Here is a 72,089-nt window from a genome sequence, read left to right on the forward strand (position 1 = left end):
GGTGCCCAGTGTCATTTTAAAGGCAGGCCTGCCTTGCTGGCTGCTTTTAAATTTGTTTTCCCCTCATTGTAGTGAATGGCCTTCATAGGCTAGAATGGGGAGACTTTATTTTAATTTTTAAAGTCCACTTAAATGACAGATACAAAGAGTTTGGTATCAAATTAATTGTTATAATAAATCCCACAACTTCCATTTGTTGGATTTAATATAACTTGTTCAGGTAAAGAGTTTTAAACTTTACCTGAAAAGTTGCCAATTTCAGCCCTGCATTGTTTTTGCTGCTGTGCCCTGAATGGCCAGTCTCTGGCAGCCTGGCCAGGCTGCCTTGATGAGGTGTGAAGTGGACTGGCTTCACACAAAGAGATGTGCCTGTGGGAGGGAATTTCCCCTCAGCAGATGGTGAGGCAGGAAGGGGGAGGGCTGCCAAACTGGTCTTCAAAGGCAGAGAAGGACATTTGGAGCAACCCAGCAACACCCCCACATCTTGCAACCCCAGCCAACTAGGTGCCCCCTTGATTAGATTAGGAGAGGGCAGGAGAGGGGTGTGTTTATGATTTTTAGCCACACCAGTGGGTGGGCTCAGCCAGATGTAACCTCCAAAAATCATTTTCGGCCATGATGGATTTTTGAAGAATGTTGCCTCCTGGGACTGATTTTTGCCACACTTCCCAGGAAGTGGTCATCACAGGGGGAAGGACCCTGCACCTGATTGGAGAATCAGTACCCCCTGACTTCAACTGGTTCAAGGAGGGACTCCCTGTTTGCTACAGGTGAAAAATTGCTAACCAGAGTCCCCTGCACCAACTCCTGAAGAAATCAACCAGCTGACTACTGCCCAGTGGCCAAAAAGGAGTTTGCTCCAGGTGCATTCTGGGAGTTGTAGTCCACACCCCCAAGGATCATCTCAGAGCTTCTGGACCCTTGGGGTGAGCTGTGGACCCCAAAAGAACCTTAAAAGAACATCTGGGAGAAGACCCAGAAGTTTGGAGAAGTTTGGAGAACTTTTGAAAAAAAGCTCCATAGAGGGACCGACCCGCCACGGCAACTCTAGCCGGCTTGCCTCAACCGCGACCCAGCCTGATTTGGGGGTACGTCCCGGTGAAGAAAATCTCCAAAAAAGAGACTAAGTCGGAAGGTAAAAAGTTGACCGAGGCCTCCTGCGGCCTGTAGCCGAGCCGGGCTCGATCGCGGTCGGCCTTAAACTTTGACTTTGCCCCAGTCGAGGTGCAACCAGATGACCCGATTGGCGCTTTTTGTTTCAAGGCGCTAAAAAACAATAATTCTTTAAAAATTCATATCTCCGGTTCCCCTTATCCGATTTTATTCGTTTCTGTGTCATTTTAAAGATAAAAATATAATCTATTTTTATAAATTGGTTTTGGATTTTTAAACTGTTTCCTGTGTTTTATTTAGTTACTGTTTTGTGATATTTGAATGCTTTACACTCTGTCTCCTTAGTTAAGCCTTGTCGCTCGTTGCCAAGTTACCAAGGGTTGAGCTGGGTTTAATTTAGTGAGACCTAACTGGACCTAAGTGGAGGTTAGTGGCCTATTGCTAAGTGTAGGTACTTACCTGCCCTTACCAATAACCCATTTTCCAACAATATTTATCGGAAGGACTGCAATCTATGGTAAGATGCATGAGCTGTAATGATTAGGATGATGAGGAATAACAAAATCAGGATTGTGAAAATTAGAGATGGAAATAGAAACAACCCCAACATATTGTCATAACACGAATATACAATTCCTACCTAAAAACATAATCACTAGCCCCTGAGTGAGAGCATGGCGATGTAAGCCAAATCTGTCCATACAGTGTCCATGAGAAGAACACCCTACCCCTTTTACCTTGGTACAAGGGCAGGCCGCCAGTCTCCAGAAAAGGATCCGTGGAGACACAAAGGCTGAGGTCGGCTGAAAACTGGCATGCAGCATGGATGGAAATTCTGGCTGGAGCCCCCTCTTATGCCCTTTGTGCTACAAGATGATTTTATATGGGACCTGTTAATGTTCATGTACAGAAGCCTGACTAGGGTATGTACCTAAGCACGGGACTGTTTACACATTCTTTGGGCCAGCAATACAAAATGTTATACCATGCATCACATTCTTTTCCTTGGAATCATAAGAACGGAATGCAAGGCACACAGAATGTCATTCATAGCACTGATAATGACGCTTTTGCAGAATAGCGGCTGATAATAAAATTAAAACAAAACCACTAAAGGCATAAGAAAACTAAAATGAATAAAAACTACCGAGCATGATAACTGGGTAAAAGGGCACAGGCAGCAAGCATAAGCTAAGCTATCACTGTGCCCAAGCGACTAACTAAAATGGACCAACGACACTCTCACTGTCCCTTTGGCCTAGAAGAAAGCTATTGTTTCACCTATTTCAAAGAAGGCCTCTTTGGACCTGTTGGTGCAGAGTAACTTCAGGCCTATATCCCTGCTGCCCTTTCCTATAAAATTGCTGGAACAATATGTGAGCAAAAACTCTTGTGCTTTCTGAAATCACACTCACTACTGTAATAAGAGCTGTTTGGCTTTAGACCTAGCTGAGGGAATGAGTTGGCTTTAATTATTGCTATGGATGAGCTTCGGATGTTGGTCGATCGCAGACATTCTGTGATTCTGATTCTTCTTACTTTATCTGCTGCATTCAATAGGTCAATCATACTACTCTTCTTGACAGACTTGTTGGGGCAGTAATTGATGGGCCTGCTCTGAAATGGATCAGCTCCTACCTATCCGAGGGTAGTCGGTGGTTGCCTTTCCACCTTTTAGATTTGACTTTAGGGAGGTGAAACACAGCATACTCCAAGGGTGGGCTCTTCGCCCCATCCTGTTTCATCTGTACATGAGACCTTTGGTGACTCTCATTAAATCTTACAATATCAGATTAGTGTATTACGTGGGTGATACTCAAGTGATCTTGTCTCTGGAGGGTGATTATCATAATAAGATTGGGAACTTTCATGATTATGTTAAGGACATTGCAAATTGGCTGAATTCTAGTTCTCTTAAATTTAACGGAGACAAAGCAGAATTTTCATGCTGTTCCATGAATAAAATCCCTCTTAACGTCCCTACTAATTTCTGGCCTTTGACAGCAAAGCCAGTGCCTATCCCTTCAGAGTCAGTTCACAGTCTATGAGTCCTTTTTGACAGCAAGCAGACCTTGGAAGCACATATTTCGAAAGTAGCAGGGACTTTTTTTGCTCTTAGGCACGGATTGTGGAAAATCCTCCCTTTGATACCAACTCAGATGAAAACAGTAATCGTGCGTAGTGTGATTATGAGTAGGCTCGATTACTGCAACTCACTTTTACTAGGTGCTCCTGACTACCTTGCAAAGAGACTCCATAGAGTGCAAGCTGCATTGGCCAAACTGGCCCTGAATTATCCTAGAAAGTCTTTGGTTTCTGCTTTTTTTAAGTAGCTACAGTGGCTCCCAGTCAAACAAAGAATTGCCTTTAAATCACTTTACATTGCTTTGAAGATGATTCATGGCCTTGGACCCCGTCCTCTACAGTTGGGTTTCTGAAAATACTCTCCTGGGAGACCTCTTTGCTCTTCATCCACTAATTTCATCTGTGTCCCTAAATATAAGAATATGAGACAAGGAGGCCGGGCCTTTGTAGTCAGAGCTGCTCAAATCTGGAATCAGCTTCCCTCTCATCTCAGACTCTCTGACAACCTCTATTATTTTACCAAGGTCTTGAAAGCTTGGCTGTTCCCTCGGTAATCTAATCCATCTCACTGTCCATGCAGTGGTCCATTCTTTCTCGTCATGACACCCATTGGGTTTTAAGTGCGCTTTATAAATATAAGTACATATACAAATACAACTAGCATTTGCAATGCAATGGGTCTCGCCTTTGTCTGAGTTAGAGCTATTAGTGTTGTAAATTCCTAACTGAACTGGACTTTTCATGCCTCATAAATTGAAAATTAAAACTAGACATAAGCGAGCCAATTCAAAGTGCCAGGGCTGCCATGATCGTGAGCACAAAGGAGAGACACAAAAGGCAAAAGAACTTCGTTCACAGTCAAACATATCAGCAAAAATGCAATTATCCATGTAACAGGGTCGGTCCCCAAGGCGATAGCAAAACCGCCCCAAGGCAGGACAAATGTAAAGCATTTACCAATGTCATCAAAGGATTTTTGAAAGGCAAGCCCATGAAAGAGTGAAAGTGATGGGCGTGAGATCGGCGTAGTTAAAAGCCCACATAGATACCAACACGTTGGAAAAGCAGCACTTGCGTGCTGAGATGCTAAAACTAAAAATGGAGAGTACCATCCAAAAGGGCAAGTATATGGTGAGAATTCTATGTTTATCATGGGCTCCCACTGATTTTTTTTCTGCAATCCAGAATGGATTTTTTCCATGCCTGGCAGGAATTTATCCCATAAGTGCATTGATAGTTACCAGGTTTGTGCCTGGTGTAGCCAACTGGTGTTGAACAGGTAGAGCAGCCGTTTGCTGGGGAAGTATTCAATTATCGCAATACAAACTGTATTAAGCATCTCCATACTACTACTAAATTATGATATAATGGACATAGGTCTACTGCCTGTAAATTGTATATTTAGATATGATGTAAATGTAGCCAACTGGTCATAAGGCATAGTCATTACTGAGGGAACCCAGTCTAATGTGTTCAACTACATGTGGTAGGGTGCCATGGAAACAATTCTGATGTTCCTGGTATGTTAATTATATTTCTAAATAATTGTATGCTCTGTATTGTGCTGGCGGGTTGGGTACTGGGTATGTGTGAAATGTATTTGTATTAACATTGTCTGCAGGATAATTGACTCATAAGTAAAAAGCTTCAGTTCTGTACACATTGTGTGCCTGAACCACAAGCAAAACATATCCACCCGCATTCTGTAGCCCATTTGCTAGTAAATGACAGCATGTCTACAATTTACTAGAATTACCTCTGGTTGTACCATTATTAAACAGACGTGTCAAAGACAGAAACACAAATGGGGTACCCTTTTAAAGTTCAAGCTTGAACAACCTACAGACTGATATAGGTACTACCTATATAGGCGAGGAGGATTTTCCCCAGCACAATGGATGTCTCCGTAAAAGAAGGCGTATTGGGCACCTTTGGCATACAAGGGAAAACTACTCAGGAGATCTGTTAAATAAGTACTTAACCTTGATATGTTAGTGGTGCCATGTTATGCAGTTCCCATTTTGGTAAAAGGACTGTGTGTTTAGGATGGCAGCACCGCAGAGCATGGGAGACTGAGTGCTCCTCATGCCACTTGGCAACTGTCAGTCAAACTATTGGCTAGCTCACAGAGCCTCACACTGACCAAACGGTGTTTATAGCAACAGAAACTTGACACTCTGACTCCTCAGGGAAGACGTTGAAACAGATTGTACAACCTTTCGCTCACTCACTCACACCAAAGTCAAACACAGAATACAAAATGGATTTCAATGCATTTTATTGCAGGAATCGCATTAGAGTATAAAAAGCATGTGCTGCAATAATTATACAGATGAAACAGAGCACAATAACCAACATGACAGCAAGAGTGAAGAAGATAAGCAACCCCACCATGTTGCATGTTTCTAGAGATTCTGGACATTTCCTATGTCTAAATCTGAGACCATAGTGGGTGTAACTCTCTGCCTGGATCGACCAAAGGATTTGCCCCAGCCCATACCTAAATAGAGTAGCAGGGGTCTGCCTGTGATGCAGATGGCAATCTCCTCAGGAGGCTGAAATGTCTGCATCAGCAAAACTGCTGGTCTAAAGGAAAACATTCCAGGATGGCTATGATCAGAATGCCCTCTATCCCTTTTGGAGCTAAGTGTAGTTTATATAATGAACAATGCCTTATTTGGGCAGCTGCTCTGATGTAATGCTGTGTCTCAGAGATAAATGCTTACTCCTGGGCTGGCAAATACAAAGTAGCATATGATGTCCTGTGCGTTCCAGCCGTGGACAAGGAGTACAGACTATGGCCCTCATTACAACATTGGTGGTGAATCCCGCTTACCGCGGTGCAGAAGACTGCCAACACACCGCTGCGGCGGTGGAAATCCGCTACAGCTATTATGACCCACAGCTCGGAATCCGCCAAAATCCAGACACCCACACAAGTCTGCCACACCAAAGGTCAGTGATAAACTGGCGATAACAAAACCTCCACCGTCACGCCAACAGGAATACGCCCACACTATCACGACGCACAAATCCACGCAGCGGTCTTTCAACCGCAGTGTTCCATTGGCGGCACACACCGCTGCGCTAAAAAAACACACACATTTACAAAACACAACCACATTGGACAAATCGAAATACACACACCTGATACACATACACACACCACACCCACACACCCAATCCAATATAAAACACACACCCACATCACCCACAAACCCTTACGACCTGAATTGCGAAAGAAGGCCAGAGAGAGACACCACCAGAAACAACACTAGCATCCACAGACACACAACATCATCACTCACACAACATCCATGTACCTCAGACACCACACACAAACACATCCCCTCACACATCACAACACACACCACCCCACACATCACCCACACCACATCATGGCACCACAACAACACCCCAGGTTCTCAGAGGAGGAGCTCAGGGTCATGGTGGAGGAAATCGTCCGGGTAGAGCCACAGCTATTCGGATCACAGGTGCAGCACACCTCCATTGTTAGGAAGATGGAGCTATGGCGCAGAATCATCGACAGGGTCAACGCAGTGGGACAGCATCCAAGAACTAGGGATGACATCAGGAAGAGGTGGAACGTCTTACGGGGGAAGGTGCGTTCCGTGGTCTCAAGACACCAGATTGCAGTACAGAGGACTGGCGGTGGACCCCCACCTCCTCCCCCCAACTAACAACATGGGAGGTGCAAGTCTTGTCAATACTGCATCCTGAGGGCCTCACAGGAGTAGCAGAAGGAATGGACTCTGGTAAGTCAGATCTTAACTATTATATCCCCCACCCTACCTGCATGCCATCACATACCCCCACCCTCACCCTCACCCCCATCACTCCAGCACCTCACATATGTCCTACTATCACAAACCACCCATCCCAACACCAAGCCCTGCATGCAACACCAAAGCATGGACACCCATCACCAAAGCATGTCCACTACAGGTACCCACACAGACCCCAAACCAAGTATCACCCAAGGATGTAGACAAGAATGCAAGCACTGGAGTACAGGGTCACTCACCAATTGCACATGATGGCACACACAGATGCAATAATCATGCCTTTACACCTCTGCAAGACCCCTACCCAATGTCACCGGACAGGAGGTTCCAGACATGTCCACTCCACCCACAGAAGAGGCCCACAGTGATGACAGCAGCTCTGTACAACTGGATCAAGATGACCAGCCCGGCCCATCTGGGACCTCGGGACAGTCGGTTCCCCTGACACTGGCACAAGCCACCACAAAGCCTCCCCCTCAGGAAACACCAGCACAGCACCCACCCAGCGGGCCCATCCCTCTGTCCCCAGGACACGACAAGCAGCAGTGTGTCCACCACTACAGGGAACCCAGGCAAACCCACCACCCCAAGAACAGCAGGGACCTGGGGGCAGTGGCAGTGGGCACACGGTTCAGGGGAAAGAGGCACAGGAAAACAGGGGAACTGGGAGGACTGCTGTGTGACAGGGGGAGGACAGGCCCAGGGAACCCACTCTCCATGAGGCCATCTCCAACATCATGGGAGCGTACCATCATTCCCAGGAGACGATGGCAACGGTACTGGCCAACTTTCAGGAGACCCAGCGGCTGCAGGAGGAACACTATCTGGGGATCAGGGAGGAACTCAAGTCCATCAACACCACCCTGGTCACCATTGTAGGGGTGCTGCAGGACCTTGTCAACACCAGGAGGGACACTGTGGCACAACAAGGGGCCCCTGACACTAGCCTGGATGATGAACAGCCCACCACCTCCGCCGGCACTAGTGGACAGGAGGCACCGCCACAGGACCACGACACCAGCACCCCACCCCCGCAGATGGAGAGGCACCCCGCAAACGGTCCCTGAGATCCAGGACCAAGACAGAGAACTTTGCCAAGACCCCCGCCAGGAAATGAGACCCCCCTGAACGTCATCCTTCTGTCCCACTTTGTCACCCTGTCCATCCTCAAACTGCTCTAGCTCCACTTCCTATGACCCTTTGGACAATACACCTGTGAAACAAATAGACTGGACTCTGCCATGGACATCCCTCCACCATCACCCCTGACCATTTTACAACCCCCTCCACTTATTAGCACAAAAATAAACACACATCAATCACAAAACAATCTGTAGTCTGTCTTTACTTTCACAAATGTGTATTTACAATAACTATGGAATATAGCAATGTCAATTTTATTGTCAACATACCGATGTAACACAGCTCTAGTCCATGAGGAAATATAGCAGAGGTCACACAGTGGGACCCACATCTGTGAAATGGAAAGCCAAAGTGACAAGTCAGGGTCCATACACTGGGTGAAAGTGACAGACTTATGATAGTTTGAACAATAGTATGAGATGTGTGAGGCAGTGATATCTTCTTACCTGTGTCTCACTGAAAGTATTGCTAGATAACGTTGTTTCTGTTCTCGATATCCTCTTCTTCTGCCTCCTCTTCTTCACTGTCCACAGGCTCCACAGCTGCCACAAGACCCCCAGCTGGACCATCATCCTGCAGAAAAGGCACCTGGCGTCGCAAAGCCAGGTTGTGCAGCATACAGCAGGCCACAATGATCTGGCACACCTTCTTTGGTGAGTAGTAGAGAGAACCACCTGTCATATGGAGGCACCGGAACCTGGCCTTCAGGAGGCCGAAGGTTCTTTCTATAATCCTCCTGGTTCACCCATGTGCCTCATTGTAGCGTTCCTCTGCCCTTGTCCTGGGATTTCTCACTGGGGTCAGTAGCCATGACAGGATGGGGTGCCCAGAGTCACCTGCAAATGTCGAGGGACAACTGTTAGACACACACTAACCCGTAGGGACAACCCCAGACCCAGACAACTATTCACAGGGTAGAGGCTCCTTCTCTTCACCTATTAGCCACACACGGTGCCTCTGGAGTTGCCCCATCACATAAGGGATGCTGCTATTCCTCAGAATGTAAGCATCATGCACAGAGCCAGGAAACTTGGCATTCACATGGGAGATGTACTGGTCGGCCGAACACACCTACTGCACATTCATTGAATGGTAGCTCTTCCTGTTTCTGTACACCTGTTCACTCCTGCGTGGGGGTACCAAGGCCACATGTGTCCCATCAATGGCACCTATGATGTTGGGGATATGTCCCAGGGCATAGAAGTCACCTTTCACTGTAGGCACATCCTCCACCTGAGGGAAAACGATGTAGCTGCGCATGTGTTTCAGCAGGGCAGACAACACTCTGGACAACACGTTGGAGAACATTGGCTGGGACATCCCTGATGCAATGGCCACTGTTGTTTGAAAAGACCCACTTGCCAGGAAATGGAGTACTGACAGGACTTGCACTAGATGGGGGATCCCTGTGGGATGGCGGATAGATGACATCAGGTCTGGCTCCAACTGGGCACACAGTTCATGGATTGTGGCACAAAAAAGTCTGTAGGTGACTATTACATGTCTCTCTTCCATTGTCGACAGGTCCACCAGCGGTCTGTACACCGGAGGATGCCACCATCTCATCACCTGCCCCAGCAGACGTGCCCAATGGACGAGAACAGCGAGCAGAGAGTCAGCCAACATTGAGGTATCACAAATTGTCATTAGCACACGTTTATTAATCCGCAATGTGCCTATTACTGTGTGTATGCAAGGCCTACATAGGTGTGACGCAGTTATTATTCTTGCCATGTGGCCCCCTGAAATGGCGGCTGCCTGACCTGTAAGGTGGGACAAGGGGATATGAGGTAACTGTGCTGGCGTTCTACACCGTTGCGGGAGGCGGTCGAAGGCCCCGGCGCAATCCTACATTGGTTAACATTGGACCCTATGGGTCCGAGGAGCCAATGACGATGTACGCCGGCGGTGACAGTACACACCCCCGCAGACGTGACCGCCATTTTCTCTCTGTTCACTCACTTGATACCTGACCTTCAACTGGATAGGACCTACACTGCAAGTGCTGCTGTGACCTCAGTCTGGAAGCGACGATGGCTCATGTGTCTGGGGAAAGGGACCCTGCCTTCACTTCGGAGGAGTTGGAGAAGTTAGTGGATGGGGTCCTCCCACAGTACATGCTACTCTACGGTCCTCCAGACAAACAGGTGAGTACACTGTGAGCATGCTGCATGGGCAATGGCTGTTTGAAGTGGTGTGGATGGAAGATACATGGGGGGGGCTGAGGCCTGCATGTGCGGATGGTGAGTGTATGTGCGTCAGGGTAAGGGTGAGAACATGGGCCAATGACTATGACGGTCTGGACGGTGAAAGATTTACCTTTTCCCCTGTACTATTCCTCTAGGTCAGCGCCCACCAGAAGAAGGATATTTGGCGTGCCATCACCAAGGAAGTCCGGACCCTGGGGGTCCACCACAGACGGAGCACCCACTGCTGGAAAAGATGGGAGGACATTAGCCGCTGGAGCAAGAAGATGGCGGAGGCCCAGCTGGGGATGGCCTCCCAACGTGGGAGGGGTGCCCATCGCTCCATGACCCCCCTGATGTTCCGGATCCTGGTGGTGGCGTATCCGGAGTTGGATGGACGCTTGAGGGCATCACAGCAGCCACAAGGGGGTGAGTACAGACACATTCATCTGACTCTGCGCACATTACGAGGTGTCTGGGTGGGGGAGGTGGGCAGTGGGTTCCCCTAGGCCAGGGCGAAGTTTGTAGGCAAGGTCCCATGTGAGATAGGCTATGTGGCACCCCAACCCCACCAGTGGTAAGAGCCATCTACACCTAGTCAGGCTACTGTGACTTCCTTGTGTGCAGCAATTGGGCATAGGCCTTGTACCCCATGGCCTTGTGAATAATCTAGGAACTGTTAGTGCATGGCGTAGTGCTGAGGTCTGCAGTGTCTTTCTTCTGTGTACCCCCCTTTTTGTGGTCTCCCTGTTCTTGTGTGCAATAGCATCATCTAGCGGAGGAGCAGTGGCACCGGAGCAGGAGGGAGCTGCATCCCACTTGGCCCTGGAGGGCGAGACAACAGAGTCTGAAGCCACTAGTGGGATGGAGGGTGAGGGGAGATCCACGGCAGGGACAGGAGGTGACAGCAGCGACAGCGACTCCTCCTCTGATGGGAGCTCCCTTGCGGTGGTGGGTCCCTCTGTGCCCACTGCATCCACAGGTACAGCCGCCACCCCCCCTACCAGCACCGCCCTCCCAGCAGCCCCTCAGCGTGTGTCCTGTGCCCGCTCACCCAGGAGGGTGGGCATCTCCTTCGCCCCAGGCACCTCATGCCCTGCCCCAGTCAGCCCTGCTGCCCTCATTGAAGAGGCTATTGACCTCCTGAGATCCCTCACTGTTGTGCAGTCTACCATTCTGAATGCCATCCAGGGTGTTGAGAGGCATTTGCAACAAACAAATGCATACCTGGAGGGCATTCATTCTGGCCAGACAGCCCAACAGAGAGCATTTCAGGCTCTGGCCTCAGCACTGATGGCAGCCATTGTCCCTGTGTCCAGCCTCCCCCCTCCAACCTCCTCCACCCAGACCCAATCCCCTGTATCTCAGCCTATCCCAAGCACACCATCAGACCAGCATGCACACACCTCAGCACACAAAAGTGGCTCAGGCAAACATAAGCACCACACATCCCACAGGCACTCACACAAGCATCATACCCATGCAGACATACCAACATCCACTGCCTCCACTATGTCCCCCTAATCCACGTCTCCCTCCTCCCTCCCAGTCTCGTCTCTACTCACACCTGCATGCACTATATCTTAAGCCACTACCTCCATCACCAGGGCGCCCATCCCCACACACCGCTCATGTGCACTCACCACCCCCACTACCATTCACACATCCCCTGTGTCCTCTCCCAGTGTGTCCCAGTGGAGCCCTCCTCCCAAAGTACACAAACGCTGGCACACACCCACCCAACAGCCATCCACCTCACAACAGCCTCCAGCCCATGCACCTTCACCCAAATTCAGCAGACGTACACCTCCTACAACCACTACCTCTTCCTCCACTCCCAAATCCCCTCCATCTACCCATCCCAGTGTGTCTAAAAAACTTTTCCTGGCTAATATTGACCTCTTCCCTACACCTTCCCCCTCCCGTCCGTTCCCTAGGACCAGGCTTTCCAGGTCCCAACCCAGCACCTCAGCCACCACATTACCAGGCACAGTGGTGCCAGCAACTGCGGGCTATTGGAGTGCGCCAACCATCAGGGCTGCCAGTGTGCCTCGGAGCGAGGGCAAGGACATTCCACCAGCTGCAAAACTTAAAAAGTTGCCCACATCCCGGAGGGAGAAGCCGAAGACACCTGCCACCAAGGGCTCAGGGAAACCGAAAGGGGATAGTGGCAAGACAGCAGCACCACCATCCAAGGTGGGGAAGGGCCAGAAAGTGAAGGGCAGGTCAGGAGAGGGCATGGTGGCACCGACTGAGGGACCAGTGTCACACCTTCTGTCCACGTCGACGCCAACCTGTACGGCAGAGAAGACCGCCACCTGCACTGCCATCTGCACCGCCACAGAACCCGCCACCAGCACCGCTGCAGTCACTGAGCCCGCCACCAGCAGCACAGTTACTGACCCCGCCACCAGCACCGCCGCAACAGAGCCCGCCGCCAGCACCGCCGCAACAGAGCCTGCCACCAGCACTGCTGTTACTGAGCCCGCCACCGGCACCGCAGTCACTGAGCCAGCCGCCAGCACCGCAGTCACTGAGCCTGCGGCCAGGACCGCTGCCACAGAGCCCGCCGCCAGCACCACTGCCACAGAGCCCGCCGCCAGCACAGCTGCCACTGAGCCCGCCGCCAGCACCGCTGCCACTGAGCCCACCGCCAGCACCGCTGCCACTGAGCCTGCCGCCAGCACTGCTGCCACTGAGCCCGCCGCAAGCACCGCAGCCACAGAGCCTGCCGCAAGCACCGCCGCAACTGACACCACCGCAAGCACCGCCAGCGCCCCTGCGACATCCTGAGCCAGTGGCACCTCCGCTGACATGGCTGCCATCCCCAGTGGTCAGCCGCCCGAGGCTGGTGGTGAGTTCCAGGAGCCTGGGCAGCTTCAATGATGCATCACTTTCAGTGGAGAGATACAGCCACTACCTCTGTCCTTGGCAGGATGAAGCACTCTGGGCACAAAGCCCCCTCCAGAACCTGTGGAGAAAGACATCCACTACCTCTGTCCTTGGCAGGATGAAGCAGGATGAAGCACTCTGGGCACAAAGCCCCCTCCAGAACCTGTGGAGAAAGACATCCACTACCTCTGTCCTTGGCAGGATGAAGCACTCTGGGCACAAAGCCCCCTCCAGAACCAGTGGAGAAAGACATCCACTACCTCTGTCCTTGGCAGGATGAAGCACTCTGGGCAGAAAGCCCCCTCCAGAACCAGTGGAGAAAGACATCCACTACCTCTGTCCTTGGCAGGATGAAGCACTCTGGGCACAAAGCCCCCTCCAGAATCAGTGGAGACTGTTATCCACTTGAAAGACTGTGGCTTTGCACTCCCCAGGAGAAAGCAGTGGGCAAACCACCCACTGGAAAGACTTGAGAGACTGTGGCTTTGCACTCCCCAGGATAAAGCAGTGGGCAAACCACCAACTGGAAAGACTTGAGAGACTGTGGCTTTGCACTCCCCAGGATACAGCAGTGGGCATGGTGCCCCCTCGTGGAGCAGTTCTGTCTGCGTTCATCAGGCTAAGGTGCCCCCCGAGGTGCCTGTTTATTTTCCATCTGATGCCCCTCCAGTGTTCTCTCCGTTTGGAGTCAGGTATCGAGTGTGGGCCTTGCCCATGCATTTTTGGCCCAGTGGTCCACGGACAATGATTGGTGCACTATCTGGACATATGTACTTGGTGTACATAATTGTATATACTGTATTTAGAGTTTTGAGTACTGGATTTTTATTGATTACATTTGTTCAAATCAATTTATTTTGTCCTTGCGTTATTGAAGGGGGGTTTGGGGGTGTATATGTAATGTTGCAGCATGTATTTGTGTGTATGGTGTTGTGGGTGAGGGTGGGGGTGGGGGTGTTGCGTGTTGCGTGTGTGTGTCACTCTCTTTTCCCTCCTCCCTCCCCTGTGTTGTAGGTGCAGTACTCACCGTGGTCGTCGCCGCCGTCTCTGGTGCTCCTGATAGAGGAGCAGGAAGACCATCGCTGGCAGGATATGAAGTTCTGGCTCCATGGCGTCCTGGTTCCTCGTGGGGTGTGGAGAGGTGAGTGATTTCCCCTTCTGTGTACTGTTTCCGCCGTGTTTTTTTCATCGCGTTGGTTCCGCCCCGGAAAAGGTGGCAGATAGGCGTGTTGTAATAGGGTGGGCGGTACATTGAGTTCCGCCTGCCTGTTGGCGGTTACTGCCGCGTTGTTTGTTTGTACCGCCGTGGCGGTCAAAGTGTTAAAGTGGCTGTCTATGCTGGCGGTTTCCGCCACGGTCGTAATCCCATTTTTTTTTCTGCCGGCCTGTTGGCGGTATTACCGCCGCTTTAACACCAACCGCATGGGTTGTAATGAGGGCCTATATGTAGTATGAGGCTGATTAAATGTGCAGCTTGAACTCTGCCTTCCTAAAAGAAGTAGCTGATAAATTATATAAAAGCTATTGCTGAAAGCAGGCTTGCTAAAATATGAATAACAATGTGTTTAAATGTAAAATAAGGCATGACCCATGAAAATTAAGCTGTCAGGGGTGCCCAGCCCAGGTTGTGAAAGGTCCTTACGACATCTTAAGTAAAAAAAGGAACTCAACGAATCAACACAATACAAAGAAAAATAATGGACAACTTAAACATAACATGGTGAAACACGGGAAACAAAACAGAACCACAACTGCAGTCAAAAAACAACACAACACATCATCCCCAAAACATAACATAACACAACAAATATACATAAACGTTCTTGCTATGCATAACTATCTCTACACATCTGCTTTCATAATAAAGGCCCTCATTATGACTTTGGCGGTATTTTTCGAAGACCGCCAAAGCCTCGAGCGCAGAAGACGACCCACCCTATTACGAGTACTGCAGGATTTCCAACACATTTTGGGCTGAAATCCTGCAGAATTTGTGCTGGTGGTTGGAGGCGCAGGGGTGGTTCCACCACCGGCCGCACCAGAAGGACTCCACCAGCTGTATACAACCTGCAATACGGCCTGACGGTGTCCTCGGGGCCGGAAGTTGCCGGCAGTGGAAGCACCTGTACCCGTTCTCTGCCGGAAGACCTCCTTGTCGGATAAGGTAAGTCGGGCGTCTGACAAGAGAGGGGGTGGGAGGTGTTATGTGTGCATGTGTGAGTGGGTGTATGTCTGCGTGTGTGAATGTAAGTGTGTATGCGCGGGTGTGCGTGTGTGTGCGTGTGTTTTTATGCATGTGTGTATGGGTGTTTGTATGCATGTGTGCATGCACGTTTGAATGCGTGTGTGAATGTTAAAATGAATGGGTGTATGGATGTTGAAGTGAATGCATGTAAGTCAGTGTTGGTGAATGAGTGTATGCAGGGTGCGTGTGGGTGTCTGTGTTCGTGTATGTGGGGCAAGGGGATGGGGGCTCGGGGGAGGGGGGACTGTACCAGAAGGGGGGTGGGTTTCTGGTATGGAGGGTGTGGTATTGTGCTTACTGGAGAGAGGGTGGGGGAGTCATCTGCCGGTGACAGGGAATACATTTCTTGGCACTGGTCCAACCACCCTGGCGGTACAGATGGGGATGTGGTGGGTTGACAGACGCCAACCCGCACCACTCACAATGTGGGGGCCTTCACCGCCAGCCCATTGGTGGTGAAACTGCCACCGTGGCCCTCATGGTGAGAAGACTGCCAGGGTTATAATGAGGGCCAGTGTTAAAAGGGGTTTGCATCAAGCACCACAGTACCACCAAGGGCAGGTAATATCGCCAGTCAGAAATGTTTTCTGATCCGGCCCCTGATGTCAGATGGTGCACTGTACACAGCAGCAGAGGTAAGCTCTGAAGATATGTTTGTTGAAACCCAGCTTATTGAAAGGTCAGAAATGTGAATGAAAACTCAATTAGGAGGAGCTGTGAGATTTACTGCAGCTATATATAATATTTAAAGAAAAATACACCTTTGACATGCAGAATATCAAAAATCGTGAACAGCTGTATCGGAGTCTCGTTTACCACTGTGTTTTTTAGTGTTATTTTAAGGAATAAATACGTATTGGAGTCCTTTACAATGAAATTTGAGCATGAATGGCACACGGGTGATTTTAAGAGCTAGCAAAATGAACCTGTATTGTAGAGAAACAGTAAACATGTTGGCGAGATATATAAACAGTTCTTACATTCGGGTTTTCCTTTTTTTAAAACATAGGTGGCCACCTTATGCACATTTTTTCATATGCTGCAATGGGGCGCTTGTGTTTTCAAATTTTTCAGGAACAGCCTTGTGTCACACATAAATGAGGCTAAATGCCAGCTGGGTGCTAACCTCATTCGTTTTTTCTTTTTTTTAATTGTAATACTATTTCTGCAGTCATGTGATCTGAAGCAAAGTCCACAAACGTTGCTTATTTGTTTTTTAAATGTTTCATTAGCATTTCGAATACTGTGTTGATAGCCACATACCAGTGCATTAGTATGCAAACCATTTGCCGAGAAAACCACAGGTCCTTTCAACAAGGGGGTTGTTTTCAATATTTTCAAGAACATCTCCTAGCTCGATTTCTTTAAGACGTTTTTCAAGCGGAAAAACAGTCATCAACAGGTAAAAATAAATAAAATGAAACTCTCATCCAGGAAGAAGTCTTACTTGAGGCACTGTGGACCCATTACTTAATAGCCATTTTCTGCTGTAAAAATATGTTTATAACTCCAATGTCTGAATCCACAAATGGGCCCCCAGCAGATGTAAAGTCATCTGCTGCTGTGCTATTAAATTTCATGACAGTTTAATTTCGAAGGGGTGGGCAAATCAAGCTGTTGCTTGCCTTGAGAATGTGTAAAAGCCCAGACATTTGTGAGCTCGTGCACATTCACAACTCTTCTCCGATCCTTTCCTACCCTGAAAATAGTCAGAGATTTGCTCCAGAAAATGACTGAAGTAAATGTCCGAGATGGGATGGAATGTGAATGTAACACTCCCAAACCTTGTGGGGGGGAGATGAAGGGCTTACTCTGTAGCAAAAAAAATGTGTCCTCATGGAGAACAAAAACACAAAAAGAAAATATACACTTGATGAGCGAGGCTGCATTTCCCCAGTGCGTAATTGAACCCCACGCACACTTCTGCTTTTGGAGAAATAGGTATGTTTAAAGAATCACACAACTTAATAGTAGTGCACACGAATAGGGTAGCATTTAAAACTACATTTACCATGGGTTTATTACGAAATCTACTTAATCAAACATTGATTAAAATGACATTGGTCGTATAATTAGCAGTGAGTATGGCACGATATAGACTTTAGGCATGGAGAAACACATTTTTTTCAATTTCATTATAACCATTTTGTGGCCATCGTACCCCTCGCTCACTGGCAGGATCACGTGTGCCCATGCATGAAAGCATCTTCTCTCTTGTGTGCTTTGTACTCTGGTCACATAGGGAATTGCTGCATACTGGTACAGCTGGTGCTTTTCTATGCTCTTGCTTTACCTTTGGGGGTGGGGAGTGATATATAAAAGAAACTGTTGGAGGATGAAGAGGGCGAAGCCTTATCTCACCTGAAAATGTAAGGATTATGGGGAGGATGATGGACTAAAATACTAATTTTAAGAGTTTAATCAACAATCGAATTCAAAGTTAACAATAACACATAAGGAACATTCTATCCTATCTTATTTGTTATCAAGGTGCACTAAACTGAAACCATTTGCCTTTAATAGATGTTCACAAACACAATGCACAATGTTCCCATCCGCTCTCTAAACACAGTTGTGGCTATTCTTCAGACTGTCGTCCAAATAGTGAACAATCTTTGCTATTTACCCAGCAGCTGGCAAAATAGTACATGATCTATGCTATTTAACAAAATCCACAAGACCTCTAGCACATCCTGCCAATTGCACTTTGGTCTGAGAGATGTGAATTTCCCAAAGGCGAGAGGATAGATTTGCTAAAAAATATTTACCAAATTACTGGTCTGTATTATGGAAGATGATGTTTGATTTACCATTAAATTACAGAACATTGTACACATTTCTCTGTTTTTCAACAGTTTTAAGGCCTAAGGCTAGTTTTCTTTTTCCCTTTGATTTCTCCGTCTATTTTCAGAGGGCGAATTGCTCACACAAAAGCTGAAGGACTCCCTGGGATTTACCTTTCAACCCGAGTAAACCTGCTGATGTCCCTTTCTGTGAAGATAATTGAATCTACTGTGTATCTTATATGGCGTCTGAAGAACACCGAGAACTGGAAGATATAAGGCTTTTTCGGATGTTTCTTAGAAACAGCGGTGGTGGTATGATCCACGTCTCACCCCCGGGCTTAAAAGGATGAGAGAAACGTGTGGTCTTCTCAATCTTCTTTTCGCTGCATCCCCCGCTAATCACAAGGAGGCAGTTTATTTTGGGAGACGCGTCGTCTATATTGTTTTTTTCCAGTAAGGGACTAGCTCTATTATATACCATTTGGAGGAAAGACCCGGAAAAAAGTAAATGGTTGCTGCATCCCAGTATTAGTGTGCACAACCAAAACAACACAGCCAGACAGCAATTAAAACATTTCAGATTTATATGAACTGAGAGAATGCGAGCTATTGGCATAGATATTAGCTAATAGAGCGGTTCTATTTACACACATCCTCACCTTATTTCACAGTAAACAATATAAAAAACAAACCTCTACTGGTTCATATGTCTGTAATTTATCAAGCACCATTAAAAAGTCTGACTATGATTTAGTAGAAGCTAGCAAGGTTACACTCGGTGTACCCTGACCAAGAAGAGCGAATACATCAAGGAGCATTTCAAGAAACATAACTTATTGCTTGCAAACTCAGACCGGTCCTCGACCTAAAGCTGCATTGTAGCCACTACATCGAGTACCATTGCTTCATCAAGGTAAGTACATAATGGTAACCAGCGCCACATAAACCCTACTGCAGAACCCTAAACCTAAATATATATTAACATAACATCGCCTCGTCCATAAACATAATAAACTAAATAAGCAACATTAACCTAATGCCAATGGTAACCTAATCCAAAATTACAACTAAATAATATATCTTAAAGGTAATAAAATTAACTTAAATACCCTTAGCATAGTTCTTATGTTTACACTATCTCTGACCCAAAACAAATGTAAAATGAACTACATTAAATATGTTAGAGTACTTTTAATTATTACTTTTATTTATAGTTCTTAACCTAACACTGAATATAAACCTACCCAGACACTTTGCAACTAAATCTAATGATTAAAATAGAATTCAAGTAGGAAACTTTAACCATAAGGTCAACCATATTGCTAAAACGAATTTAACCAAATTTCATTTATAACATTCCCTTAACCAAACAATAATGCTAACTCTAACCATAGACCCTTTTAGATGAAATTGCATTTGATTCAATTACATTTGTTGGCACTTTCTACTCAAATGGCCGATTAGATGAATCTGGGCCATGTGATTTCCAAAGGATGCGGGCCCTAGGCAAGCAAAGAAAACCTACGTAAAACGAAATTCAAGACAAAACCATGAACATTTATTTTCGATTAAGAATCATTACAGAAAGCAAAAAGATGAGTTAGTCAGGCAAATTAATAATTCACAATAAGCAAGAGGATAACCTAAAGTCAACCTCCAAATTATATAGTATGAGTCAAAGAGCAACCTCTCATAGGGATTGCTCATTTTAAAAGGTGAGAAAAATCTAGCACCCGTCCCAAATAAGTTCATAGCAGTTGAGAATCATGCTCTCCACATAATGTCAGGTGATAAGATGGGCTGTATTAATAACAATTACATGCCAAAAAGCAATCATCATTACAGAGAATATGTAAAATAAAGCTGGTTACTTCAGAAATCCTCCTAAAACTTACAGTTGGTGAATCCCTTTGCTAATTACATAACGCGTTTGAACTATGAACTCTTTACATATAAATGAACAATAACTGTTGACTACAGAAACACCTTTGATTTTGAAACATTACTAGAACGTCTGCAGCAGGCTTCCTCCAAATAACATTAGTTGATACAAAACAAATCAACAACTCAATTGAACAGATTACAATTCATCCATTTTATGGAAAGATGAGAAACACAGAATGAGAGAGATAAATTATGCATGCTGTGAAACCTTTAAAATCAACATTTCTTAGCTTTCAGTGCAACCAGGCCGAAGCCTGGTAAATTAGATTTTGAGGTGTACTATGCTAACATAAACAAACACAAATATATTTGTTCTTTATTAAAAGATATGCTCTATCAAATTACATGTGATTAAAATATTTACTCTAGTCTAAACATAATAATAACCCTATCCCTAATTTGAATTGAATGAAATTAAAATAACTGAACTAGTTAACTTTAAATAACCCTAATGTCATTCTCACACTAACGCCATTGCATTTAAATCAAATAAAACATAATTACCCTTTACAGAGACACTGTTGCCCTAATTATGTCTATTTATAAATACATTCAATAAGTTACTTTGGCCATTCTAGTGTTTACCAATGACGATCCCTGAGTCTTTGTAGTTACATCTCCATTAGTGCATTTTTCAGGGGTGATAACAAATATTATTCAGCCAAATGTACAGCTTAGCTTGCATTTGTTGTTGTCATTGCTGTGGCTGTTGAAATGATACTGGCTGAGTCACAAAGGCTTCCCACACTCAAGTCATCACAGAGTCAAAGTAGGGGAATTTTGAAATCCATTGAATATATGAATTCCTTCCAGGGTCTCGACGCAGACTTCGGTTCCATTTCCGAATTGTGGTCAGTCTGCCGCTAGGACGGTTCCTTCTAGAAGTCAATGTGCGTTCTCACAGTATGAAAAGCGTGCGTAAGACAGGTGTTCACTGGAAGTGGCACAAACTATAGGAAAGGCATGGCATAACAACCTCCAGGAATTTGGAAGCAGGAGAGTAATGATCCGGAGAGCTTACCAAGAAGGAAGTTGAAACCAGAATAAAGATAAATCTAATTCTGCAAGGCAATAAAATCAAGGGGAAAAACTGAAGAGCCTTAGAAGCTTATAACAATTATAAAGTACACTGTTCCAAAGACAAAGTGCTAAAAGATTACAAGGCAACTGATAACCAGGAGCTAGAGAGCCCTCACACACCCAATAGGATGTCAAGCTTCATCACGGGCACGCTCCTCGTTAGACCGGTGCTGCAATGTCTGATTGGCCACCCCTTAGAAAGGTGGTGGTTCTTAGCCGGAAATAGTTTTTGTTGACTTTAGGACTAAAGTGCTCAAGTGATTGTGCTTGCACTATTTCCTTAAAAGGTAGTAACACTGACTTATCCACCGATGTAGTCAAAATCATAGTATTGTCCCTTGTGTTATAGTGATCATCTGTGCGTAACAGTTTATGCATTATGTTAAACAAGGTACTAATAGTTTGCCTGTAAAGTGATGCATTGAGAAGTTGTGTTAGTGTGCATTTACGCTAGACTAGACATTTAAACCCCTTTGTTATTAAGATTTAACTACATGTTTGAAGGATTTAATTGATGTAATGCTATATTTTAGACTTCAAACCAATAGCCAGTATTGAAACAATACTGAATTTTTAATAATTACTGTTTTAATAGGGACATGCAGTTCTGCATAATTGTAACATGAATGCTAATGAAAAATTATCAATTTAGAATTTTCAGTTTGCATATTAAAATGTGTCTTATTTGAATGTATTAATATGCTGTATTAGTTCGTTTGCATTAGCCTAAGTGAGGTCTGCTATGCCCTGTATTTCATGCAGAACATGTTGTCATTCTGTAAACGTGTACCTTTCTTTTAGATTTGGTCCCATGAGAAGACTAATTTGGTAATAGATGTCTATTGTTTTACACATAAGAAGTTGTATGTATTTGACTTTGGATGTGGAACATCCTAGACTGTGGACTAGCAATTTAAACATTTGTTTTAGTCTTGTGTGGAGCTACATGGATGGATGCTGTTCCTAAAACAGACTTATTGCTATTGGATGATGACCTGTCAACATGAAATGAACTGTTGCTCTGATGAATCACATTTCTGTATGAACTTCAAATATTGATACCTAGCTGGACTTAAGTCACAGAGAGAGCAGAAGCAGAATCCGTGGAGCCCGAGAAGAATCGTTTTTGCAATTACCCTGTCAGTACATGCTGAACCCCTTGGCCTCTGAGAGGTATTGCTCTCTTTCTTTTTCCCCTTTGAACTGCCGTGCTGAGACTTGGGCCTCATTTCGAGTTTGGTGGTCTGTGCACAGCCATGGCGGCGGTCCGACTGCCATTGGTTTGGCTGCTGGACCACTGTATTATGAGTCATGTGGGCCTATGGAGCAAAGACCGCCGCAGTCCTGCGATAATGAGGCAGTACTAACAATCCTTCGGAGACAGTGTTACCGCTGGACACATTAGGAAGTTGCACACTGCCAATGTGACCGTGACGGTCCAACCACTGTGTCTCAGCAGGCAGAAACAGAGAGTATAAAGGGAGCAACTCACCTGCAGGCAGCTTTACACGTTCTGTGCCGCCATGGAGCCCATCATATATGTCCTGCCTCTGCTGCTGCTCATCAAAGGTGCTCAAAATCCATGCCACAGGATATGCAACCAAACGTAATTACACACACCTACCTGTGTCATAAATCTCAACAACAGCTTGTCGCTCCCTCATCTCATGATATGGGAGACACGCAATGGGCACCAAGTACACTTGCCATCGTGTACACAGTCGGAGCCATTCACAAAGAACAAAACATTTACAGCCAGAAAAATGCCCCCTTTGGGCAGGCCTCTCAAGCTGCACTGCAACACTACACAAAACACATGTCTGAACATCTCAGGCACAGGGACAGTGAAGTGTACCCAAAATTGTGTCACATAACACAGCAACATCACATCTACCAATATAACTGATACCCTTGCATTCCTCATATGTCATGGACTGTTGTCAAATTCAAACACATGCATGTATGGATGTTTCATGGAACACAAACACCACTCCCATTAAACATCCCTGATATAGACCAACACATCACCCACATTGCAACACAATAGAAGGACAATGGGATGCACAATAGTCAGAGAGACAAATATACAAAGCTCACTATGCAAACAATACCTACACAATAGGGGTGGAGGCATCAGGAGCACTCAGGGAAGGATGCTGCACTAGGACTCATATCACTTTACACATGCCCCTAAAACAACATTTGCACAGGAATTGGCCCTACTTTTATTTTTAGGACAAACAATACTAGAACCAAGTGACATGCCTATCTACAGAATGTGTAAGTGCAAGTCAAGAAAGCACACACAACATCAGCTGCTTAGGATAGACTTCTAGATGAAGTAGCTGCAAGGTACACACAGCAAAATGGACACATGTACAGCCAAATGCAAAAAAGATAGCACAAATGAACACCTTTCATGTGTGGACAAACAAACCTCTAGCTTGCACACATGGGACAAATATAAAATCCATATCAGGGAGACAATTCTAACACCATACATGCTGACATTGGACCACACAGGATGAAATACTTACCATACCAAATACCAAACATAACACAATGCAATGGCATCCCATTTGGAGTAACACCCACATATCCATACAGTCCATATCTACCTTTCTTTTTGCAGTTACCCCCACACCTTTTGCCTGCTATTGATGCTGACTTGACTGAGAGTGTGCTGGGATCCTGCTAACCAGGCCCTAGCACCAGTGTGCTTTCCCTAAAAATTTACCATTGTTTCCACAATTGGCTCCCCTCTACCACACAGATAAGTCCCTTGTAAAAGGTACCAGTGGTACCAAGGGCTCTGTGACCAGGGAGGGTCCCTAAGGACTAAAGCATGTGTTGGGCTACCCTAAGGGACCCCTCACCTAACACATGTACACTGCCATTGCATATTGTGCATGTTGGTGGGGAGAAAAAGGCAAAGTCGACATGGCATCCCCTCGCAGGGGTAGCCATGCCTACTAAACATTGCCTGTGGCTGGGTGCACTACGCCACAGGTGAGGGCATAGTTGCACGAGCAATATGCCCCTGCAGTGTCTAAGTCCATTCTTATTGACAAAAGAGAGGGATAGGGAGAATTGAAGGTCCAGTGTACGTACTCCCAATATGACTAATCTATGCAAAAAGTACACTTGTTCCTATATCTAGGGTGGACGATTAAAGTTCAGGAGCTAGAGCCCTCACACACCCATGGTCATCAGAAGGGGTTGGGAATTTGGAGGTTGAGGGAGTGGTTATCTGATTTGTGGGTGTGGATGGCTTGGGTGTGTGCGTGTGTGAGGTATATTTATGTGTGCTGCCTGTGTTTGTTGAGGTGGTTGCTTGCAGATGTGTCTGTGTGCTTGGGATAGGTAGGAGAATGGGGGATTTGGATTGGGAAGAGGTAGGTGGAGGGGGGATTGAATGTGGGCATGACTGGCAGCCACCAGTGAGGAGGCTAGAGCCTGAACAGATCTCTGTAGACCAGACATGGCACTATGAATATCTTCCAGGAAAGCATTGGTCTGCTGAAGTTGGCTCGCCAGCCCCTGGATGGCATTCACAATGGCAGTCTGACCCACAGAGATACTCCTCAGGAGGTCAATAACCTCCTCACTCAGGGCAGCAGAGGTAACAGGGGCTGAGACAGAGGTGCATGCGGCAAAAGAGATGCCCACCCTCTTGGTGGAGTGGGCACAGCCAAGTGAGAAGAGAGCAACAGGGAGGGTGGTTATAGAACTGGGGGTGGCATACAAGGATGATACAGGAGTGTTGGAAATGGCCTTTCTGCAGCATCACCCCCAAATGTTTTGCCTTCCTCCTTCTCTTTTTCTGACCTCATTTTTGCTGGCTTTAGGACTCTGCGCACTTTATCACTGCTAATCAGTGCTATAGTGCATATCGCTCTCCCTAAAACATGGTGACATTAGCTCATACCCAATTGGCATATTTAATTTACTTGTAAGTCCCTAGCAAAGTGCTCTACATGTGCACAGGGCCTCTAAATTAAATACTACTAGTGGGCCTGCAGCACTGGTTGTGCCACCCACATAAGTAGCCCTTAACCATGTCTCAAGCCTGCCACTGCAAGACCTGGGTGTGCAGTTTCACTGCCAATTGGACTTGGCATTTAAAAGTACTTGCCAAGCCTTAAAGTCCCCTTTTCCTACATAAGTCACCCCTAAGGTAGGCCCTAGGTAACCCATCGGTCTGGGTTCTATGTAGATAAAAGGCAGGACAGGACATATACCTGTGTAGTTTGTAATTCCTGGTAGTGTAAACCTCCTACATTTGTTTTTCACTGCTGTGAGGCCTTCTCCTTTCATAGGCTAACATTAGGGCTACCCGCATATACTGTTTGAGTGGTAGATTCTGATCTGAAAGGAGTAACAGGGTCATATTTAGAATGGCCAGAATGGTAATACAAAATCCTGCTGACTGGTGAAGTTGGATTTAATATTACTATTTTAGAAATGACACTTTTAGAAAGTGAGCATTTCTCTACACTCAAATCCTTCTGTGCCTCACAGCCTGTCTCCAATCAACTTTTGGCTGGGCTGGTTGACAGCTCCCTTTTGCATTTCACCCAGACAACCACAAACATAGGATGCTCAGTCACACCTGCGCACATCTGCATACTGAATGGGTCTTCCTGGGCTTGGAGGGTGGAGGGCCTGACACTAACATGTCAAAGGACAGTGGCCTGCCCTCTCACAATAGACTGCCAATCCCCTTACTGGGACCCTGGCAGACAGGATGCGACTGAAAGGAGACCTTGTGCACTTCTAAGCCACTCTTTGAACTCTCCCCACTTCAAAGGCACATTTGGTGACAAGATCATGGCCACTCACCTGAATTCCAGGTTACTCTGGAGAAAAAAGAATAAAACCCTCACCCCTAAACACTATTCTCTTGTATCTGAAATGAACAGGGAACGAGCGAATAACCTCTGGGGGAAAGAGATAGGGAACAGGGATTTGGGAAGGGGAAAAAAACAAAACCCTAGTTCACGAAGGAGCATCACTGTTGTTCTAAGAAAGTTGCCTCAGGGCTTGGTACAGGAATTCCAAGACGAAAAACAAATCAAAAACTACAAATATCACAGAGTCTTTCAGCAAAATAACAATAATTATTATCATTCAATTGGGCAATCACTGAGTCTTTCAGCAAAGTCACAATAATTATTAGTGCTCGATTGCTTAACTATTAAGCACGCTTTTGTAAATCAGAACAAAATTGTTATAAAATCAAACTTATGAATCATTCCTTTTCACACAATAGACTCGCTCCAAATCGATCAGAATAAACATTTAAGTTTGCATAGATATTGAGTGATGCTTTCAGGAGTTCACAACAATTAACTTCAATGCTGCTTTTGAAAATACTTCTCAAGCTGTCTTTGGAAAATAGTCTTGTATCACGTGTTTCTCAGCATCGACGAATGTCTTTCATAATGCATCAAAAGGTCACTAACCTCAAAAAGGCTGAAAACAGGGAGATGACAGGGGTTTTACTCACAAACCGAGCTCTCCTGGAATGTTTTCAATTATTTGAGAAAGTTGGAATACTGCTCGTAAATACGAAAATAATCCGCAACAGAGAGGGAAGCTCTGATAAATCCTTGCACTAAAAAGACGACTCCTGAAAAAATCACAGAACTCCAGCTGAACCGGGAACACCTGTGAGCCAAGAAAGACTTGAAGCCAAGCACAGGAAACACCTTGGTAGTTCTATTTATAAACTGGTGATGGGTCATTAGACACATGCTGGTGATGAGTCATCAATCACTTCTGATGATTCATATGAAGGAATTTGATGTCTCCATAAACCACTTGGCACACAGTTCACAAATGGGACAACACTTGCTTTTATCAATATAAACAAACATGCAATGTAGTTTTCCTCACAAGTTACAGGGCAGTGCTGTGCTGTAAACACATTCATGACATGTTTCACCATTCTTCATGCATGCTGATTTATTTTGTGAGGGTGCAGCAAGAAGTGTGCGTGTGTGGGTGCGAATCCTAACATTTGGGTATTCAAACTGGGTCTCTGACCCTACCAACTCAGACACTTCTTGACAAGATACCTATTGGGAAAGGAACTCTGAACCAGAACCTGCAACCTGCTAAGAGAAGCTGCCTGGTTGCCCAAAGGACTCACCCGACTGCTTTGCTGTAAAGGACTGCTGACTTGCTTTTGCCCTGCTGCCTTACTGCCCTCTGGTTCTGCTAAGAAGTGATCTCCAAGGGCTTGGATTGAGCTTGCCTCCTGTTTCCTGAAGTCTCAGGACCAAAAAGACTTAATCTCTGCAAAGAACTCCATGTGCGGCAAAAATTGACGCACAACCTCCCGGAATCAATGCACAGCCTGCCCTGCAGCGAGAAGATCCCCGCATTGCTGAACCGGAATGATGCAGCCCGGCTCCCTGAGTGGAGATCAATGCAGCACCAGCATGGTAACCGGACGAGGCAGCCCGACTTCCTGCGAGAGGAATCGACACAGTGCCTGCTGTGCAACAGAAATTTCCCCGCATTGTCCACTGGATCGATGTAGCTCCTGTGGCTTCATCCTGCACGCCCAGGATTTCTCTGCATCGTCCCCGGGGCATCCAAATACCCCACAACCCAAAGAGTACCTAAGCCTGCACGTTGGAAATTGACACAAAACCCTTGCTGCATGGAAAAACATCAACTCATCGCCTGTGTGCGCCTGGAGAAACCGACGCACACCTCCCCGTTTTCCACGCATCTCCTCCTCTACGGTCCCGTGCGGATAATTTAGACACAAACCAGGTACCTTGTGCTTAAAAGAGATACCTATTGCTTTTTAAGAGCTAAAGACTCTATTTATCATTACAAAAGTGATATTTCAACTTGAATACATCAAATCTTGATTGTCTTGACCTTAATCTACTCAGATAAATATTCTATATTTTTTGTAACCTGTGTGATGTATTTGTGTGGTGTTTATACTGTGTTATTACATGATTATTGCACAAATACTTTACACATTGCCTTCTGAGTTAAGCCTGACTGCTCAGTGCCAATCTACCAGAGGGTGGGCACAGGATAATTTGGATTGTGTGTGACTTACCGTGACTAGAGTGAGGGCCCTTGCTTGGACAGGGGGTAACCTGCTGCCCACCAAAGACCCCATTTCTAACAAGGAGCATGTCCTTATAGGTCCACCACCACTAGAGAGTGGCCACTGGAGGTAGAATCTTATGATGAGGATGTAGATCTGGACTCCTCTGTGGCACTCCCTCCACCCTCTACGTCACTGGGTCCCTCTGTGCTGGTGGTGTCTTGACTGGAGGTCCTGTGGCCAGATGCTTTCCCACTTGGCTGTGCTCTGTCTCCTTCACTTGCCTGGGCTGATGCTGAAAATACAAAAAGAAATAGGGTCATCACATGTCCTTGGTCACACTTGAACAACAGCTGTGATTAGCAAACATTGCCATAATGTCAAGTAGGCCTCAACCATAGAGAAAAAGCATCCCTGATCCTCATAGACCTCTCTGCTGTGTTCAACACCATCTTTCACTTCAACCTCACCTCCAGACTCCACCACATCAGGATCTGAAGCAATGCCCTCAAATGGATCCATACCTTCATCACAAGCAGCACTCAGAGGGCCTGCCTCCCACCCTTCTCATCAGAACCTAAAAACAACATATGCAGCATACCCCAGGGATCCTCTCTCCCACCCTTTTCAACATCTATATTGGCCGAGATTGTTCACTCCCATGGACTCCACATAATCTCTTATGCCAATGACACCCAACATATACCCTCCCTTTCCGAAGACCATGCCACCCCCAGAGACAACTTCAGCAAGGTCATGACACCCATCGCCGAATGTATGAAATCCAACTGCTTGAAACTGAACACGAACAAGAGGGAAGTGATCATCTCAGAAGCAACCCCTTCCCTTGGGATGACTGCTTTTGGCCCTCCATGTTTGGATGAACCCCGATTGACCATGCCCACAACCTTGGCATCATCATCGACAGCAAACTCACCTTCGAACAGCAGATAAAAGCAGTGGCCTCCTCCAGCTTCCACAACCTCCGCATGCTACAAAAGATCTTCAAATGGATCCCCATGGAAACCAGAAAGACTGTCATCCAAGCCATCATCTCCAGCAGAATAGACTAGGGAAACGCCCTCTACATTGGACTCCCCGCCCAGCTCCTCTACCACCTTCAGACCATCCAGAACACAGCAGAATGACTTGTCCTAGACCTCCCCACAAGGACCACCCTCATCCCTCACCTCAGAGGTCTACACTGGCTGCTTGTGTACAAGAGGTGTAAATTCAAGGCTCTCACCATTTATACAAAGCCCTCCACAAAATCAGACCCAAGCTTATGACATGCAATGGTGACTGAGGGTATGTTTGAGCCAAGAATCAATGGTGAGACTCTCCTGGCTGTGGCACCATATGAGATGTAGTGATTCAACCCTCTGAGCAACCAAAACAGTACTATAACATTCAAAAGTTCATAAAAGTTGTAAAACTGACCTTTAATAATAATGTGGATCCAAAAGAAAAAAGTAGTATTGTTCTGATCATACTGTCCTGTTCTGATTACAGCAGTATATCTCAAGGAGTAAGAATACAGTTCAGTTCTCTTGATCACAGGATAATATGTATATTCAACAATGTAGCCAACACGTGTTCCATCGTATTTGGTAGGGGGAGCTAGACTTCATCAGGGCTACAAAATAACCAAACATATTCTATGAAAAACAGACTATGTCAGATTCGCTCATCCAATTCCCCTCACCAATTGTGTCTTATCAGGTTAGTAAAAATGATCCAAAGTTACTTTAAAGTATGACCTATAAAAGGCAATAAAAAGTAAGGCAGGTCAAAAATATCCCAGTTTTTTAAAAAGTGCATAAAGAAACCATGCACAGGTGTAAATGCATTATAAGCTCAACCCATGCAAGTAGTCAAGAAGGGTCTTTGTGGTGCTGAAGTGGGTAAAAAGTGAGAACATCCAGATCCAGACAAAGTAATATCAAGACAAAATGAAATACACCATAAAAAAATAAAAGTGTAACCATAAGGAAACACTTCCACCTCATCCTACAGTCTACCATCCAGTAAAATGTAATGTCTTACTGTACAAACAAGTGATCTAATGGTGAATATAACTTTCAACCAGAAAGCAAAGATCATCTGAAATGAAAAAATAACAGTAAGATCCTACATGCCAATCTAAGTATAGTGTCCCAAAACACATGTAACAAGAGAAATCATAACCTACACAGAATGAAAATAGAGGTCTCCTCAATCCATAATATCCCAAGTCAGTGATAGACGTTGTAATGTGTATCCCTATGGAGAAAAAAATATATAGACCGCTACATCACAATACCCCACACGTCATTCACAACCATGTAGACTACAATTCAGGTTAAGTGTCTTAAGTGGCACTTATTTCCTGACACAAACTAGCTATTAACAAGGTGTCAGGCCTGCAAACCTGGATGTGCTCCAGTAAAGAACTCTTAGAGAAATCATCTGCCTACAAGAATGTTTTATAGATACCAATGCTTGTTTACAAAGACCAATGCATGTTTAAACCAATACTTGTTTAGGACACGTGTTGCTCGAGCCTCCAGCATGCCTATGACTCAGACTGGGTGTAGCTCCTTATGACTCAGACTGGGTGTGGCTGGATGTAGCAGGTATTTAAACCACACAAGGCCTGAGTGAGTTGCTTGCTGGAATGGTCACTGGCTGCAGAGAAGAAGTCTCTGCTTCTCCACGTTGGATCTTCATGTTAAGCCCTGTATCCTGGATGCCGCTTCTGGGGAGTTGAAGAGATTGAGAGGATTGACTATTAAAAAAGGCGGCAACTCGCTGCGTGTGCTTGAAAAGCATTTAAAACTTGACACTTGCTGACTTGATAGTCGAAAGTCAGATGTTTCGGAGCGTGATGGGCCTAAGAAGGCAAGCCACTGGGGTTTAAGGTCACTGGGATGCTCGCCGCTAGTCAGGTAATTGTGCTTATTGTTGTTGCTTGCTATATATTGCAGGAATGGATATATGTTTGTGCAATTATCAAAAAAACGATGTATTGGAAATACGTTTGTTATCGCTAAGTTAAATATGACATTTGCATAAATGGTGCTGGTGATAGGAAACATTCTGTGAATGGCCTGAAAGTTTCATTGCTATGCTCAACTTATGTTGTAATGTAACAGTGATGAAACCAATTGCTTGTGTTATTGATATTAACCCTATGTTCCCAGGTGCAAACATTGCACTGTGATCTTTTGGTATTAAACCTATGTTTCCAGAATGATGCAAACTTTGCATCGTAATCTTTTGATATTAACCCTATGTTTTAAGTGTGATCAAAAAGATACCAAATGTGTGTTCCTTGGAATTGTAAGTACAGTGCATAAATTAACCCATGAATGTCTGCAAACCTAATTACCTGAGAATTTGTTGTCATTATTTGTTAGCTATTTAAATGTCTATGGAGTCGAGTGAGTCAGCATTTTAGGAAATCTCAGCTAGACCATCAAACAAGATATCCATGAAACTTCAAGTATGTTTAGATAGGCAATAATTAAGGTGACTTGGGTTCACTCTGAGGTCGCAGTGTGAGTAGTCACAGATATTATTGGAGGTTCAAGGTTCTTATTTAGTTACAGGTAATCCACATTGTTTCCTGAAAATTCCTAGAGAGAGCCATCTAAAGCAGAAAGGGAAACCTAACAGGTACACCTAGCTTGCACATAGAAGTCAGAGACTAGTATATACATGGTTACGAGTTATGAGCTTTTGACTGATATGTAATTTATCATAGGAAATCACGTCTCTTCAAGGACCATCACCAGTCGTCCAGATACAGACCTGTGGCTCCAGCCCATTTAAGTGGGAGGCACGTAGTGTCTAGGAGGAATTGGGAATAAGCAACTTGGTCAACATTGTGTATCCGTGGGACACACAGGTTAGTGCTCATCATAGGTTCATATCATCCTATGGTCTGCAAACATCACACAAACTATGTATGCGTACAAGGATGTCCAGGTCCTCGTCATTCCTAAGAATGCGCTGACAAATAAGAATCTATCATTCATGTTATATATCAGGGAGCATAACAATTGTGAGGAAGGATACAATATCTGCTCATGAGGTGTATTATAGGAATAAAAAAGTATATATATATATATATTTATATATATATATATACACCATGGGGGTCACATGTGACACTTGTGTAGTTGCCAGCTGTGATGTTTACTAGGTGCCATGTCTATCAAGTCAGAAATGTGATGAGCATTGATTCCTGTGAAGGATGAAAATGCTCCAGAAGATCCACAACTGGCATATTTGATTTGCTTATAAGTCCCTAGTAAAATGCACTATCTGTGCCCAGGGCCTGTAAAGTAAATGCTATTAGTGAGTCCACAGCATTGATTGTGCCACACACTGCAGTAGCCCTTTAACCAGGCCTGCCATTGCAGGTGAACTGGCAGAATAACCCTTCCGCCAGATCCAAACCTTCCTTTTTATTACATATGTCAGATTTTAAATTGTAATTCTGAAAGTGCCACATTTAGAAAGTTGCCATTTTCTTACTTTAGCCATTTGGTGCCTGCTGCCTGTCTCTGATCAACTGTTTGGGGGTGGGTGACAGCTGGTCTCCGTGTATTCCTTCTGGACAACCACACACAATGTTAGCTTAGATGTGACTTGATGGGCCTTAATGGCCTATTTACTGGCTTGACGGGGGCAGAGTGGAGCACAGCGCCTCACTTACACCTGAATAGGATGTGTCCTATCCCCACACAAAGGGCGGATCGTCCCTCTGTAGTGAATCTGGTATCAGGGCAGTAAGGGCAGGACAGCTGTGCATTTCAAGGCCCTGTCTTTGAAGTCTCCCCCACTTCAAAGGCCAAACTGCTATAAGTACTGTACCTCTGACACCACCATATAAGTACACTTCTGGACCTGTGGATATTCTTCCAGGGAGACGGCCTGTTGTGCTGCTGAAAGGACTGACATTCTGCTGGACTTCTGCCCTGCTGTGCTGATCTGCTGCCAGTTGCCCTCCTTGCCTGGGAGTGAGATGGACTGGGCCTGCATCCCTACAACACAGAACCAAGGTGACTCCAAGGGCTTGCAGGCTTGCCTCTTTTTCTGAAGTCTCAGAGACACAAAATACTTCCAACTCATCACCTGCTACAGCACGTGACTCTGGCAATTGTGAGTCTTTCCCTGCCAAGTGATGCTAATCCAGTCCTGGGCCCTTGGAAGTGGGTATAAAGTGCTGCTCTGGTCCAAACCAATGCATCACCACCACTGCGCGGATCAGGGGCAATACCTCACCTACATCCTAAGGATCGGAATCAATGCATCTTCTTGGCTGCCCCTCTTCATCTTCCTCGGCGCTGATGCAACTAGGATTAAGGTACTTTTGTTCAGTGGGTCTAAGTGGATCCCCGTATCAGGCCCACGCTCGCAGTTGGTCTAAACTCTAGACTTTGTCCTGGTTGGGTGACCAGATACGCCTGATTGGTGCTTCCTGTTTCTAAGTGCTATTTTACAGTTTATTCTTTAAAAAAATCATATTTCAAGTTCTACTAATTAGATGTGTGTCATTTTGGTCGTGTTTTATTTATTAAATTAAGATCTATTTTTTGTAACTAGGTGTGGTATCTTTTTGTGTGGGGTGTTCACAGTTTTACTGTTTGAAGTGTTGCACAAATACTTTACACATTGCCTGCTCTGTGCCAAGCTACCAGAGGGTAAGCATAGGCTAATTTTGTGGTGTGTCTCTGACTTTCCCTGACTACAATTGTGGTTCCTGGTTGGACAAGGTGCATACCTCTGCCAACCAAAAAACCCAATTTCTAACATTTGTGGCAGCAATGGGAAAGGACTTATGTGTGTGCAGTGCCTTACAGTGACTTGGTGTATACTACCATTCCACACAGAAGACCATTACAAGTTTTTTAATTCTCCTTTTCTCTCATTTTGTCATATTCTTCTAAATTGGACTTCTGCTTCATCTTTATACACCTGAGACTCTTGTTTTTGCACCAGTGATATCTTGCCAGAATGTTCATGAATCTCAACTGCCTCTTAAGTTAAGCCTACCTGCTCTGTGCCAAGCTACCACAGGTGAGCACAGGTTCACTTATGGTGTGTATCTGACTTAACCTGACTAGGATTGTGGTTCCTGTATTGGCAGGGTACATACCTCTGCCAACCAAAATACTCAATTTCTAGTAGCATAGGTGTTTTGTCTGTAGTTGGGTAAAATAAATGTCCAGTAATAGATATTTAGTGTGGTGGCTCCTGCCAACAAATAATTCAGAAAGTTTATGGATTTTGGGATACCATATGTACATCTGAAATCAGATTTTAATTATTCAGATACAATAAAAAATATGAAAGGCTATTGTGTCCATCTTTTGCAACTGCAGATTTTACAATTGCAATTTTTACAACTTAATTTATTTTCTGTTTCAATTTGGCCAACTTTGAGGATTATGGGCTTCATTATACACCTGAACTATGAAGAACATCTCATTAAGACTCCAGAAGATTTTTTATGGCTCCGTCTGCATTTACAGCTTTGCAAATTTCTTGTGTAATGAAGCAATGAAATGGAAGAAGATTATTTTGGCTTTGCCTGGAACCTTTTACATTGCTCTGAATGGATGATCATATTATGTATTTTGACTATGAACATGGTAGCTAGTAAACACAATGGCTTTATGAGCCAGGGAAAAATTGCTGCCTCGTTTTCAACCGTGAGGACTGAAATTCCTCAGAAGTTCAAAAAGGTTGGTTTACTATCTCAGATGTCTTGATCAAAAAGAAATACCTCCTCCTTTTTCCTAATTTAGAAAAGATATCAACTTTGGTTTGGTCTCAGAGGGCCTGGCTTATGTGATTTTTCTATGAAAAGGGCATATGGATACAACAACGTAATATTGGATGCGTTTTAGCGGTGTCCACCATGACATCATGGTCTGTCTTTTTTAAAGAACCATGTGATTCAGCTTACCCTTAGTTGAAGGCTGATTAAGAGATAGGTAAAGGTATATATACTTCACCACTTGCAGGAGATACAATGATAGCTGTTCTGAACTTCACTTAACTCTCTGTCTAGAAGGGCTAGATGATTCAAGTGGCACTTAAATGATGCCTAATCTACCCTGAAAAGAAGCATCTTTACCAGATAGACGTACCTTGTACTCCTCAAAGATCTTCTCACCAAAGATTCTTATCATGAGTACTGAGTGCTGCAGCCTGGCCATTTCGCACCCTCACTATGAATGCCTGCTGAACCCACAAAAGGCCAAGAAACCTTGCAAAAGGACAGCCACCTAAGAGAAGGATTGAGTGATGTCTGACAACCCCACGGCGATCCCTATAAGAGCCAGTGTGACACAGCTGTTTAGAGTTAGAGAATAAGGAGCTGCATTATCATTAGTGCCGCAGGAGGCGCAATGCAGTTCTGTACCCTTTTTTGCAACACAAGGGACACTTCTTTATTACAGTAGGGGCTGGAGACACTGATCGTGCCATTGCTGAATGTGCGCCAGAGCATTTTGATATAACAATACAATGTATAACACATAAATGTAACATGTTCATCAGATGACCATATTTTAGATGGTTGCAGGGGAATAACATTTCCCCATGCCCTTACTTGCCTTTTCTTCCTCCATTAAGCGCCAATGATGCTGTAAAAGAGAGAAGATAAGGAACTCACAGTAGGGTGTTGAAGTTAAGGACGTTGATGATTGGCATAAGTGCTTTGTAGAAACAGACGCACAGGGGTCTCAGAAAAGACAATAATTGAAAATTAGCACAAGAATGCAGAGGAGATGCAAACTTTGTGACAGTGCTATGAACCGCTACAAAAAGTAAATGTAGTGAATTATAAATGCCTGAGGCATAAAGGCAATCACAGAAACCTACATGATAATTGGTTACTGAGTTATAGGAGTGGGTGCTTAGAAATGAGTTAGGAGTATGCATCAGAGATGTTCAGTATACATTTTGTAAAAAATATTGCGGTGGGGGGAACCACAGCGTACCGCTTTTTCTAAAGTAATTAATTCTCAGGAGAGCGAAAATGTCACTAAAATAACAAGTATTTTAACAATAACATTTTGTCTACAATAATGTTTAAACCATGGCTTCTTATTCCATATATGCAACTAGAGTATTTGCCTGAGTGAACAGAAGGTCAAAAATAAAACAGTGATTAATTGGAACCTTTTTGCTTTGTGCTTGTTTTTATCAGCACACTTTGCTGCTACTATATATGTATATATATATATGTATATATTTCAAATATTTGTTTCAGCTAAAGGACTTGGATTACGTGTCTCATTATGCAAGCTGTTTGTTTCAATAGTTGCTGCATGAACATAACAAGCTTTTTCAGTGCAAAGGGTTTTGCATTTGCTCGAGTTAGAGCTATTAGCGTTGTAAAGAAAAAAAATGGAGTGCATGGAAAATAAACAGATAAAGCAGTCCAGACACCATGCTGAAAACATCGAGCCTCGTATGTTTTTAGTAGTCTACCGATACTGTGTAGGTGGGCTAAACAACGAAAAAGGCATGACGTGTACATGCCTTTCACAAATGAAAGCAAGCAGATTTTAAAAGGCAAGCCCATGAACCAATGAAAGTGACTGATGTGACATGGGCGTGGTTGGAAGCCCAAAGAGAGATTACAGAATGGGAAGGAGAGCTTTGCGCTCTCCCATAAAAAGTGAACAAAGACTCGGGCCTGATTTAGAGCTTGATGCACAAACGTGACAGATATCTCATCCACAGTAATACAAGTGCATTATATCCAATGGCACTTGTAATATGGTAGACAGGTGTCCGTCACATTTGTGTTGGAGCCACCCGTCTGCCGAACAGGGCCCCTATCACAAATTCACTGTTGCTCATGGGGTCATAGCTACATATTCTTGCCTTGGTGTATTACAGTCTATTTTGTGTATATTTGTCACTTACTAAATTTACATTACACACTGTTGTTTGCAGAAGTTATGTTTAAGTGGCCCAGTTACAAAGAAACATTTACATTATTAGGTCTACTCATGTGTAGATCTACTCCTATGCCTAGGCTTAACTCTCCCCAATTTTGCTATTTCCCATTTCTGAGTGGACATTAAGACCTAGGTTTTGATTTACTTGACTCCAAGCCATCCAATAAGTGCTGGAGCCCCCTCCAATTGCATTTGAAACTGATAAAACTGTATTTTACATTCTGCCTGTTTGGAAGATATGTACACCTCTGGGGTAAAGATCTCTGACTCATAGATGGAGACCTCCACTAACTAGGCAGAGACTTCTGAATGGTAGGAAATATACAAAAACTATACACTTGACACAAATTACACACAGCAGACCCATTCATAAAAAACTAAATATATTCCCTAATTGTGGTGTTTCACTTGGAGAAGCCAACAGGAAACACATTGAGCCTCCAAGACACAGACCACAACACTAAAGAGGAAGAGAAAATTCAATGAGGAGGAGACAGCCCTTGTATGTAAATTTGTGGTCAAGCACTACAAGTAACTACATGGTCTGCTTCCATAAAGCGTTAGTGGCGCACAGAAGGCATTATTTTGGCAGCAGGTCACAGACAATCAAAGTATTAGGGAGGAGTCATGTACCGTGAGTGATATTTAAAAGAAATAGGAAGAACAGCATAATTTACCCAGAGGAGGTGTGTAAAGGAAAAGTTCTTCAGGCTTCATGTGACAAAGGCAATAGCCTTTGCCACGTGAGTCCCTTAGAACTTGTTCAGAAGGAAAACTGGATCTCTGTATCACACCCCGTAATGAGTCTGTCCTATCTTGTTTGGTATATGACCTGCCTGTTCCCGACAACCCTAACTCCAACCCTAACCCCCTCACTGTTCCTACAAGTTATCCCACAACTACTAATGCAACTCTATCCTTCCCTTACACTACATTGTTGGGCAGACATCTCACACATGTCCTCTTATATAGCCTCATACATAAGCCTCACACATAAACACCCTTTAAGTACAATGCTATTTACATTTTATTCTGGTTACTCTTCCTTCCTGTCATACAGCCAAAAGTACAAGAAGGTTGGTAGCTACTTTGGGGCAGGAGTAATTCCTATGTGACATACCATCTGATAGAACCTGCCTCCAAATGCAACCTTACAACACTTCCAGGTTTGTCACTATGTTTTTTTTTTTTAGAATATATTTTTATTAACATTTTGCTATTACAACGTTACATATTTATTCATTTCACACGCACTTTTATATCTGCTTCTTATTTTGTACTTTTTCGCTTATTGCTCAATCTTTATTAACAGTCGTTTTATTTCTCTTTATTCAACCAGTTACTCTTTTACTTATTCAATCACTTTTCTTTGTTACAGCTCTTTGTTCTGCATAAGCAATAGTCAAGCAACAGGTTTAAACCCCTTCTTCCTTGTAACTTGGAATAATGATATAGAGGGTTAGGTGCCACCCAATTGGGTGTGGGAGGAAGGAGGAAGAGGCGGGAATAAAAAAGAACAGGCCACACAGGGCCAACCATGCGGCTATGTGCAAATGATTTTTATAGTTGTTGAACTGAAGGTGCTATGTCAGATCCACTTTTTATTTTAATTTTAAGCAGGGGGTAATATCGACCCAGGGCGCAGGGACGCGCCGTGTAGGCGGAGGGGCACGCACACTGCCTATCATGTTCGATGGCGAGGTGGGGATCCACGGCCCAGCTGTCTTCAGGCCTCTACACTTAATGAAAGCCACGTGGGGGTCGGGTTTGTTCTGGGCGCCTATCTATGTGCTACAATCGCCTGGCTCCGACCTCGGCGTGGGTTGGGAGTCGCTGGTTTCTCTTGCTGGGTTCACCAATCTCCTAGTTATACTCTCCCAATTCGTCACTAAGTTCTCCCACCCCGGAGCTATGGGAACCCGGCGGATACTCCTGGCTTCTTCTGCTTTTAGGACCTGTAATTCAGCTCTAGCCCACGTTAATGTATCATTCTCCCAGACAGTCAGTAAAGGACAACCCGCAGCTTTCCAGCCCCTCGAGATTAGTCTCTTATATAGTGCCAGGGTGAGGTCCAAAAAGCGCCCCTTCACTTTTCCACGGAGTGCCGTTGGTCCAAGGCCCAGCAAGCACATCTCGGGGCTGGGTCTTAACTCAACCTCAAGCAATTCAGTTAAGGTAGTCAACATTTCCTTCCAGCCAGTCTGGATCACCGGGCAAGTCCAAACCATGTGGTCGAAATTCGCCCCACCCCCCCGCATCTCGGGCAGGTCGCTGGAGATCCACCGTATATACGGAACAGCCTGTGGGGTGTGAGGTATGTTCTATGCAGGTAATTATATTGAAGGTACCTTAAGCGTGTATTACGGGACACCATCCGGGGGTAAGCCAGTATCTTTTTCCACTCTGAGTCTGTGAGTTCTCGACCAACCGTGCCCTCCCAGCCTCCTCTCAGTGAACGTAGGGGGTCTAAAGCTGCCTCAACCTGGGACCGATATATCTTGGTGATGAGACGTGTTTCCTCACCTAATGTCATCAGTGAGTGCAAGACCCCGTGTGTGTCAGGTTCCGCATTTGCCGTGTCCCAGTGAGCCCTAAGGGTATGTACCAGTCTCCCGTACAGTAGAAACTGTCCACCGGGAACACCCTCTTCCATCAAGTCATCAAATCCCCTCAGGACTCCCTCTTTGAAAAGTCCTCCCACTACTTCTATTCCCGCTGCTAGCCAATGACTGAGTCCCATACTTCCCGGCCCCCTCCCCCTGGGTTCTATAGCAAGTACTGCCAGCGGCAGAGCTGGAGAATACGGGTGACCAACTCCTACTCTTTTCGTGCATCTTTTCCAACATCCTATTGCCACTTTTATCATTATGTTGTTCCCAGGGAGAGTTATCTTCCTGTTTGCCATGTTTGCCGCAATCCACGCCGTATCAATCACTCCCTGGGCCGTATATAAATCCAATTGGCCCCGACCCGTAAGCCACCCGGCTATCCACTGCAATTGGGATGCAAGGTAATATGCCTCAAAGTCAGGTGCCCCCAGGCCTCCCGCTTGGGGAGGCCTGCAGATGGTCACGAGAGTGGTACGTCTTCGCCCACTATCCCAAATTAGTTCTCTAAGCAATGTGTTCAGATCACGGAACCATGCCCGGGGTATTAGCAGCGGTAAATTGGCAAAGTAATAGAGCAGTCGGGGGAGCATGATCATTTTGGATAGCGCCACTCTAGCCATCACTGACAATTTTAAAGAGCGCCAGAATGTTACTGATGATCTCAGCGAACGAAGCACTCCACCTAGGTTACCCTCTCTTAGGTCAGCCATACCATGGTAGATCTGGATCCCCAAGTATCTAAATGTACGCGGAGCCCATTTCAGGTCCACCGGGCACGCTATGGGGCGACCATATCCAGACGTCAGGGGGAACACATATGTTTTATTACGGTTAAGTCTTAATCCTGATACTAAACCAAATTCCTCAAGTACGTTCAGGGCCCAGGGGAGTCCACTCGCCCCGTCTCTAAGGTATATCAAAATGTCGTCTGCATATAGCGAGATAATGTGATCCCCTGGTCCCCACCGAATCCCTCTGCCCGCTCCTTCACCTCGCACCCACGCCGCTAAGGGTTCCATCGCCAACGCGAACAACAATGGGGACAGGGGGCATCCCTGTCTAGTTCCCCGATGCACTGGGTAAGCAGCTGAGACCGTCCTACCCGTCTTGACCCTTGCCAATGGGGACGAATATAACAGGTCCACCCAGGCAACCCAGCCACCACCCAGGCCCATTTTTAACATTGTCGCCCTCAAGTAATCCCATCTGATCGAGTCGAAGGCCTTTTCAAAGTCCACAGCTAGCAAGGTCCCGGCTGGTGGCTTCGCCTCATCAGGCATATGCATTATAGAGAAAATCCGCCTAAGATTCAAGGAGGTGCTGCGACCAGGAATAAAACCATTCTGGTCAGGGTGCACCAGGGTCGGCATAAGGGGCAGTAACCGATTAGCTAGTATCTTACTCAAGATCTTAAAGTCGCTATTTAGCATTGATAGTGGTCTAAATTCTGTTACCGATGGATCACTAATGTTTGTTTTTGGGAGCGGCACAACCAATGCTTCACGGAGCGTGGAAGGGAGCACCCCATTCTTTACCGCCTCCATATACATTTCCTTCAGTCTGGGAGTTAATAAGGATTTATACTTTTTATAAAAATCCATCGGAAAACCATCTGTGCCCGGGGTCTTCCCAGGAGCCAGCTGCGTGATTGCTTCGTTTATCTCTTCTACAGTCACTGGACCCCCCAGGCCGGCCCCGTCCTCCGGGCTCAAAGCCGGCAGAGACATCCGAGTTAGGAAACCATCAAGGATCCCCACCTCCAAGTCTGTGGGCTTCCTATACAAGTACGTATAATAATCTTTGAATGCGTCGTTAATGGATTCTGGACTAATTCTGCGTGTCCCACCCCTGTCCAATACACTTGCAATAGGACCACTATCACCATTCGGGCGCACTAGCCATGCCAAAAGTCTACCGGATCTCCCCTCCTCTGATTGCATGGATACCAAGTATCTTTGCACACTGTGGCATCTAAGACGCTCTTCTATTCGGGAGTGCTCCCTACGCGCACTCTCGTACTCTTCATCCGCTTGTCTTGTGGGGCCCTGTCTCAACTCCCCCTCGTGGATGACCTTCTCCAGTGCGTTTAGTTCTCTCTCAAGTGTACGTTTTATCCCCACTGACTGTCCCAGACAATGACCCCGCGTCCCCACCTTGAGTGTCTCCCACTCTATGCCTCTGGAGGAAGTGGATCCCCGGTTATCCTCTATGTGTTCCTCTAAGTAGCTTTGTACCCCCTCCCTGTACGCTTGGTCCTCCAAGGCCGACGGAAGCATTCTCCATGCCGGTATAGGAGGTCTGTCCCGAGATACATTCAATGTCATCAATAGAGGATTATGATCAGATATTGTGCGGGCAAGGTACTCCGCGTGGGTCATATTTCGGGCCAGCCCTGCTGTGCAAACTATTCTGTCGATTCTAGTATGTACCTGGTGGAGGCCCGAGTAAAACGAATAATCCCTGGCAACAGGGTGTTGTAGCCTCCAAGCATCCACCAGTCCCCAGGCGTCCAGCCACTCTGCTAGTTTTTTTGCTGCTTTAATTGATGTTGCTCCCTGCAGTGGGGGGTTAGACCTATCTAGGTCGATATCAAGCACTGCGTTAAAGTCTCCTCCTATTAGTACTTCCCCCGTGCATTGACGAGTGAGATGCCCAGACAGGCCCGTCATGAATAATGCTTGTTCCTGGTTGGGGGCGTATATACAACTCAGGGTCAACTGGAGCCCCTGTAGTTTCCCTTCTAGAATGACAAATCTTCCCTCCCTGTCTATGTTGGAGGAATCTAGCACAAATGGAACTCCCGCTCTAATCCAAATTAGGGTTCCTCTTGCGTAAGCTGAATATTCTGTGGCAAATACCTGACCCCTCCATCTCCTCCGTAATTTCTCCCCCTCTCCGGGCGCGAGGTGAGTCTCCTGTAGCATAGCTATATGCACCCCTCTTCTTTTTAAAAAGGAAAGAATTCTATGTCGCTTACTCGGAGTGCCCATCCCCCTAACGTTCCAGGTCATAGTGTTGTAGCCCCCCATCGTATTCTTAGAACCCGTTGTACATGGAGTCTACGCGCCCCCGGCCCCGGCCAAGCCCCCCAGAAGCTTGCACCTTCATTATGATCAGCCCACATCGCACATATAGCCGGTATAACTAATAACAAAAAAAACCAACTCCCCTTCCCCAGGGCGCCTCCAAAACTGTAGGCTGCCCAGTAAGTCCTACAACACTGCAGATCACACAAACACATCAAGTCAATACTCGCCGGTCAGGGTTGACAGGCGAGAAACAGGTCCGGGGGGGCGGCCAGGTCCGGAGGGGCCACCGTACTTCTTATCTTGACTCGCCTTTCAGCGCCGGTGCAGGTTCTGTTTAGATCAGTTCATCAGCCGTTTGTGGGGTTACCTCCGGCGCACTAGTCGATCCCCCAGAGCCCTCGGGCGAGGACACCACTATGTCTTCTGATTCCTCTTCAGAGACCGCCAGCGGAGACGATTCCACTCCCATCTTGGCTGCCGCTTTTAGGGCTTCTCTCTTTCCAGTCTCCCTTTGTGCCTGCGTGGGTGCTAGCCGTCGGCCGCCCCCTGGCCTTCTCCCTCTCAGGGCCCGCCGGGACCCCCCCCCACCGCGGCCCCCCGGCGCAGGCCGCGCCGGGCCCGACCCCGAGCTCTCAAGCCACTCCCATGCCTCCTCCGGAGTCTGGAGGAAAGTGGTTTTCCCCTCCACAATCACTCGTAGTCTTGCTGGATAGAGCAATGAGTACTGTATCCCTTCTTCTCGTAAAGTTCTTTTAACGGCCAGGAAGGAGGCACGCTTGTTTTGGACCTCCAAGGTGAAGTCAGGGAACAGTGTTGCTTCGCCATTGGCCACTTTAAACGGACCCAATTCCCTGGCTTTCTGCAGGAGGATGTCTCTGTCACTATAGTGCAGGAGTTTAGCAATTACAGCCCGGGGCGGTCTGCCAGGGGCAAGCGGTCTAGCCGGCACCCGGTGTGCACGTTCCAATGAATAAAAGGGGGTCAGGCATCCTGGTGCCACAACCGTACTTAGCCATTTCTCCAGAAACTCCACCATGTTAGTCCCCTCGACCCCCTCAGGGAGACCCACCACGCGAATATTGTTTCTCCTGTTTCTGCCCTCTGCGTCCTCAGCTCGCCGTTCGAGCTTCGCCACTCTGTCTGCCAGAGAGGTCACCTCCGCTGATACTTCTGCTTGTTTTGGAACAACTTCCTCTAGTGTTGCTTCTGCCTCCTTTACTCTGTCGGCCAATTTGTGGTGGTCGGCTCTCAATAGCCCAACCTCTATCGCCACCTGATTAATGTCACGCTGTAGAGTGGATTTGGTGTCCTCAATGGCACCCAGTATCTTGTCCAGGGTGTCCTGAACCTTGGTTTGTGACTGGCTCTGTGTGGTCAGCTCGTTGTCCGCCATTGGTATCAGTGTCATGGGTTCCATGGCTTTGTTCTTGTGTCTGCCCTTGGAGGGCATTGGATATGCAGAGGAGGGCGTCTCAGCGAGGCCGGCGAGCTGCACAGGTAATTATGCTGCCTGCTGTTGGCCTGCTCGTTCACCCAATCTGTTGCCGTCAAGATCTCAGGTTCTGGTCGCTCTAGGAGGAGTCTCAGCCACCAAGCCAGTCATCTCCAGCTCGTTGGGCCACAGTAAGCAGGTGCGCCCAGGATCCTCGATGTCGCCGTGTAGCTCGCCTCCGCCGAGCGTCCCCACCAGCGGCGTAGTCGGTAACAAGGTGGTTTGGATCGGGTCGGGGGCGGCGCCTCCCCCAAGACCGCGCCGCCCTGCGCGGGAGGGGCAGCCGCGGCAGGCCCCCAAGGCCGCGCCGTCTCCAGTAGCCAGGAGGGACCCCAACAATGGTGCGCAGTCTAAAATTTCGGATGATAACAGCAATCAGCACGGGGCGGACCCTCGCCGCCACACCCCGCGACGGGCGATCAGCGTCCAACTTGAACCGTCCTAGGCACAGGGGGCCCCCCCGCCACCATACAGGGGCCACCCGGGCAACGGCAGTCGTACGGCCCCCAGGGGGCACAGGAGAAGCGGGCTCCCTATCAGTCCTCCACGGGGCGCCTCTTGTCCCCTTGTCTCCTCACCGTCCGTGCCCCCGCAGCCGGGAAGCACCAGGCCACGTCTCCCGGGTGGGAGGCCAATTTCACTCCGTCCGGCGCCCCCACTCGGCACTCCGATCTGCCCCTCACACCTCGGGGCGGGCCCGCGCACAGCCTCCGCGCCCGGCGCGGCACGCCGCACGTCCCAGGACCGCGGCCGCAGCCCGCCAGCAGGCCCCCGGGCACGATCCCCGCCGGGCCACACGAATCCGCAGGGGGCCACCCCCGGGGCAACGGCCCCTCGCCAGTGGCCCCACCCGCAATCGCCGCTCACCTCCTCCTTCGCTCCGAGCCAGCGGCACCTCAATTCAGCGCGGGGCGGCCCCGCCCGTCAGCTAGGCCGCAGCCACTCCGCAGCCCCGATCAGCCCCGGGAACCCAGGCGCTCACCCCGGGGGCCAAGCCGCGCCGCCACCGTCTCCCCACGTCTTCAGCAGTCGTTCCGCTCCACTTTGAGCGCGACACTGCCCGCCCCAGCGCGTCTAGGCATACGTTTGAAGTCGGCCCCTCCGGAGCCGAGCGGTTAAGCGTGCGCCATGCTCAGCTCCGTGGCCACGCCCCCCAGGTTTGTCACTATGTTATCAATGCCATTAACACACCATACCCCTGTTTGTTGTACTATAGTATTTTTAGTTGTGCTTAATTTTTGTTTTTAACACATATATGCTCATCCATTTCTTGTTTTAATCCATTTATAACAACCCATGGTGCTGGCCCCTCCACTACCTGCCACTATCTAGCTTTACTTCTACTTCTAGTGATGTACCAAAAACAGGATTAGCTACACACAACAGACAGATGGTAAAGAACGGTAAGCATACCATCTGTTATTTTGGGGTTGCCTCAAATACAGCTCTAGCTTTGTAAGTGACAAGATAGGTTTATGTCTACGGTCCCACACCCCTATTTCCCCCATGTACCAGTTTTATTCAATTAACTGTGTTATTATTTGTTACTATTCTTAAATCTATGCCATGGTATTCAACTGGCAGCACAAGAATGTTTACTTTAGTCCAGTTAATATTCAGAAGTAGTTGTGATACTATGTATCTATCTACATCCTTACCTTCTGAATGTGCGTCTTTGTGTATATGTTTCTCATGTCAGCTAATGTGAGATAAAATCCCATGGTGTCCATTTTGCTACGAGCACAATAGATGACATCAGGGGACGCTCTAGCAGCAGACATTCAGCCCTAAACCATGTGTCGCTCAGGTAAGACTCTGAACATCTGACATCTCCTACTATGGATGCGAGTTGCCTGGGACTGGCAGGGTGCAAATTCTGCATGTGGACTTCATGTTTCTCTGTGGTAACCTAGTGCAAGTACCATGCAATTATGAGATGAACCTTGTTCAATGGGTGTAACCATGGGGGATGGAGTACCTGGGGCCAAAAGTGGCCTAAGGAGGGAGCCCACAGGTTGGCTGCCTTTGGTGGGGTTGGTTGCATAAGGGGGGGTTGGCTGCAGGGTCTAGCTGCAGGCCAGTCTTTGCAGCCACCTCCGTCTGCACACAGCTGAAGGCTGCGTGTAGAGTGTAGTTGGCTGCATGTGGGGATGCAGCCAACGCCCTATCGCACATGGGCGAAGGCTATGTGCAGCCACGGTTGGAATAATGTATGGTAATAAAATTTTACTTTTTGCTAAAACAAAAACTCTATAAAGTCACTGAAAACATCAAATGATGTAACGAAAGGTTACTGGGATGTTATAGTTAGGAAATATAATTTAAAAAAACCTTAGAAATTCCCTAAAAAACAAAGGTTACAGGGCTGTTATAATTAGGTTTAGAATTTACACACATAAAAACATAGAAATTTAGCAGTTACCACTATCTCAAGAAACTTTAACTTGTGCCCCAAGGTAACTCTAACTCACCATGCACTGCTAATTATCCTGCATATTACATCATTCATGACATCTTCTATGATATCATTGATCATATCATTGCAACATTTGCAATAAAAGTATTGATGAGAATACTGTGCACTGGGAGTGTGCGAGTTGTAGTTACCTTAGGGCATGTGTTATAGTTTGTTGAGATTACTATAATTATAACTACTGAGTTTCTATAGTTTTATATGTGTGAAATCTGAAGCTTACTATAATGTCCCTGTAACCTTTGTTTTTTTAGTGTCTGAATGCATATATGTATATAGAATTGTTGTAGATGACCACTCGCATAATGCCTCATAATGGGCAAACTGGGCTTATGTATTTAAAGAGAAAGTGAAGAGGGACTCACATACCATGAGCAAGACTTCTGAGTCGAAACACGTTGGTGTGTGGGTTGTGCTAATGCCAATTGAATAAAAGAGATTTTGTGAAGCAAAACAAGTTTCCTGGAGTGTAGTGTCTTTCCTTTAAAAGTATATCCATATAATCAACAGATCTAATGATAAGATCTGATTGGTTCCCGTCAACATCAACAAAGATATTCCAGCAGCTATTTTAAGACTCAGGAACTGTTAGAAATTGGGTCTTTTGTTGGCAGTCAGGTTACCCCCTGTCCGAGCAAGGTCCCTCTAGTCAGGGTAAAGGAAAATCACCCTCAGCTAACTCCCGTTCACCCCCTTGGTAGCTTGGCACGAGCAGGCAGGCTTAACTTCAGAGTCTAGGTGTAAACCAACACACACAGTAACTCAGTGAAAACACTACAAAATGACACAACACAGGTTTAGAAAAATAGGAAATATTTATCTAAACAAAAACAAGACCAAAACGACAAAAAAAAAACATACCCAGGTCAAGTTATTAATTTTAAAAGCAAAAGAGTCTTAAATCCTTGAGAAAACAGTGAAAATACTGTTAGCGTTGAAAAGTACCTGGGTAGCGTCAAAATAACACGCACAGGCGAGTGTGCGTCGGAAAAGGCTAGCGATGCGTTAATTTCTCACCCACAAGTGAGACCGTGCATCTTTCTCCTCCTACGGTCATGATCAGCGTGTGTTGTTTTTCCTCTCTGTGGGTTGTGACGTTATCAGCCTCCATCAGCGGGTGTTGTGCATTGCTTTCCCGCTGCGTGTGTCGATCTTCCAGCCGCGATGCAGGTGGAGCATTGATTTCTGCTGTGTCATTTTTCATCCACGTCTCGGAAGGTGCAACAATATTTTCCCCCATACAGCGGTCTGTGTGTGGATTTTCAGTCTTGGTCTGCCAGCTTCACCTTTCAAGGCCCCAGGAACTGGATACAGCACCACTTGGCAGGGCAGGAGTCTCAGCAGAGAGTCCAGGTGCTGGAAGGAGAAATGTTTGATGACCCTGAGACTTCAACAACAGGAGGCAAGCTCAGGGCAAGCCCTTGGAGATTTCTTCACAAGCATGAATGCACAAGAAAGTCCAGTCTTTGTCCCCTTTCACCAGGAAGAAGCAGCAACTGCAGGATAGCTCCACAGAGCACAGTCACAGACAGGGCAGGACTTATCCTCAGCTTTTCAGCTCTTCTCCAGGCAGAGGTTTCTCTTGATGTCCAGAACTGATGTATGTTTTCAGGGGTTTGGGTGCCCTTCTTATACCCAGTCCTGCCTTTGAAGTATGCCTACTTCAAAGGAAAGTCTCTCTTGTTTGTGAAATCCTGCCTTGCCCAGGCCAGGCCCCAGACACACACCAGGGGGTTGTGTGAGGGCAGGCACAGCCTTTCAGGTGTAAGTGACCACTTCTCCCCTCCCTCCTAGCACAGGTGGCTCATCAGGATATGCAGGCTACACCCCAGCTCCCTTTGTGTCACTTTCTAGAGAGAGGTGCAAACAGACCAACTGTCAAACTGACCCAGACGGGGAATCCACAAACAGGCAGAGTCTCAGAATGGTTTAAGCAAGAAAATGCCCATTTTCTAAAAGTGGTATTTTCAAACACACAGGGGGTCATTCCGACCGTGGCGGTCGGCGGTGAAGCGGTGGTAAGACCGCCAACAGGCTGGCGGTCTTTTTTCATGTATTCTGACCATGGCGGTTACCGCCATGGTCAGCCGCCGCTTCACCGTTCCGACCGCCACGGCGGTAACGACCGCCGGGCTGGAGACCTGAGTCTCCAGCCCGGCGGTCGTCACATACCGCAGGCGGTATTCCAACCCGCCTGACCCCGGCTTACCGCCATGGATTTCATGCGGTTGGGGACCGCCATGCAATCCATGGCGGTAAGCACTATCAGTGGCAGGGAATCCCTTCCCTGGCACTGATAGGGGTCTCCCACACCCCCAACCCCCACCCCGAATCCCTCCCCTACCCCCCCCACCACCCCCAAAAGGTTGCAGGACCCCCGTCCCCCACCCCGATCCCCAACATAAACACACACATACACACATACAGGCACGCATTCATGCACATACACCCCCCCCGCATTCATGCACGCATTCATGCACATACACACACCCCCCGCATTCATACACACACCCCCCCGCATTCATGCACGCATTCATGCACATACACACACACCCCCGCATTCATGCACATACACACACACCCCGCATTCATGCACGCATTCACACGCCCCCTCAATATACACACACGCACACCCCCATGCACGCACACAACTCACAACACCCCCCCGCCCCCCTTCCCTAGCGGACGATCACCTTACCTGTTCCTGGTGATCCTCCGGGAGGGAACGGGCAGCTCCGCCGACACCGCCACGCCAACAGAACACCGCCACAGCGAATCACAGGTCGTGATTCGCTGGGCGGTGTTCTGTTGGCGTGGCGGTGGAGGTGGAGCTACCTCCACTTCTCCGCCTGCCGCCAGTATGGCTGTTGGCGGCTCTTTGTCCGGAAACGGGCGGAGCGCTGCCAACAGTCAGAATGGCCCATGCGGAAGACCGCCAGCACTGGCGGTCTTCCGTACGGCGGTCTCTCGGCGGTCTATTGAAAAGACCGCTGAGGTCGGAATGACCCCCACAATCTCAAAAACAACTTTACCTAAATATGTGTTTTTAAATTGTGAGCTCAGAGACCCCAAACTCCACATGTCTATCTGCTCCCAAAGGGAATCTACCCTTTAATAATTTTTAAAGGCAGACCCAATGTTAACCTATGAGAGAGATAGGCCTTGCAACAGTGAAAAACGAATTTGGCAGTATTTCACTGTCAGGACATATAAAACACATTAGTATATGTCCTACCTTAAACATACACTGCATCCTGCCCATGGGGATACCTAGGGCCTAACTTAGGGATGTCTTACATGTAAGAAAAGGGAAGGTTTAGACCTGGCAAGTGGGTACACTGGCCAAGTCGAATTGGCAGTTAAAATCTGCACACACAAACACTGAGCCATGTTTACGGGGCTACTAATGTGGGTGGCACAACCAGTGATGCAGGCCCACTAGTAGCATTTGATTTACAGGCTCTGGGCACCTCTAGTGCACTGTACTAGGGACTTACCAGTAAATCAAATATGCCAATCATGGTGGTAACGCGTCCTTCTATGTCAATTTTATACACATTAGGACTCGTTTTAGGCCAATGAATCTTGTGACCCAGTGGTGAGACACCGTAGGACGAGATAACTGATCAATATGTGAAGCAATATGTCAATAATTTCATCAATACTTATCACCACAATATACTTTAATTTGGAGTAAGGCATTTAATCAAATTGTCGACGCTACAATGACCTTTCAGCCATGAATAACCACACCTGTTTGATAGAATTTATGAATTTTATTCCCTATTGATTACAATCTACAAGCAGCAGAGTTAATCTCAATAACAAGAAACATAAGAGTATAGTCACAATATGACAACTATGATAAGATTTCACTAGTGCAAAGATTAATATAACACGAAGTGGACATAGATCATAACACAGCAAGTGTCATTTACATCAAGTTTAGCAAGGCGTAGCGTCAGTCATTTATCTAATGTGTCAGTCAGAGTGAACTCCTAACCTAGCCCCTAATTAGCATTAGCATGTTGGGCTTCATGCAAAACATTTTAGAACACAAATTTAGAAAACATCTAGCTATGGCCTCTATTCAAAAATACAGCAGTTGGTACCTAGAAAGGAAAAGCAAACGGACAAATTGTAATTCGCATTGTCATAATTACCCTCCAGTAATAGGTCAGCACACAGGATCAGTCTTCGTCTTCAGGACATCAGTCAGATCGTCTTCAGTCTAGCTTCATCTAAGAGACAGAGGGACACTTCCCTCATAAGTAGGAGAAGTGTAAGGGCAGTCTATGGGCAATGATAGTTTTATTAAGTCCCCAATCACCAAACAGAGAGACAGAGTTTCTGGATGAAATCTATAGCATTCCCAACCTAGTTCTCCCATCCCTTCTGTGACATGAGTTTTTTTTTTTTTTCGTAACCCCTTCCCCCAAAATTCTATTGGTCATTTACTATACCCACTATCTTTAACCTATCAAATTATACATTAGGTAATCCCAATTGTCACCCCATGATAATTTACAACACTTTGATTGGTCTTCTTAATTGACGTCTTCGAGGTGGCACATCCTGGATTAGTTCATCATTTTGGCACGTTCCTCGGGTCATAAATTCTTCGGTCCATTGTTAAATGTCCTTGAATATTTCTTTTAATCTATTTTGTTGCAAATTGTACAATAATCCATACAAAAGCAGCTAGCATGCGGATGGGAATAAAACCACTATAGTTACATGGAACGAAGAATTTTGAAGAGTCATAGCTCTTTCTGCAGCAAGTTCAGTATCCATCAGGAGTATAGCCCCTGTAAAATTTGTCAGCATGTTATCCACAATAGTAGACAACTTTTGTATTTTCATAGAATTTAAGATAACCCCTACTGAAGGGATTATTGCTCCAAATATGTCACCAATAACAGCCGCCACTGATTCTCGTTTTTGTCTAGTATGTTGTATTTATGACGTTTTAGGTCATCAATCTGATAGATCTTTGGGAAAACTATACCTTAGGGAGATGGTAAGAAGCATTAAGTCCACAAATATAATATATCCCAGGGATCACTGGATCTTGTCCATTCAACATAAATGTCCATTTACTGTGAAACAGAAACACATGCCTGCATTCACTCGTTCCCACAAATAAATTGTCTTGCTCAGATTTTGGTCTATATATACAAAGCCTGCCTACATGTAGTGCCTCTATAGCTAATTTGCCTTGTGTTTTGATTGCAGTGTAAGCATAATCATTTGCATATGTGCGCTTTTCTAGTCCTTTATCTAATCTTTCTTTTAATGCTTTGCGTCTATCATCATTGTAGTCTAAAAAACTCTTCTCTACAGGCGATAGTAAGCAGGTCAAATTATTGCGATGTGCATAAGCAGTTCCGAAGGTAAGTGTTGGCTCAAAGAAACCCCAAACTAATTTTATATCATGTTCTTTAGCTAATCTATTCAAAAATTCAATCACAGGCACAAAGGAAAACACAACGTCCAGGTTTGAGTAAAAGTATTGCACATGCTCTTGATTATAGAATCTTGTTAATAGCAAGCTACAACTAATTCCATAAGTTAAAGGGAGGCTATGATAAGTAACTCCCTCCTGTACAGATGAAGGAATCTTAGTGCACACATAGCAGTCTTTCGCATCCATAGTCTCCACATATTCATTCAGCAAGAGATAGAAGACATTAGTAGAAAGTTCCCCCTTTGAATTAGTTCCCTTATGCATGTGTCACGCATCCTGCTCAAATCTTTCCCATGGTGTTAGTGTTGTAGTTCCAGGTTTTGAGGTAGCATTAATAGTCTTTTTCTCCAACCATGGCATTCCTACAATCACACCCACAATCATTATTGCACACACAATACCTACTATAAGGCTCATCCAACCACACACTTTACTTTTCTTGCTACTACTTCTATTATTAGCCATGTCTGTAGACAATCAGATAGCAAAATAACAATCAACTAGAGGATGATCCAGATTTTTTTTTTCTTGCGTATATTTACAGCATTATCACTCAGTCCAGGACCCCTTTTCTTTTGTCAAATCAGGTTAGCAGCATGTCTCAATCAGGTTTCTTGATGTCAATCCGGTTTTAGTGTAACTTTCGGTAATATGTAAAGTCTCTCTTTCAGTTTTCAAATTTTTCAGTTTTTACCTAAATTTTCTCTGAATTTTTCAGGTACCGTAATATTGGCCTGGTACTTCTCGATCAAAGCAGAATGCCATGAATTCTTGTTGCCATTCAGATGTTGTAGCATACGCCCATTCAGGACCTGTATATCTCCTGTTTGCAATTCTTTTTCTTTTCAACCTTCATTCACCTTGTTGTTCTCCTTCGCTTAAGTCTTCTTCTCGAGATGTATCACCTTCTTCTATTACTGTGTCTCTTTGCACACCTCGTATTTTAGAAATTGGTTTGTTTGACCTGTCATCACCCTTATGCGTCTGATGTGTCTTTTCAGGACTTTGGACAGCAACCTCCTCTTGTACTATGGTGTTTTCGCTTGACGGACCTACAATTGGCTCAGGAGATTTCGGCTCACTCTGACTTCTCTCTACTATTTCTCCTTCTTCTATTTCTGGGTCTGTACCAGGTTCAAGTTCTAGCCCGTATCTGTCTATTTCTGGGAGAACTTCTTCTTGATTTTGTTCTCTTATTGTTTCTACTGAGATAGGCTCTCTGTCACCTCTCTCGAACTCATTGACTGTTTGAGGGACGAGGCTGTTCTCAGTGAGTTCTCCAGCAGTCTCAGTTCTTCCTTGACTGTTTTCTAGACCTGAGACTTCTCCTTCTTAAGCAGGCGTGCTAGTAACTTCGAACTCTTCATCATCTGGACACGTTACCTTTTTGATGTGGCTGGCATGTATCCAGTTTGGAATTCCGGCACACTTTACAGCAGTGGTAGTTGTCAAGATCACTTGATAGGGCCCTTTCCAACGTGGCTCCAGACATGATTTTCTCACGTGCCTTTTGACAACCACCCAGTCACCAGCTTGCAGAGAGTGGCCTGGATCCCCAATTGATGGCAAAGTGTTAGCTTTCACCTGGTGAGAGAAAGAGCTAATCACATCAGCCAAGCCTTTGCAGTAATCCAACACCATATCATCTGTAATATTCACTAGAGCATTTGCAGGTACTGCTGATAACCTCATAGCTCTTTCCATGAGGATTTCATGGGGGGACAGTCCCGTTTTCTTATCTGGGGTGTTTCTCATTGACATCAGCACTAGAGGTAATGCATCTGGCCACTTCATATTGGTAGCTGCGCACATTTTTGCCATTCTCGATTTCAGGGTACTGTTCATTTGCTCTACTTGTCCTGATGCTTCAGGGCGATAGCTACAATGCAGCCTCTGTTCGATTTTAAGTGCAGCACACACAAGTGTGATCACCTCATTGTCGAAGTGTCTGCCCCTATCTGATTCTATAGAGACCGGAAATCCGAATCTTGGTATCAGTTCCCTAAGTAGTAATTTTGCAACTGTGAGACTATCATTTCTTCGTGTAGGGTATGCCTCAATCCAGTGACTGAAAACACACACAATCACTAACACATATTTCAATCCTCCGCAAACAGGCATTTCAATGAAATCCATTTGCATCTTGCTAGACGGACCTCCAGCTCTCCCAATGTGGCTCAAAGTTACCACTGTCCCTTTTCCCGCATTCATCTGTTGACAGATGATGCACCTGTGACAAATGACTTCGGCAGCATGTCTGAATTTTGGATTGAACCAATCAAATTTAAATGACCTGATCATTGCGTCCCTCCCAAGGTGAGCCTGTCCATGGTACAATCTGGCAAACTGTGATAAAAGGCTATTTGGTAGAACTAATTTTCCTTCCTCTGAAACCCATAAATCATCTGCTCTCTGTGTACATTGCATTCTTTGCCAAGAACGTTTTTCTTCTTTACTTGCACGACTCTGTAATGTCTTCAACTCATCTAAGGTATCAACTACTCGTAATGCAAGATTCAAACATAGGTCATTTTCAGTCTGTGGTAATAATTCCCATTGCTCTTTGAACGATATACAGTTAAATGCACAAAACCTTGCGACTTGATCTACATAACCGTTTCCCATGGACACAAAGTCTTGTGATCTAGTATGAGCACTGCATTTCACCATGGCAATTTCAAGAGGTAACTGAATTGCATGTAACAAATCTTTTATGTGTTCACCATTTTTCACAGGGAACTAGATGAGGTCATGAAACCTCTCTGGGACCAAAGTTGGCCAAAATCATGCACGATTCCAAATCCGTATCTGCTGTCAGTATAGATAGTGACTTTCAAATTTACAGCTGCGTGACATGCCTTAGTAAGGGCAATTAGTTCTGCCACTTGTGCGGAAAACACTCTTTTGAGCCAGGAGGCTTCAACAATGCCGGTTATAGTACATACCGCATAACCAGCTCTCAGTGTTCCAGCAGAATCTCTTAGACAGGACCCATCAACAAACATGATGCAGTCATTTTCTTTCAATTGGGTGTCCTGAATATCTGGACGAGGTTTGGTACACAGTTCCGTTACCTCCAGACAATCATGTTCAAATTCTTCCTCATTTTTTTCTCAGTGTTTTCAACAGGAAGTAAAGTTGCCGGGTTCAATACACTGCACCGCTTCAAAGAAACGTTTGGTGACCCCAATATGATTGTCTCATACCTAGTGAGACGTGCATTAGTCATGTGCTGTGTTTTAGTTCGAGTCAACAGTATTTCAACTGAATGTGGAACCATTACTGTTAGGGGATATCCCATGACAATGCCTTCACATTGTGTAAGGTTCTGGCCAACTGCTGCAACTGTGCGCAAACAACCAGGTAGTGCTGCTGCAACAGGGTCCAAAGTAGCTGAAAAATATGTTACAAGGCGATTTGCATCTCCATGGACCTGTGTTAAAACAGACAAAGAACAAACATCACGTTCATGACAGAACAACTGAAAAGGTGTCTCATAGTCTGGCATTCCTAATGCTGGTGCCCTGCACATGCATTCTCTCAACTCCAAGAATGATTCAAGCTCTTCTTTAGTCAACACTATGGTATATGGTTCATCTTTAATCTCCTTGCCTGTCAGTTTTATTAATGGCTTTGAAATGATCGAAAAGTTGGGTATCCACTGACGACAGTAACCCACCATTCCCAAAAACATCCTGACATCTCTTTTTGTCATTGGAGGGTTCATTTGTAAAATGGCTGTTATTCTTTCCTTTGATATTCTCCTGGAGCCTTTTTCAATCAGGTGCCCTAAGTATTTCACCTCTTTCTGACAGTATTGTAATTTCTTAGGTGATACTTTGTGTCCATTCTTTCCCAGATGATTTAGTAAGGCAATGGTATCATATTTACAACTGTCCCTCGTCTTAGATGCAATCAGCAAATCATCAATGTACTGCACCAGAGTCGAATTAAAAGGCAGTACCAGAGGCTCCAAATCCTTTTTCAATATCTGATTAAAGATGGACGGTGATTCAGAAAACCCTTGAGGAATTCTGCACCAACTGTACACCTTATCCAGGAATTTGAAACGGAACAAAAATTGGCTGTCCTCATGAAGAGGTATCGAAAAGAAGGCTTGTGACAGGTCCACAACAGTAAACCATTCAGCATCACAAGGAACCTGAAACATTATTACTGCTGGGTTAGGTACCACAGGGCAGCATTTTATCACAATTTCATTTATTTTTCTCAGATCTTGCACAATTCAGACCTTTCTACAGGGTTTCTTCAAACCCATTATTGGAGAGTTACATGGACTGCTCAAAACTTCCTTCAAAACTCCTTGTCTGAGAAAATCTGCAATTATTTGTGACACTTCGATGAGAACGTCCTGAGTCATGTGGTACTGTGGCACTTGAGGGAATACTGCATCTGGCTTTATTTGGACTTTGACTGGTTCTACCCCTTTTATTAGTCCTACTTCTTTTCCGGTCAGATCCCACACTTTCTCTGTTACCGTTCCCTGTAATTCGACAGGCAGGTCAATCGAGGTAAGCATTGGGAACAGGGTAATTAAAGGGTAATCTTCATTAGCTGTTCCTGTGTCTTCTTCTGAGAATTGCCCTTCGTCTCCCTCATCGTCACTATTTGTCTGTATCTCAATTCCATCATTGGAACAGGTAATTGAACATTTTGTCTTGCACAGTAAGTCTCTCCCCAGTAGGGATATCAGACTTGAATCACAGACTACAAACCTATGCAGTCCCTGAAAGTTACCAATCTCAACCTGTACTGGATCTGTAACCGGATTTGTCAAATACTGGTTTGCCACTCCGACCACTCTTATAGTACGTCCTGAAAGTGGCAATTTTGGGACCTCAACACTTCTGACTGTAGAGCGTGTGGCTCCTGTATCCACCAGGAATAATACCTTGTAACCCATCACTTTCCCTTCTACATATGGACCCCTCTGATCCACCTCTAAGGATGCTGCAAGCCTGCACTCTTCACTGTCTGAGCTATCATCTGACCATTCCCATTCATGCTGCTTTCACCTCGTAATGGTAACTGTTGTACTGTATTATTTTGACTCATTACTTGACCTGTGACCTGCTGAGGAACCATCACCTGTTGCTGTCCCATCGGAGCCATTGGTAATTGCATTTGCTGTCTAGGCACCATAGGAATCTGCTGTTGTGCTGGTTGCAACTGCACTGATTGAAAACGTTGCATTTGCATTTGTTGCATGGGCTGTACCCCTTGCATTTGTATTGAATTGTTCTGAAAATTCGGGTTTTGATGTCTCATTTTCGGACCTCGTGAATTTTGCAACGCTCCAACGTTAACACCTTGCTGACCAGCACCATCCTGCACCATATTCGGGCACTCCCGTTTGCAGTGCCCCACGCCCCCGCACGCGTGACATGGTGACATCTTCTTTACCCCTTGCGTGTCATTTTGAATTACAACAGTATTCATGTCTGAACCGTGGTTCACAAACCCTCGACCTCGACCCCTCGATTGGGTCCGAAACACACCGTTCATTTACGGTTGCGGCTGTATCATCTGTTGAACTCCGTTTCCCTGTATTCCAGCCTGTGCAGCCCTTATCTGCATCACCATCACCTTTTCTTTCAACTTCTTCTGTTTCAACTCAATCTCATCACTACAATATTTTGCATACTGTAACACCTCATCAATCGGTTTAGCTTGCCAACAAATCAAATGATTCTTAATCATCTGGCTAACTTCTGGTCGCAACCCTTCAACAAATCTAAACATGAGATGGTTCATATCCTTTGGTTCAATATTTTCAGTACCACTGTAGTGTTTGAATGCCTTTAACAATCTTTCATAGTAGGCATGTATTGATTCCTTAACCTCTTGAGAGGTCTGGTCGATTTTCTGCCAATCAGTCACTTTCGGCGACACCTTTTGTTTCAAAAACTCAATCACCTTATGATAATACTTCATCACCTCTTCAGAGGGTGCCCCTGGTCACCTTATCCCTTGCCGGTACCTTTGTCGGCCAATCAACTCCTCTCTTACACTCAAGCCACAAATCGGGCAGAACAAAGATCTCAAACAATGTATTCAGGTCTTCCCAAAGACACTTCGCAAGTTTCACAAACCTATCTGTTTGCTGATACCACTCAATCGGTTTCTCTCTCAATCTTGGATAATCGTTAGTGAAAGATAGAATGTCTCCTCTGGTCCATGGCACTTGAACTAGGACACCACCAGCTGTCTCTCTCATAGGTAAGATTTTTACTGATTCCAAATCGGGTGAAGCCTTAGCTTGATCAGATCCTGGACTGTCACTCTTAACCTTATCTCTTTTCTTTGCCCATCTGCCTTCCCATTTCTCCAGTGCACCCCAAATTTGCGCACTTTGCAACAATTCTCTTAAATGTGCTTTCATTCCTGCAGATCTCATGTGTTCAAAATCTTTTGTGTCAAAGTCTAATCTATAACTCCTTTTCAAATGTTTAGTTTTTCCGATATCAATATTGTATTTATCGGCCAGGTTTGCTAATCTCTGATGCACCTTGCCTACTTCCTTAGTAATTTTGGGACATAGGAATCTTAATTCTGCTTCCGTATATGACTCCAATCTGTTTACTCCCATTGTGCCTTCCACTAATTCAGCAGCTTCTGCCCCTAGTCTTACAAAGTTCAGGTATTCGTCTTGTTTTTCCTTTTCTGGTTCGACTGTAACCACTGCAGTCTTCTGTGAAGTATAAGTCTTTTCTAACCATTCATTTAACTGTTGGACTGTGAAACCCTGCAATGAGATGTTCCCTGCATGCATCATTGGTGAATGCGAGGTGTTTATACTCATTGTCTGTGGAGTTAAAACTACTAACCCTGCTTGACGCATTGCTTCGATGGGTGCTCCCACTGGACTAAGGTCCATTAAAGACCTCGGTTGTTCAACTGCTTGTTCTCCTGGGGCCACTATCTGAGGGGTTCCCATAGACCCTCCTCTTATCGCATCTTGAGTCACCACTCCCTGATCACATACACCAGGTTTACCCTGTGCATACAATGGCACTGGTGGACCAACAGTAATTGGTAATGATATGGCAGCAGGTGTCTGACTTTTACCTAGACTGCGTGGAGCAGCGACTCCATAGGTCTGCTCTAATGTACCTGGGACAGGTACTAATGGTGGACCGGTTACTGGGTTGTACCCTGGTATTAGTTGCGGTTGTGGCTGGGACAGTAATTTTGGAGTTGACTCAATCTGAACTAACTTTGATTTTGCATATATCGGGTCTGACGGCACTATCAGATTTGTAGTAGTCTCGAGTACTGGGACGTCTGGGTATATTCTCTGTATCTGCAGTGGAGGTTGTAACTGTATCGGTATGTCTGGTGCAGTGGGTACACTGACACCATTCGGTAGCAGAATCATATTACTAGTCTGTGCTGTATCAGCAGCTCCCTTTTCCTGCGTCTGGTTCCCAGGATCTGTGCTAGTGCTTGGAGCACTGTCGCTCACCGCATAAGGTGGTGGGCGATCATATAACAGCCTGTCCATAAATTCCTCATCGTCTGAATCATCTTCCTCTTCCCAAGGTCTTTTATTTTCTTTAGATTTGCCTGAGTCTTTATCTGTCTTACATGAGTCTTTCTTTCCCTGTGTTTCTTCCCCTTGTGCTATTGCTGGAAACAGTTTCAGCCCATCAACTATTCCCCTTCTCCACATTGTATTCTCATTATCCCACTTAGCTTCCGCATAAGATTTTTCTGCCCTTCGCAATCTTTTCTGAAATTTCTCTTGCTTTTGTTTAAGAGCCATCAGATCCCAAACCGCTAGCGCTTCATATTGGGCTGGCCTCGGAGGTGGTTTCTGTTCACTTAACATCCACCTTCGTCTTGCAAGAATCCTCGTATTAACCGTTCCGTATTCCGGAAACGCTAAACATCCCTCTTTCTCTGTTAGTTTGCGCCACTGTTTCATCCATAAACATGGAGCAACACCTTTTTCTTCCATAACTATATAAGCTGGAGTACCTTCGGGTGGTGTAGGCTCCCCATCAGTCGCTATGATATATGTATCTCCCTTCAAAGCACTCTTGAATGCTTTAACAAAATAAATTTTTGCAATTTTCTTTTGTTTTGTATTTTAATCAGAAGTGACTTAGTTCCCAGGACACTCTTCACCCACCTTTCTCAACCTATTGCCTCTCACGGACGGCAGCCAATCCGTGCGCGACCCCTCTCGACAACTGACCTATTTCAGCGCGGCACCATTGACGTCACACTCGCACACTGGAGCTGACAAAGTCTTGCGGCTCGTCCGCTCCTCACTGAACCCATACAAACCCACACAACTAATGCAATTATTGCGAGCACCTTAAATAACAACACAAATCTGCCGGTTTACTACAGGAAGGGTAACACATTCGCTTCAGAACTTTACAGAGATTTCACTTGAAGCCTCAGCCGCTACTTTCTCCTTATCAGTTCTCGCATACGCAAGCAGAATTCGACCCGCAAATTCTACTCTCGACTTGTCAATGGCTTATTCTAGTGCACTTTAGAACTCACCAAATCTCCATCGAAGGTTTCCATACTCACGTTTACTCAAACTTGACTTGTCAACCCGCCCGATTGAACTATCAAACCGCACAGATTACAACATAACCCAAGTGTCTCCCACACTTGTCTACATACTCCGGAGTCTTAGACCTCAACAGGTCATTACACAACAACCAACCACGTGGATAATTTTGAGCATTAAGCGCCACACTCATATGAAGTACGCCAACTTCCCTACTCTCATACTGTGGAGTACGCCCACTCCTACTAAACAACACATAATTTAGCCTAAGTACACACAAATCTTCACAATCTTCTGCAAAAAGGCATAAGCTAAGCAAGCGCAAAAACCCTAAACCACATACATTATGGCGCCGAGAACATTCCCAACTCACTTAGGCAGGCTCCGAGATCCAGGGAAAGTCATGGTGAACTTAGAAACCCATCATACCTCCAATTTGCATTATCACAGAAAAACTATTTAAACAATAATTCTCCGTCCTAGGGCCCCCAAGGGCCAAACCGTGGCTCTGCTACCAGAACTGGTAATGCGTCCTTCTATGTCAATTTTATACACATTAGGACTCGTTTTAGGCCAATGAATCTTGTGACCCAGTGGTGAGACACCGTAGGACGAGATAACTGATCAATATGTCAAGCAATATGTCAACAATTTCATCAATACTTATCACCACAATATACTTTAATTTGGAGTAAGGCATTTAATCAAATTGTTGACGCAACAATGACCTTTCAGCCATAAATAACCACACCTGTTTGATAGAATTTATGAATTTTATTCCCTATTGATTACAATCTACAAGCAGCAGAGTTAATCTCAATAACAAGAAACATAAGAGTATAGTCACAATATGACAACTATGATAAGATTTCACTAGTGCAAAGATTAATATAACACGAAGTGGACATAGATCATAACACAGCAAGTGTCATTTACATCAAGTTTAGCAAGGCGTAGCGTCAGTCATTTATCTAATGTGTCAGTCAGAGTGAACTCCTAACCTAGCCCCTAATTAGCATTAGCATGTTGGGCTCATGCAAAACATTTTAGAACACAAATTTAGAAAACATCTAGCTATGGCCTCTATTGAAAAATACAGCAGCTGGTACCTAGAAAGGAAAAACAAACAGACAAATTGTAATTCGCATTGTCATAATTACCCTCCAGTAATAGGTCAGCACACAGGATCAGTCTTCGTCTTCAGGACATCAGTCAGATCGTCTTCAGTCTAGCTTCGTCTAAGAGACAGAGGGACACTTCCCTCATAAGGAGGAGAAGTGTAAGGGCAGTCTATGGGCAATGATAGTTTTATTAAGTCCCCAATCACCAAACAGAGTGACAGAGTTTCTGGATGAAATCGATAGCATTCCCTACCTAGTTCTCCCGTCCCTTCAGTGACATGAGGTTTTATCCCTTTTTCGTAACCCCTTCCCCCAAAATTCTATTGGTCATTTACTATACCCACTATCTTTAACCTATCAAATTATACATTAGGGAATCCCAATTGTCACCCCATGATAATTTACAACACTTTGATTGGTCTTCTTAATTGACGTCTTCGGAGGTGGCACATCCTGGATTAGTTCATCATTTTGGCACGTTCCTCGGGTCATAAGTTCTTCGGTCCATGGTTAAATGTCCTTGAATATTTCTTTTAATCTACTTTGTTGCAAATTGTATAATAATGGGGACAGATGGGAACAAAACCACTATAGTTACATGGAACGAAGAAAAAGAACAAATGCAGGGTCATGGCCCTTTGTGAGTCAGCACACTGAAAAACAGAGAGAAAATGCATTAATATGAGAGCTAGGCAGCTAAATCCACAGCTCATGCTAACTTAAGGCCTATGGGTTTTAATGCAATATTGTAAACGTTAATATAAGCTCGATTAATTATGATGCAAGCAATCATTTTTCATAACTAACATTAGTTTGTATACGCAACGGTATTTTCATGTTTCATTGACATAATTCAGATGCACATTAAGCAAATTACTATTCATTGTCGTTTTCTATGCGGCATTTGTTAGGCATCTACATAGGCATTACACCTCTAATAATTGATACGTTCAAACTACGCTCTCTCAATGGAAATCCAATTACACATACATTTTACATAGGAGCACGTGCACTTTAGCACTGTATAGCAGTGGTAAAGTGCCCATAGTAACAAAAACAGCAGAAACAGAGTCCAGCCCACATCACCAACCTGGGAAACAGAGGCAAAAAGTTAGGGAGACCACAACAATGATGCCAAGTCTAAAAGGAACTCAATCCCCTGAAAAAACACTAAAGAAAATAGAGGGAGCACACTAGGGATACCTTGTCCCCATAAGCCATGTGGAGTCCCAGAGGGGTCGCCCTGGGTCTGAAAAAGTAATTCATATTTTTTTATAGTGGATCCTTGGTAAAATTAGACAGGCTCATGACCAGGGCCTGAGGCGCTTGCACATTGTATGTTTTTGTGGAGGGGGCATGTGGTACCCCTCTCTGAGCAATTAAGGGGCCCTGGGGACCCCCACATACTGAGGCTGATATCATTTTTTGGGGGGTGTAAGGCTCCCCTCTTTGAGCCATACATCCATTTACCAAGTCCCGATGATGAACAGTGTCCCAGAAACTCAATTCCCTGGACACTGTCTTGTTACCTGCCTGGGAGAGTACAAGCTGAGAATACAAATCTAATTCCTTACTTCCACTTTCCCGTGCAGGGAACATAGCTTTGCTCCCTCCTGGTCAGTGCAGAAAATACATCTGCTTCTGCAGGACAGGAGCAAAATAATAGAGTCAGTTTTGGATGGATAGGTAATTGCTGTGAGCCAGCAGATGCTGTAGGGGCCTTTAAAAAAGTTGTGGGTGCCCTTAAAGGTAATGCGGAACCCACATAGGAATAACTATTGCCAGCTCTGCTGACCCCCAAAGATGGGAGTTAGATAGGGAGCTGGCGGTTTTTGGACTGAAAATCAGAAAAAAATTATTGTGATACAAAATTATTGGGCCTCATTGCGAGGGTGGCAGTCTTGAGACCGCCAGGCTCACAATGGCGATCGGACCGCCGCACTCCAGGCAGTCTGGCTGCCACATCTGCCCCCTCCAGGAAAATGGTTCCTGATGAGCTGACGGCAGTTAGACTCATGGTCAGCCACAGCAGTGCTGAGTTCAGCGCTGCTGTGCTGATCATGAGTCCCCTTCGTGCCAGCCTTTTCATGGCTGTTTAACCGCCATGAAAAGGCTGGTGAAAAGAAAGTGCTGGGGGCCACGGGGGACCCCTGCACTGCCCACAGTTCTGCCATGGCCAGTGCAGGGGCCCTCATGCCCCACACACTTGAAATGCACACTGTCTGCTCTGTAGACAGTGCGTAGTCCTATGGTGCTGTTGTGCTTTAAGGGAGCCAAGACCAATTCCGTAGCAGTGTTCCCGCTGGTCAGCCCTAAAGGAACATCATAATACGAGGGGGGTGAGGCTGCTGTGTTGACAGCGGTCTCATACGACTGCCAAACTCATAATGAGGGCCATTGTGTCAAGAATATTGGGACATCAAAAACATCATTGACAGGAATATGAAAGGTAAAAATACTGTTTTTGTGTTTTGAATATCATTATTTAAAAAATCAATGTAGAAAGTATAATTAAATCTAATAATATTTATAAATATTAATTAGTACATAATTTATTGACTAATGTTTTATTGGATCTGTTTATTATTTTTGATTTGTGTTTTTATTCAGATAAGATTTTAGGTATGAAATTGTAATTTATATATTTAGTTAAATTAATGTATAGAAATAATTGTTTATTTCTTTTTTAGTTGCAGTATGTTGAGTTTTTAAGGGAGAAGGGTGGGGAGATTTTTGAAAAGTTATATTTTAAATTAAAATATACATTATGAATTTTGAAGATATGCTTATTAATACTATGTGCAAAGTATTATTATAGATTTGTTAAATTAATGTTTTTTGAATATTTAAAAAAATATGTTCGCAAGATATATATTAATTTTAAAATTAAATTGAAACAATAAAAATAAAGTTAAAACAACAAAAAATTAAATCTAGCAAACATTTTCATAAAATAAAGTACTTAGAAATATTTTTATGCAAAACGTAATATTTTACATTTTTTTAAAGTATTTTTTAATTGTAGATTTTGAATTTTTCTTTAAATATTGTAAATGTATTTTAAAAATATATTTTAAATGTATAAAAGTATAAAATGTGTTGTAATAATTTTTATTTTATTATTGTTAATTGTTAATTTTGGAATAGTAATTTAATTATTATTTTATGGTTTATGGTTTATGAATGGTATACACATTTTCACAAATATTTTACATTGAATTGTAATATATTTTTTAATAAAAGTATTTCATGTTATAATTTAAAAGATGTGTATGAATATGGAGTATAGATTGTGTATTTAAATTGTTTAAATGGTACGAAATGTTTTATATTGATGCGAGTATTGTAAATTTCACCTCTTCAGTGTCCATCACCTTTTTCAAATAGCCTTAAATGGGAAGGCATTATTAAGTATCACCCCTTTCTAACACCTTTGCCTAATATGACTAGATTGGAGTGGGGATAGTAAATATCATCCATTTAGTGATCAACAACTTCCCCAAATTGTTTTAGATTGGAGTGGGAATAGTAAATGTCACCCATTTAGTGTCCCTCACCTTCTCCAAATAGGTTTAGATTGGAGTGGAAATAGTAAACATCGTCCCTTTAGTGTCCAGCACCTTCCCCAAATTGGTTTACGTAATCCTGGGAATAGTAAATGTTACGCCTTTAGTGTCCAATGGCTTCCTCAGATTGGTATAGATTGGAGTAGGAATAGTAAATGTCACCCCTTTAGTATCCAACACTGACCCCAAATGAGTACAGACTGGAGTGTGATTAGTAACTATCACCCCTTTAGTGTACAACATATTCCCCCAATATATTTAGATTGGAGTAGGAATGGTAAATACTACCGCTTTATTGTCCAGCACCTTCCCCAAACTGTTTTAGATTAGAGTAGGAATAGAAAATGTCACCTCTTTAGTAGCCAACACCTTCCCCAAATTGGTTTATATTGTAGGGGGAATAGTAAATGTCACCCCTTTAGTGGCCAACACCTTCCCCTAAATTGGTTTAGGGCCTCATTAGGAGGCTGTTGGTCCTTGGACCACCAGCTTCGCTGTGACGGTCAGACCGCCACATTTGTGGCGATCCCACCGCCACATGACAACCTTGGTTGTAGCATGTAACCTTGGAACATGGTTCATGATGGGGAGACGGCTGTCTGAGTTGTACTGACCTGCTTGATTACAACTCAGCTTTCCATCAGTCTTTTAATGGCAGGGACCCTGTCATGTTAAGCCTGGCAGAAAGCCAGTGCCGGGGCCACATGACATGGGCAGTGCAGGGGCCCCCCTGCCTAGCACCTTTGGAATGCACACTGTCTGCTGTTAGCAGACAGTGCACATTCCAAGAGTGCTGTGTCCTACAATATTGGCCTTGGGTTCCCTACAGGAGCCTAGGCCAATATCGTAGCACTGTTCCTGCAGGTCAGCCCGGGAGGAACGTCATAATACAATGTTCCCACCAGACAGCCTGGCAGGAACATTGTACTATGACAAGGCATGGAGGGGGTGCCACCAGTATGACGGTGGTGTCCTCCCTGCGAGTTTGCCGGTCCGCTAGTCTGGCTGCCAAACTCGTAATGAGGGACTAAGTTTGGAGTGCGAATAGTAAATGTCACCTATTTACTGTCCAATACCTTACCCAAATTGGTATTGAGTGGATAGGGAATAGTAAATGCCATGCCTTAGTGCCCATCGCCTTCCCCCAATATGAATGGATTGTTGGATTGAAATGGGAATAGTTAATATCACCACTTTGGTGTAAATGCCTTCCTCCAAATTGTTTTATATTGGAAGAGAATAGTAAATGTCACCCTTTAGTGTCCAACACATTCCCCAAATCGGTATAGATTGAAGTGGGAATAGTAAATATCACACCTTTAGTGTCCAAAACCTTTCTCCAGTATTGTTGGATTTTATTGAGAATAGTAAACAACCCCCCTTTAGTGTCTAACACCTTCCCCAAATTGGTTTACAATGAAGTGGAAATAGTAAATATCACCTCTTTAGTGTCTAGCAGTTTTTTATAAAAGTTTCATGTTTGAGTGTGATTATTTAATTTTATATTGCTATACTGAAAACTTTTACCTTACTTTTATTTGTATGTAGTAGAAATACTTTGTTATTTTGTTAGTACTGTTGGTAATCAGAAAAGTAATTAAAAAAATTGTATAACTTTGAACAATATTATTATTAATTACATTGTTTTGTACAATGAAAATGTTTCACATTTCTCATTTTATTTATGTTTGCAAACATTATTTTATATTTTGACAATTTGAATTATCTATATTTGATATCAAAAGCAAATATTTATATAAAGCTAAGCAAATTAAATATTTATTTTTTATTTTTTAACTAATAAAAAATGTAATTATATTTACATAGTATCGCTTTATACATTTTCAACATTTAAAAAATATTTTTCATTTTTTATATATTTTCAACATCATTTTAATGTTTTTTAGTATATAGTAAATATTTTATACTATTATTTAATTTATGTTTTTTTTTTTACATTTTATCACCGCATTTTTAAAATCTTTTCATTTCTATGGGAAGATAGTCTTTTTTAAGTTCCATTTAGCAGTTGTTTTTTTACTTTACCCCTACCGTGTATTTTGTAATCTATTTATGTCATTTTTAGCCTAGGTCATTGAAAGGTGCTGCTGTTCGCTGGGACATGCAAGTCTTTTTTAAAGATGTTCTAAAGGGTTTTGAGGTTAGGGGGGTTATGGCAGAGGTCTAGAAGGTAGTAATAGTGTTTGTCTTTTTTGTATATATTGATGGATTATCGCTATTGTTTTTCACTAGTTTGCAGTTTTGCATTTTTGTACAGTATTTTAGTGATATATCTTTTTTTCTGTTAACTTAAGTTATCTAGGTTTTATTTTGATCGTTAACTGTTATATATCTTTATTTTTAGGAGTGTTATGTGTTTTGTGGGTGGATTTTTAAATTTAAGTTACAGCTTTTTGTCTTTGAATGTGTCCTAATTGCATTGTGAGTTTACAATTTTCTTTAATGAAATCATTTTTTGTTTATAATAAACCAATGCTTTTTACTTGGATTTCCTTTTTTCCGGTTTTCATGGAGCCTTTGTGTTTTAAATCCTTTTTTAATTTTTATCATTCATAGATACTTTGGATTGTTTTGAGAGATGTCAAGTGGATTTGTTTTCTCCTTCCATTGTTTTGGGCTATTCGGACAATATTTTTTCATTTGCTGTATTACTATTTTTATTATGTGGATACAAAAAATGATCTGCAGATACAGAACTGTAAGCTTCATTTATTTAACTCCCTTTTGGGTGGGAAATGTAATTTTATAATGGTTATGTTTTTATTATTAGATTGTTATGTGGAATTGTTTGGTTTATGTATTCTAATTCATTTATGTGATGGATTGAGTTTGTTGTTTTTTACTTTCTTGGTTGGGGATGGTTACATTTTATGTTAAATAATTTAAATATAGTTGTATTACCTGAGTCTTCATTAACAGTGGATTTTTTATTTCATTTATGGACTGATGTAATAAATCATTATATTTGTTCATTAAAATAAAAAAAACATTTGGTATGTTGGTTTAGAAATTGTCATCATTTTTCAGGATTTTGGTAGGTTACTATTTATTTTATTATATGTGTTTTGCTATTATTTTTAAGTAATGTACTTCTTTGTTATTTATGAAGAGCTTGAGTTTAAATTGTAGCATATCATACATTCTTTTGCTTTGTTTACTAAGGGTCTAACTAAGAATTTGGCAGTCCACAGGACCGCTAAACTTGCGGTGGAGGTCGGACCGCTGCAATTCTGCTGGAGACCGCCGCCTCCACAGGGATCATAGATCCCGATAAGTTGGTGGCAGTCAAAGTTGTGGTCAGCCACAGCGGTGCCAAGTTCAGCACCGCTGTGCTGATCACAACTTGCTTTCTGCCAGTCTTTTCATGGTGGTGTCCACACCATGAAAAGGCTGGTGGAAAGCCAATGCTGGGACCCCACCTGCCAGCACCCTCGGAATGCGCATTGTCTGCTATTGCTATTGCAGACAGTGCGCATTCTCAGGGTGCTGTGTGCGGTGTCAATGGCCTTGGCTCCCTAAGGAAGCTGAGGCTAATGCCGCCACACTGATTCCACCAAGCTGACCAGCAGAAACATTGTAATCTGGCGTTTCCACCCATCAGCCCAGTAGAAGCATCATCATACAAAGGGGTGAGGCCACCGGCTTGATGGTCCCCTCGCCCCCGCCATATTGGAGTTATGGCAGTTTGACCGCCCAGCTCATAATGAGGCCCTTAATTTATTGCCAAATTGGCCAATAGATTGCTACATTTTCGATTGTTTGTAGCTTTGCTCTTTTTGTAATAGTTCAATAAATTTGCGTAGTGTAGGTTAGGTTCTGCCTAATATGGATTGGACGGCATTGAGCCACCCTTCCACTGTGTTGTTTTTTTGGATTCCTGTGCCAAGGTACTGTCATAGACACTCCACCATGTTATTTGGAATTTTGATTGGTCTCTTTGTCCTTTGAAATGCAATCTGCCAACCCAAGTGTCTTCCAAGTAGTTCATTAGGGGCTAAGTTTGTCTTCATTTTGTTGGCAGAAAGGGCTTTCTAAAACTAGATTGTAGTGGATGGCTACCTCTGTGACAGGGACTTAGGGTCTCTTTATGAGTTTTGAGGTCAGACTGCCAGACTTCCATACTGGCGGCCACCAAAAGACCGCCATGTTTGTGGTCACACAGACAGCCGTACTATGAGTCAAACAGCCAGGACGGCTAAAAGCCAGCCAAAGAAATTACACCACCAGGACTCATGAGGGAGGGAAATAGGTAGTCTGACAAACAGCACCGCCAGCCCATCAACCAACCACCGAACCTATTACAAGTCAAAAGTCACAATGGTGGTTCAGCCATGGTGGTCTTACAATGGAGGACTGAACCACGGCGGTTCACAGTCACCACAGTAATGCACAACACCACATTGGAAGGATTTGAAAACAACACAGTTGACACACATTCCCACACCCAATACACCTGCAAAGTACACCATGAAACACACCCCTTCACACATCACAACCCTTTGCATTTTTACAGCAAGACCCTGCAAGACTGCAAAACTTTTTTAAAACTCCAAATCCACTAGAATAGGCACCCCTCCAATTTGCACCAACCACACATCAATACATCCCTATCACAACCATCTGCACCTCCCTACTCCATTTACTCCCTGTCACAAGCTCATTTTCCCAGCACCCACCCATCTATATTTAATACCACCATGTCACAAAAGAAAAATTCCTGTTTCACTGAAGATGAGTTAAGAGTCATGGTGGATGAAATAATTAGAGTGGAGCCACATTTATTTGGAGCCCAAGTCCAGAAAACTACTGTCACACAGAAAATGGAAATGTGGCAAACATAGTTGACAGAGTGAATGCTGTAGGCACCACACCATGCACAAGGGATGACATCAGGAAGAGGTGGAATGACCTTAGGGGGAACGTCTGTTCCATGTCATCCAGGCACCAGCTGCAGCTCCAGAAGAATGGTGGTGGTCCCCTAACTCCTCCCTTACAACTCACATCATGGGAGGAGAAGATATTGGTCATTCTGCATCCTGAGGGCTTGACAGGAGTACCTAGGGACTGTAGTTGAGTAAATTACAACAAAATATGGCACCTAAATATATTGCCATGCATGCACACTGCTCATCTGTGGACACCTTCACTGGCACCCCAATCAACAGCACAGGCCTCCACTTTTGCAAAGACCACTGTCTGCCATCTCACATGTGAACTAGACTCACCCGGGGGAACCTCATCTGTGTATACTGGGTGTAGGACAGGGGCTGACAGCACTACAATTCCCAGCAGGCACTGTCCTACAATTAAAAAAAACAGAACTCTGTATCACATAAAAAATTACAGTGTATTGCAAGGCCCCAAACTAGGTTACTTACCTAGAAAGGAGCTCAACTGCACAGTTTGAGTGTGTAGCACAAGAACTGACAGAACGGCCACGGCCTGGAGGAACTAGTAGTGGACCCCACTCAGCCAACAGAGTGTCCTTTGTTACAATTAGCCTACTACCTCTACTCAGCCATCAAACTTTACTCACCTAGAAAGGATCACAACTGTATAGTGTGTGGGTGTAGGACAGGCACAGACAGGAATGCAAAGGTCATGAAGCACTGGTAGTGTAACCCCAATCAGCCAACAGAGTGTTCTCTGCCATAATGAGCCTTTCACCTCTACTCAGACACTGAACTGTACTCACCTAGAAAGGGTCACACCTGTATGGTATGTGTAATACATGAAGTCAAATGGCTACATGAAACAGGAGAATCCCTAACGGCCACTCTAAGTACCAGTCCAGTGAACACCTGCCAAAATACTATTTTCCTGGAAATTCACACATGAAGTCCATTCACCTGGGGGGGTAACACATAAGTGCATGAGGAACAGTGAATCATATGATTGCTATGTCAGGAGGCAAAGTCTACCCAATTCAAAGCACCAGCACTCTGCGTATGCTCAAATATCCTTGTAGATTAACTTGCAATGGGAGTATACTCGCCTCAGAGGATGACCCATGTATACTGTGTGTAGTCTTGGAGAAACATCACTGTAAATCCCAGGAGGGCAAGTCCATGTAACTCCTATCACCAAGCTAGTGGCCATGTGACATTGTGTGTCTGTCTGTGAACTCACTAATGAAGTTTACCCACCTGGGAGAGACCAAGATACAGGTCATGGTACACTCTCCAATGTGGCTACACACCCAGAACCATTTTGAGCAGCTATGCCAAGATGAAATGTTGTAGATAGGAAGGACAGCTGAAAGCGTGGACTATATAAACATTATGATAGATCAAATGCCCCAAGATGCATCATCTGAATGGTATCGGCAGCAGGCATATTCACAATGCATGAACACATGGTGACAACTATTACATATACTGCAAGGTATTGGGTCTGCCTGTATAACAGCCAAGTAGGTCTTCATATGAGCCAAAGT

Source organism: Pleurodeles waltl, chromosome 8 (assembly GCF_031143425.1).
Source record: "Pleurodeles waltl isolate 20211129_DDA chromosome 8, aPleWal1.hap1.20221129, whole genome shotgun sequence".
NCBI lineage: Eukaryota > Metazoa > Chordata > Amphibia > Caudata > Salamandridae > Pleurodeles > Pleurodeles waltl.